Genomic DNA, 72,089 nt, shown 5'->3' with positions numbered 1-72,089 from the left:
GCTTGTCCTTCCGAGATACTTGAGTTTCCATCTAATGTATCCTGTTCCTTCTCTCCTCATATGCCTTTAATATTTCTTCATACTTGGCATTTAGCTCCAGGAATTTACCTTTATACTTTTTAGCTACTGCCACCCCAAAGTCCATCATCTCCTAGTCAGTTTGGATACCTTTTCACTGGCTACCACATCTGCTCTATAAACAATGATACTACCTGTATGCTCAGCAATTGAAACTTCTTGTAGCTTGGTTTTGTCTCTCTTTTCAATAGACCATATCACCAATGCTTGGTGATCATTGTTGTATTTCAAACCTCTATGTGCCTATATGATTTCCTCCTCAATTTTAAATTCGGTATCTTTTTTATTTCTAATAGAATTAAAAATTATAGCATTGGCTATGTCCCACTCAAGTAAAATTAAAACTCCCGAGTCTCTCAAAAGTTGTCTTCCCCCTTCAAGGGTTAGTTGCACAAATTCTTCCATAAAGTTAGCTTTGACTTCCTCTTCAATCTCAAAGTGCAACTTATTTGGTTGCTCTACTTTTATTGATTTACACTTATTTTCAAAATTAGCAATGTTTTTTCTCCACAAAATTTGGTCAAAGGCTCTAGACTTTACAAAACTTTCTCTTGGTGTAAATGCATATTTACTATTTACACTTACTTAAGCTTACTTAGGTTAATGCATTATTTTATTTTGTGAGATACTTAGGAGTTTGTGCACCTTTTTTGAGTTGTCATGATTGACAACACAGAAGTACGCAACTCTAATTCAGCACATGGTGTCTACAACACTGGAGTTTGCATCATTCATCAAGCTGTCATGTAGACAACACATTTATTCACACTCCCTTTTTAACACATGTTGTCTACAACACTGATTTGCATGTTACACTCTTGTAGGCTTATCCTCTCATCATTGCACTTACTTCCATGCTTAATGGAGCCCATATTTGGTGGACATGTGCTTGGTTGTATGACTTATCATGTAATTGATTCTGAGGCATTCTAGATGTATCTCAAAGGCCTTTATATACAAGCACTCCTAGTGTACTCTTATGGCATATTGAATCAATATATCGTCATTCTGATCATACTCTCTCTTTCTGGTCTACATTTGTGCTTGTGTTTGAGTTCTTAGCTCTTGGGTGAATTTTTCCCTAAGGAAAATTCTTACATGGTATTAGAGCTTGGAGATTTTCTCATCACATAGTTATTCGAGACTATTGTTGCTTCAGCACCTTGGCCTAAATTTGGAGTACTACATAAATTGGGAGCCTCTAGAGCTAGATCTGACCTCACCATTATGTTCAGAACACTGATTTGGTGAAGATTGATTATAAACTTGACTACCCTAGGCCAAAGTCGACCGTGAGGCAAAAAAAAATTTCAAATTGGCACCCAAAGGCCCTGATTTGCAATTCGGAAATGGTCATTTGCAGATTTAATTAATTTATTCGGATTTGCATTTTTTAATTCTCTGCAAAAAAAAAAATTGAATTTTTTTTTTGAAAAAATTTGCCTAGTCGGGCAGGTAGCAGAGAAATTTTTTTGCAGGTATCAAGTTGTCAGATCCCGGCCCTATGCAGAAGAATATTCCTTAAGTCGTTGGGCATATTCCTTGAGTAGCAACATCTTTGCATTTTACGGGACCAAATTCCACAAATTCTGACTAGCAACAATTTTTGGTGGGCTCCATCACCGGACCGGCCAACATATCTACTGGCCTTTACATAAACTAACACAGAGCTTGTTTATTTAATATTTGTGGGTTCAGTGTTTTAAACAAGCACCAAACACCTTGCATAGGCAATGTGGGATTTTTAATCCCAAATCTGGTGCCTCTTTTCAAAGGTTCCGGCGTCGTCCATTTCTTTTTCTCGTTCATGGTAATTTTCTACCACATAGCTATTGCGCTCGCACCAATAGTCGCCATGTGGACCTCAACTTCATGGACACGTGGATTGTCCCACTCTGCCTGTTGCACAAGTCATTAGGCTGACAACAACCCAGTCAGCGACCTTTGCCAGCTGTAAACCCAGACACGTAGACCAAGTCTATAGCCACGTGGTGTCCTACACCTGCACCATGTGGAGTTTTGCTATGTCAGCTTGCTGACTTACTTCGTCATATTAGTGGCACACAGTGCTTACGCAGGCAGCCAGTGAGCACTCGTACATACGACAACTGTCAGACACATCAACGTTCGTACCTACACAGTCAGCAGACACATGTTTTATCTATACAATTTTATACATCTTTCGTACCCATCTGTACATGTTGACATCATCATGATGTCATGCTCACATCATCACACGGCTGAGTATTGCTGACATCATCATTTCACTAGGTTAAATTTGATGGTCGTCTAACCATCATTTCTAGTCATTTTTCAACTACTACAATAGCCATTTGATTGTCAAATTTAAGATAGCAGTTACCTACCTAGACCCCTCTCCAGATTGCTTTTTGCTTTGGCAGATTGACTTTGTGAGGCCATAACTTGGTCATCCGGACTCCAATTCGGTGCAATTTTTTTTGAAATTGGGTAAAATTTCGTAAAATTTCTAGTGGTGGTGTTATTTTCTGGTTTTGGTGCAAGGATTTTTCATAAATTATATTTTTTGGTGATTGTACCTGCTTAATCTTGCATTTTGCAAATTCAAATGCTCCATACAGGCTCATTTGGTCACCTTTTCAGATTCCATTTTTTTTGAAAGGGCATTATTTTTTGTCTACTTTCTAGATCTAAAGTCAGATTCTAGGGTTGTGTGGACAAAATTCTCACTTTCAAAACTAGGGTTTTTTCTGCATTGTAATGCTTTGATTACTTTTCAAAATTGCTGTACATCTGAGCTACAATGCTTAGTGATAGATTTGGGCCTCAAAAGGAAATTGTAAAAGCAAAATCAGAAAGTCCACTTTATTCATTTTGACAAGTTGCCCATTGTACATGCACTACTTATAAAGTGCCAAAAGCATCTTTTTTTTTTGGGGTGGGGGGAGGGGGGTGTATTGTGTTTTTGTGTCTCTCTTTTGTGTTCTTTTCATTTTCTACATCATGGGTTCATTTAAAAGTCCACCTCTAACTTCACACAATTATTCTACATGGAAAGATATTGCATGGAGTAGATTAATGGAAAAAGCTTACAGTCTTTATGTTGATGGTATAATTACCGAACCTATTGATGCTAAAAAACTCATTGAATGGAAAAAACCAAGACCAATAGGCTTTAGGAATTATCAGGAGTTGTGTACATAGAGATCTCTTCTTTCACATTGCTAGTTGTACAAAATCCAAACTTGCTTGGGATAAACTTGAATCATTGTATTGTAAGGTGGATGAAGAAAAGGGATTTCAGATTGATGATGATCTACTTCTTCTGGATCCAAAGAACTTTGATACAATTCAGGATTACATCAACAAAGCCAATGAGTATAGAGCACTACTTAAAGATTGTGGAAATCCCATGAAGGATGAAAAGTTGATTCATCACATCCTGAAGAGGCTACCTTCAGAGTATGCTTCATTTGTTTTGAGTTTCAATACTAACAAGTTGACCATGGGTACTGCTTACTAGAAGCCTACATTTGATGCATTTGCAAAGATGTTGATTGTTGAACAACTCACTTGATGGATTTAGGACTTCTCACGACACCAAAGATTAAAGCATTGGTGGCTAGTGATGAGCACCAATCAAGTCAAGGAGGGAAAAATTCTAGCAACAACAAGAAGTAGTGGAAGCAAAAATCACAGTCTGAGACACAACAGTCCTCACAGTAAGGCAATTCTTCTTCCAACAAGAAGGGAAGTAATGAAAAGAAGGATAAAAAAATTTGTGCGTATTGCAAAAAGCCAAATCATGACAAGCATCATTGCAAGACTAAAAGAATCGATGAGTTGGAAAACCTACTTAGGAAGAAAAAAATTCAAGTGCCAGGTACCTTTAAGGATTCAACTCCAACCCCTTCAAAGGGAAAAGGGCAAGCACTTATGGCAAACACAAGTTCTTCTTCAGAATGGATACTTGACTCAGGTGCCTCTTATCATATGGGTTCTTCAAAGGGAGACTTTTCTTCATTGAAGTAGTCAAAGGTACTACACATCTTCGTGGGAGATGATACTAAAATGGAATTTGAAGGAAAAGGACATGTGAAAATGGAAAATGGGGAATTCAAAGATGTTCTCTACATTCCAAACCTTAGTTCCAATCTCCTCTCATAATACCAAATCACTCACCTTGGAGATGGTCACAAAGTTGAGTTCCTTCCAGATTCAGTGATGGTGGGCAGTCTAAAAGATGATTCATTGGTTGCAGTGGGGAAAGTCAATGATGACAAGAGGCTATATTCCTTCTCCCACTTTGTGCGCAAGTCTCCTTCTCAAGCCTTATTAACTCACTCTAATTCACAAATCAACCTATGGCATGAGCAGTTTGGTCATCTCGACTTCCACTCTATTCAACAACTTTTCTTTAAACACATGGTCAAAGGTCTACCTAACATCAACTTTTCTAAGGGAGAGTGTTCATCATGTTCATAGAAGTATGAGAAGTATGATAAAGGCAAGTCTTCTAGAGCACTAGTTGTTCTCTAGTTGGTTCACATGGTTTTAGCAGGTCCTTTTGTAGTGACTTTAGTCAGCCAAGGCCACTACATCCTTACTTTTGTTGATGACTTTTCATGATTCACTTGGGTCTAATTCCTTCATCACAAGAGTGAAGTAGTTCATAAGCTTCAAGCCTTTAAGAGTCATGTTGAACAAAAATCTAGGAAAGCCATCAACGTACTACGGGTGGATAATGAGAATAGATATGTGGATCAAAAACTTAAGGACTTTTGCAAACTTGAGGGAATTGATTTTCAAAACCAGCATTCAGTCTGCACAAGACAGATGTTGTAGCACTAAGGATTAGGACTGTCAAATCCATGGCAAGTTGCATGATAAAGGCCAAGTCTCTTGATCCTACACTTGAAGTTGAAGCCATCAACAGTGCCACTCACATACTTAATAGGTCTCCTCATAATGCCTTAGACAAGAAGACTCCTTTTGAGGCATGGTGTGGTAGAAAACTAGTTGTGAGTCGCTTCAGTCTTTGGTTGTCCTGCATGGGCAAACCTATCTTCTAGGGGATGCAAGGCACCAGCACCTAAGCCTTGTACTTTCATTGGTTATGAAGACAATGTGAAGTCTTACAGACTTATGGATCTAGAGACTCATGAGATTTTTGTGGAGAAGGATGTTCACTTTGAGAAAAGTTCACCCAGCTTATCCTCTAATCCTCTCCACACTTCATACAATATGGAAACTGATAGTGCTTCAACAGATTCAGACATGTGGGGTTCTATCGATAGTTGCAATGGGAGGTCACATCATTAGTCTAGTCCACATGCTTATATTGCCATAGTGAAAGGTCCAATATAGTAGGGTACACATCATCTTCCAGCTTCAGTTGATGACTACATGGCAGACATTGCAGGTTTGTTTGTGGAGTTACACATCGCAGACTTCAGAGATAGCCTTGATGATTTACATCTTTTCTTTGATGAAGGTGATCCTTCTACAGTTGTTGCAAGGGCTCACTCTAACCCTTATGTCCATTCTCTACATGATCAGTCTTCACAGGTTGGCATGATTGTGGATACTTATGTACAAAAATTGGAGGTCTCTTTGTCAATTGAGGAGACAAATGATTCATTGGAACAGGTTCAACAAACATCCTTGCCAGATCTGCATTCATTCTTTTCAACACAGTTGGAAGGGTGACCATCAGTATCAGCAATACTTGAGCAGGTTTTAGGACAAACATACATCTTCAGGATTGCACCTTTGGCATTGTTTCTAACAAAGGGAAGGAATATCATTTTGCACTCTTAGACCAGCTTCTTTCTTGGAGCAGTAGTCACTGGTCAGCATTCTTCATCTGAGGGGGGGGGGGGGGGGGGACTACCTTGTCTTTCTTCCTCTTCTTTCTTATGGGGGGACTTTTTCCTCTTATGAGGTTCTTGTTCTTCTCATTCTTCACTTTTGTATATACTGTATGTATGTCATAATAGGGGGGTCTTGATTACTCCATCTCCACTTTATGAGAGATTGCATTTTCATTATGTACATGGGTACCTAATATGGCCTAGTAGCCGAGACCCATTATGCACTTCATCCTAGTTTTCGTAAGCTTAAGGGAATTCCCCTAAGTTGCACTTAAGGGGGAGTGTTGGTGTAAATATGTATTTACTATTTACACTTACTTAAGTTTACTTAGGTTAATGCATTATTTTATTATTTTGGATTATTTTATTATTTTATTTTGTGAGACACTTAGGAGTTTGCAGACTTTTTTTGAATTGTCATGATTGACAACATAGAAATACAGTCAAATCTAATTGAGTTTGCACACCTTAATTGAGTTTGCACACCTTTTTTAAGTTGTCATGACTAACAACTCTAATTCAACACATGGTGTCTACAACACTAGAGTTTGCATCATTCACTAAGTTGTTCTGTAGACAACACAGTTATTCGCACTCCCTTTTTAACACATGTTGTTTAGAACATTGATTTGTGTATTACACCCTTGTAGGCTTATCCTCTCATCATCTCACTTACATTCATGCTTAATGGAGGATAACTCATATCTAGTGGACATGTGCCTTGTTGTATGACTTATCATGTAGCTAATTTCGAGGCATTCTAGATGTATCTTAGAGGCCTTTATATACACACTCCTAGTGTACTCTTATGACATATTGAATGAATATATCATCATTCTGATCATACTCTCTTTTTTTGGTCTACAGTTGTGCTTGTGTTTGAGTTCTTAGTTCTTAAATAAATTTTTTCCTAAGGAAAATTCTTACACTTTCATCATCAATGAATTTTTGGGAGGCCTATGCAACCACACGGTCTATTTCCTTACCTCTATAGTCTACAACGGTAAGATCAAAAGATAGCATAGGAGGCTCTTCAAGTACTCCTCCAATATCAATAGTTGTAATCACAATGTCCCTTTCCCCTCCAATTTGCCTCAATTGTTTTCTCAGAAATGCTTCATCATCTATTTTGAGTGGAGTCTGGGATGGTGAATATTCTTTTGCATGAGAAGATGAACCCTGCTCTATTCTCTACTTCTTAGGGGCATGTGTGTCAAGAGGGCTTTCAGACCTTGGCCTCTTGTATGGAGGAACATATTGTATGTTCTAGGCCACTACATACCCAACCTTTTTTTGCAATGTATATTGCCTCGGGGTCACAATCATTTTGCTGGTTAACTGCTTGTCTGCCTCAATAGCCTTGTTTGGGTGTGCTTTTGTTATGATTTCCTTTTTCTCATTTAGTGTTTGCATGATCCCAACAAAGTTATTCCTTAACATATCTATCTTCATGCCCCAATATTTTTTATCTGCAAAGGGATCATATTTTGGCTCAAAAGCATTTATAAAATCCAAGACTTTACTACAAACTATCCACTTTTCTTTCCTAACCTCTTGTTCTTGTAATGAGAAATTATTTTTGATTATGTCCTCAAGAAAATATACAATTTGTATCTGAACCTTAGCCTTACTCCTTTCTCTAAGGAGGTCATAGAATCCCTTTGAATCAACAAAATGAGCATGGGATTGGGCCATATGATATTTATCTAAAAATTTCCCCAGGTTTTGCCATCCCTTTTTAACAAACACAAAATTATGAATGACAGTAATCATTGGAAAGAAAGTACCTTTAGATTTTCGTAGTAAAATCCCTCTCCTCAACTAATCCAATTTTCCATAATAATTCAACAATTCCTACCTTCAAACGTACTTGGTATGGTAGCACATGTGGCTTTCCCAAAAAACCATAAACTTTGAAAATAGTGGAAACAACATATGGAATGATATCACCCCAAATGTGGCTTACCAACAGTCCTTGGGCATGGTCTTCAGGTCTAATTAATTATAACAGGGATTGTGATATCCTAGGCCTATCCCCTATCAACAAAAATTTGAGCCTTGAAGCAAAATATCTGACAAAGCTGGCATTAGTTACCTCTCATGTCATGTCTGGGCTCCATAGTTGCATAAGGAGTTTCTCTCCATCTCTTTCTAATTCCAGTTTCATCTCCTTGGAGAAAAAGGTAACCCCTTTGTATAAATAGATATACATCAACATTGAATACCAGTAGAAGGGTTTGTAAACTTTAGCTTTCGTTATTCCAATCAAACCATTATGAATTTCTTCAGCCAAGAAGGTAGCAAAATCAAGAATTGAACTCATTCCATACTGAAGAGTTTGACCAATAATAAGAACTATAGAACCTAGGATGTTATCTTGTTCATCCATACCAAATATTTTGCAAAGAGAAAAGTTAAGGCTTGTGTCTTAGGGTTAAAGTATTTCTTCAACAAGGGCTTGAGGGTATTTTGTGTGACCATGGACAATGATCCAATTTTAACAAAATGTTACTGCAGTGGCCCTCCCCTTAGACATACCCTTTGTGTGTCATATCTAGCTTGGAGGTCTTCCATGTCAATCTTCTCATGAACAATATGATTGGGGTTTAGCTTGAATACCTCTCTGATCAGTTTGGGTGAAACCCTAAAAAGGTTATCCCCTACATGGTTTTTTACAACCCTAGTAATTGGATCATACTTCTTAGCCATATCTGCCAGTATGTCACCATCAAAGAAAACTCCAGGGACAATCAATTTACCTATGTCAATTCCTAGACATTTCTTATTGGAGTATCCAATTTCCTTTCTGCAAACCACTTCTTAAAAAGTTCTAACTTTCCCATAAACACTTCTGCATCTCTTAACCAATTAACTTTGTCATAGAAATAGCAAGATGTGATGAATTTTTTTACAAAGTTGTTGAGTATGTTAGATGGCAAAAGGAGTGAAGTAGAATTCAGGGTTGTATCAGCCATTACCTGTACAAGAGAAGTTGTGGGAGGATGTGAACATGCATTTTGTTCTTGGATTATCAAGGACACATCATAGGCATGATTCTATTTTTGTGGCGGTTGACAAGTTTTCAAAGATGGTACATTTTATTCCTTGTAATAGGACTAGTGATGTTGTTCATGTAGCAAAGTTGTTTTTTAGAGAAGTGGTGAGATTACATGGTTTGCCAAAAAGTATAGTTTAAGATAGAGATACCAAATTTGTTGTGTATTTTTGGCATACATTGTGGAGGAAGTTGAAGAAAAATTTGAAGTTTAGTTCATTACATCATCCACAAACTGATGGACATATAGAAGTTGTGAATCACAGTTTGGGAAACTTGTTGAGATGCTTGGTTGGAGATAAACCAAAAGGATGGAATATGATTTTACCATAGGTAGATTTGCATTTAATAATTCTATCAATAGGAGTATTGGTAAATCACCATTCCAAATTATATATGGGAGTAGTCCCAGAAATGTTTTTGAATTGAGGAAGTTGGATAAGGGAGAGATAAGCAGTGCTGAAGTAGAAAATTTTGCTGAACATTTGAAAAACATCCATGAGGAGGTGAGGAAGCACATCATAAAGATGAATGCATAGTATAAGGTTAGGGCATATGTGAAAAAGAGATATAAGGAATTTTATATTGGAGATGAAGTCATGGTTCATTTGAGAAAGGAACATTTTCCCGTAGGTACATCTAATAAGCTAAAGATGAAGAAGTTTGGACCATGCAAGATAGTGAAGAGGCATGCTTCTGGAAATGCACATGAAGTAGAGTTTCCCACTGAATTGAATATTTTACCAATATTTAATATTTCAGATTTGACAGAGTATTATGAAGGAGGTGATGGAGATGAAGTTGCAAAAGCCCAGTGGAGCATTCTAGCAGCTAGTTCAGCTACCAAGGAGATTAAGGAGATACTAGACAATTGTATTGGAAAAAGCACTAGAAATAGAACTTATGAGGAATATCTAGTCAAATGGAAAGGTAGAAAAATTTAAGATTTATCATGGCTAAAAAAGGAGGAGGTCAACCAGCTTGGTTTTCCTCTGAACACCTGAGGTGTAACAGGGTCACTTCTCAAATTACCTTGAGTGTTTGATTCAGGAGCATCCTGGGTGTAAGGGCAATCTTGCATCACCCAAAAAAAAATTTATTTTGAGTCTTTTCTATTTCAATAAGGACTAGTAGATAGGTTGGTTATTATTTATGGGAGCTTTCTATTTTTAGTAAGTTTTTCATATGAGCTCGAAATGTTCTCATTTTCTACAAGAAGGTTCATTTTAGAGATATAAGCCTACCATAAAAATCTCATTGCTCTAGCTTAAGTATCAGGAAAGTTATTGTGAATTTTTGATAATAAAAAATTGTAGAAAAATCTTCAGGCTCACCATTGGAGGCCTTAGAGTGCTTGAATGAGGTCTGAAAACTCAACAAAAGGGCACTAGTGCAATTTTGAGCTTGTAGATCAAGAGTTGGCATTTCTGAAAAGTGGTTATAATAGCCAATTGGAGCAACAGTTCATGAGTTATGGCCTTCAGAAGTTGGGCTACAAAAATTTATAATTTAATTTGTCAAAGATGTATTTGGCCAACTCTATGTGTATTGTTAGGGTTTTTCGGCCCTAGGTATTAAGTTTGAGCATCTAGAACCTTCCCAAGTGGTTTAAAACTACCTATTTAAGAAAGGCCCAAACATTGTCTAGGACAACTATGGGTGATAGTTTGCAGCATTGTCTTGCAGATTACTATAATGAAGGTGCCCATTTGTGTTAGTATATTGTAATTAAGAATTCTATAATTCTACATTTGTGGCAATAATAAGAAGTCCATATGTTGTTCTCACATTTGTTGTTGTTTCTTTGTTTATGTTATGAGTTTATGGTGTTAAGGGGAGTCCCCTATATCACATAGGGTCAATGTGATTCCTATGGTTTGTTGGTGAATATATTTATCTTTAAATAAAAAGAAATGAATGAAAACTTCTATGCCCAAATCCACAAGGCAAATACAATTTCCCAATACTTGAGGAATTTCAACTTCTTCAATTCCTCTCTAAATTTTGGTAAGGTTCAGCTTCCTTATTAGATCTTCAATCAAAACTACCTTTCAAATGAGAATTACTTTCAACCAAAGAGTGTTAAGCTTCCCATCTCTTCTTAGATAAGCAGATAATCTGATAAACAACAATTAAATAAATAAGAATACATATAAAGGGAGAGAACACATAGTTTCTCTATCAATTACTTTTTGAAAAAGCTAATCAAAATTGATACCCATCTAACATGAAAATAATTATCCATAGACTATTTTAAACTCATGCAAGGATTGTACATGCCCCCAATATGGAGGATTTTTGGGAGGATTGTATAGATCAGTTGGAGGTGAGAAGAAGGGGGTTATCTAGGTTTACCATTACACAAATCCATCTTTTTCAATTAATTTTGGGTACAGATATTACAAACATAGAGGAAGATAAAACATGCATCCTAGCTCCCCAAGAAACTGAACTAGTAAATTATAACACAGTTGCTATATATTGGAATTCTAAAGAAGAAGATAATATTCTTGAAAGAACAAAAAATGTGATTGAAAAGACAAAGTCTTGGTTGAGAATGAAAAAGGACACATGTGCTAATGACTAGATTGATGTTATTTCTAATGTTGTTCTTATAATTGTAGGTAGCATAAGGTCATCGAGGATCTCTGAGAAGAAGATTCATAATCCCTCTCTTGTGTAGAAAGCTTGTTCTAACATGAAAACTAAAATGTTTGTACTAGTAAAGCTTCACTAAGTGATTCAAGTAGATGGCGAACTATAAAAAGACCTAGGCATTGAGCTCATTGATAATAGCCAGAGAATCCAAATGACTATGGGTTCATCACCTCTAAGGATGTAGGTTGTAGACACTCTAGAAAAGGGTACTGAATTGCAACAAGATGCTACCATTCCTAACTAGCTTGTGGCTCCAATGAATAAGAAGAGAAGTCTAGTTCTAGATTCTTTCCTAACAGATGACATTGTGAGCAAATAGACAAACAAGGCTTCTAGGCCTAAGAGGATTGAAAAACAACTAGGATAACCTTTTATAGTGTGATGGGGAGAATTATAGCTAAGGTAGCCACCTAGAATAAAAAAGGAACTAATAAGTTGGACTTGAGTAACTTTAAAATTACACACATAGATTTGGGGGTGATGAACCATGAAATGAGAGAACACTTGGTAGAGAGATCTATAAAGAAAATTGTGCTACAATCATAGAAAGATGGTATTGAAAAGAAAAAGCTAAAACCTAAGAACAATGCAATGGTTGAGTTATAAATTCATTGAAAGGTCAGAGTTTAGTATCTAGTAATCAGTCACAACTTGCCTTTGATTCTGGTGCTCTTGATTATCAACAATTATTAGAGGATTTAAAGAAAGGGAAAATGATGATATGTGCAGTGTTCAGTTGGATTGGCCTAGTAAAAAACCATGTCACTAAACTCATGCAAAATTTACATGAAATTGTTTCTCTGGCCAAAATTGCACTTGATGAATCTAGTGTTCAGTCCAAAACTTGGAAAATAGAAGTCAAGAAATTTTGAGCCATGGTGACCCAATTGGTAGAAGTGGAAGATTTTGGAAAAGAAAAGTTCCTCAAGGAGAACCCATTACAATATGTAGATGCAAGACTAATTCAAGTTCTGAGGAAGAATATAGCTTGGAGGGTATCCAATTACACTTATCTGATCTCCAAGATGTAATCATGTGAAAAAGAATTCAAAACATTGCTTGAGCATGTAAGCAAGGACTTTCAATCGATTGACTCAACCTTTTCCAACCCTTTTAAAGAGGGAGGTTTTGATGTCGAGATCATGATCAAACGACATGAAGAATCTATGAAGTTTGTAAAGTTCAAAATTGATCTCACATCATTTGACTTCTCCAAGGTGGCCAAAAGTGAAGTAGTGTTAGGAATGTGCACTCTGCAACTCCCTAGTTACCTGGATACCATGAACAAGATGAAGCCAGACAAGGACATCTGCAAGAATCATCTATAAAGCATAAAGATCCCAAATACAACTGCCATGACCAAATTCATGAACATTTTTAGGATGTGGAAGCTAGCACATGGATAGGGTGATGTTGACGATGAGGAGGAAGAGGAATCACTTGACCAATGGACAGATAATTAGTGTTTTCTTCTAATTTTCTTTCAAGATTTTTAGTTTATGGTTTTTAAAAGTTAAAATCTTGGTCTACATACCCTTTATGTTGGTTTTCATAACTACTTTTAAATATTTTAGAATTGGGTTTTCAGGGAGATTCTTGAGTAGCTCTCTATTTATGTTTAAAACACAGTAGTGTTAAGGGTTGACAGTTTTTGATGGTTATCATACTCTGACCACTTTATCTAAATTTTCTAGCTGTGCAAATGTTTTAAGTTTTCAATATCATATCTAAACAATATTGTTTTTTTGAAAGGAAATGTTTGAATGTTCGAAGATGTTATGCTTTGAATTTACTCTTTATTGGTTTAGTATTGAATCAATATTGGATTGTTAAAATTTCTTTGATGCTAGATAATTCTTTTCATGTTAGATGGGTATCAATTTTGATTGTTTTTTTCAAAAAGTAATTGATAGAGAAATTATGAGTTCTCTCCCTTTGTATGTATTCTTGTTTATTTAATTGTTGTTTATCAGATTACCCCCCTATATAAGAATAGACAGGAAGCCTTAATATTTCCTAACTAAAAGTAATTCTCATTTGAAAGGTAGTTTTGATTGAAGATCTAATAAGGAAGCCGAACCTTACCAAAATTCAAAGAGGAATTGAAGAAGTTGAAATTCCTCAACTGTTCAGAAATTGTGTTTACCTTGTGGATTTGGGCATAGAAGTTTTCATTCATTTCTTTTTATTTAGAGAAAAATTTGTTTGCCAACATGGTTGAAATTTAAATTTGTAAAAATAAGGTTATAAAAATCATCTTTTTTAATAAGATATAATTTGATTTGAGATGTGTCTTAAAGGAACAAGGAAAAACATCAAGGATTTGGTCTTCTATTTTTAAGGCATATTTAGGAGATAGATTAGATAAGATAAGATATGATAAGATAAGATAATTTTATTAATGCCCAACAAAAGACCACAATGTGGGTCTATGGAATTGGAAACTTACACTAAGAAGATAGTAGACAAATGGAGCACCAAATGGTGTCCACAAAAGAACAAGTAAAAAAAATGAAGAAGAAAACAGGAGACATCACAGAAAAGATTAGGTATCCGTCCTAATAGGGAAAAAGTCCAACAACAATTGATCTTGGGGGAAAATCTAACTCATCAAGGCCTCATCTCAGTAATATCAATGAAATCCATACAAAGTGGTTGATCATGAAGAAATAATAGTGATATCATCAAATTGCAGAAAATTTTCCTCGCGAGGAAGGGAGCAAATTGTTTCCTTGTCAAAGGGTTCATTGCAAATAGTAGAATCATCCAAGGATATAAGAAAAAACACATTAGGAGAGGACTAATCATATCTCAAAGAAGTTTAATGAGGGAGAGAGTAGCCAACATCCCTATCCAAGGACTCATACCAAATAGTAGTACTATAAAGGTTAGGAACACCATGAGTCATTAAAGATTAATCAACATCATCTCTAAAAAGATTACCCTTTGGAGGGGGATGAAAATCAATGAAAGGAAAAATTAAAGTGTCATCATGAGCATGAAATGTAAACTCTCGAAAATCATGAAGAAAGCTTGAAAATAAGGATAATGACCCCATTAAAATAAAATAAAATGCCTATGAAAGTAATGTTTTTTTAAATTTTCTTTTTATAGTGTTCTAAATAAAACACAATGAAATCTAAGAATGTATGATGCAATTTTTTTGTATTTTCACAATGCAAATATATGAAATAAAATAATATAATAAATGAGATCCAAGCACAAAATTGACAACAATAGATCTAGATAGGTAGCCAAATGTAACTCCAAAATCAAACAAAGAAAGGGATGCATTAGGTTCACAAAAATATTTTGTATAAAAAATAGAAGCACTTAAATAAGGTGTGTAAATATAAAACTTTTAACTAACATTTTTTACAATAGAAAGAGAGGCTTCCAAACATAACTCACAATATAATCCAAATTAGATAAGAAAAACCTAAAGGGGTAAAGGGATGCCACTACTAAACCAAAATTAACTGAAGGAAGTATGCAAGGAAGTCCTCTTTCATGTAACACTAATTTGATTGAGAATATATAAATGTAAATGTGAAATTGAACCAATTGTTTTAAATTGAAAATTGTAAGATACATATGGGTGCTAAATATATCAAATTAGCTCAATTAAGATATGTGAATAGGTCTAGACAAAAAAGTGTAATAAATGATAAAATACTCACCTTGAAATGTGAAGGGAATATTCACTTTCACTCTAAAAATCATGGATCTAAACTTGTGAATGGACTTCTAGCTACAAATTTGTTATCACAACAAAAAACCAAAAAATTATTAATTTTCTTAGGATTCTAGGAAGACTTTGACCTAATAGTAAAGTGTTTGAACAATTTATAGGGAGATGGGCATATTCTAGGGACACAATACAAATGTTAACCCAACTTCTTCAAAAATAAAATTGGTAAGTGGTTTCTAGATATGTGATCATAATTCAGTTATCCTTCTTTTATACACAATAAAACTTGGTTTTTATTTTGGTTTGATGAGGGCTTGCCTTGGGCAAACCTTATATTGAGGAATTAACCTTAAAATTGAAATATAAAAATACTATTAAAGAAATTAATAATATTTAGTAGGACTAAATATATCAAATGAAAGATATAATTACCTTTGTAGATGCAATTAGCTTTGATATATGATCAAGTATGCAAATGCAATAACCTTGACTTAAAGAAACCAAAAGGAAACTATAGATATCAAAAACTTAAGAATGGATATGTATGAGATACTCCTTGATGGATAATGGAAGAGCATGACTTCTTTGGATGATACATCTACTCCCTAGAAGCCAAACTTCACTACCACCTTGAAGGAAGAAGCTTGATGAAAGAAGGAAATGCTTAATCTTGATGAATGCCTTGAGATGCTTGAAGAATGCTTTATGAACATGTGTATTGTTTCTCTTGGTTGTTTGTAAAATAATTTTGTGTAGATGAGATGAAAATTAAATTCTAAAGCCTCCCTATATAATAGTTTCTAGGATAAAAAGAAAGTAGGATGACCTAGGAGAAAGATTAATTAATTGGAAAACTTGAGGCACTTAGGGCCCCATAATTTGAATTCCTTGAGGAAGAAGATGACATAGGTTAACCTCTTCTATAATATTTCAACATGGTTTGACCTACTCTTAAAGGAGGCCATAGAAAGGGGTTCTAAAGGCCTTAGAGAATGTGCAAAAAGAATCAATAAATTCCAAACCTCTTGGGAGATATGACCCAAAAGATGATAAAATAACACTTAAAGGAACATGCTAAAATATGAGATATAACCTAGATATTAAAGAAATATTGGAAGGAATATGTGTGTGTGTGTGTGTGTGTGTGTGTGTGTGGGAGAGAGAGAGAGAGAGAGAGAGAGAGAGAGACCAAAACCACACTAAGGAGGGCTAAAAGGTCTAAAAATGAAGTGCTTTCATTTTAAGATAGTACAATATCGATATAATTTATCAAAAATATCATCAAATTTGTGCATGCTACTATATTTTTACAAACTCAAGATATGAGATTAAATCATGTATAGCACAATATCCAAAATTATACATCACTCAACTCAACGCTCTACAAAATTTGAGGAGAAATTGGTAGGATTGAGTTAGGCCAATGTTTCCCTTGATATAGGATCATACGTATAGACTATTATGTACTTATAACTCTGTCCCACTTCCATCTCATCTAAATAACCTTGTGTACTCTTTGTTACTAGAGAGGATTGAGATTGTCAGAGATGGAACTTTTGTCAAGTAAACCCTAGTGTGCAATGATGATCTTCCTTCGCCTGAGACCTAAGTATTTTATTTGATTTTCTTACATCAATATACAATTATTCATTTTGCAGTTTAATAATGAAAAATTAAATTGCAGTCATGTATGTACTGATGCTTGTACATGTATAATGTTTTGAAGACATAATTAGCATAGAATACTACTAGTATGGGCATAAAGCACATTGACAAGAGAGATTTGGTAGATAGCCAGTACAAGGTGGGCTATATTTAAACACCTTATTTCCAAGTTGATAATAAACTATATAGTCTCAACTTATAATGTTCATGTTGAGATTTAGCTAGATGGAGACAAAGGAAGATATCTAGTACAAGGTGGCTATATTGAAACATCTTATTGCCAAGTTGATAATAAACTAGTAGCAACTACTAGGTGGTTGTATTGAAACACAAAATGAAATTCATCTTGCATTATTTTGATTTTTCATAAATTATGTTCACTCTAAACAACCAAACATGTAACACAAATTTAAACAACATTTAAAATAGTTTATACATGTACAAATTAATAAATTTTTTATTTATTATCTATATATTTGTAACATAACAAAAAAATTGTAGACCTCTAAAGCATACAAACCTATGGGGGAAAACATTCCATCACTTTCTTCAGGTTTAATCAACTTTGTCCTCTCTTTAGTGCAATACCATTAATAGTAATTAACTGTTACATTTCCAAGCTCAATGACCACTACAAAGACATCCCTAGCACAAAAACATGTATACACAAGAGAAAACACTTCAAAATATGTATGTATGTATGTATGTATGCACACACACATGTATGTATAATTTAATTTATAAATTCTTGCCAATTTGGACCAATCTTGAAATATGGTCATAATCAATAGAAATCAAAGGAATGTCATCAAAGTTTTTATATTCATTTTCATTAACTATATCAATAACAAGAAGTGGCACCAAATTCCATGCACCTACATATCCATGTTCCTAGATGATGCATTTTTTAATAGTTTTCAACAATGCAATGACAAAAAATACATGAATAGTCACTCATGTACAATGTCCACTTATGAAAATTGTACTCAACCAAATTTATATATTATTTATTTTCTATCCTTAGGAAACCATGCACAATTTTCCTATCCATGCCCATATTTAATATTAAAATGAGATAAATTATGAATTTCATTTTTAAAATGTGAATAAAGGAAATCCAAAGTTTAAACAAGAAAATATATATAATATATTAAAAATGTGCATACATATTATCTCTCAAAATACTCTTAGTTGTCCTGCTCAACTCGTTATTGATGATTTGTCAACCTTGTTTGATGCAATATTTTTTGTAGCATTCAACAACACCATGTGCATTATTTATGAAAATTCCCTTATAATTCATTTGATACTTTCATAAAGCACATTTGATGGAAGCTCGAACACCATCATGTTCACCTTTTCCATGTTCTCTTCTCTTCTTCCATCCCTTGCACCCTCTCCCTTGTTCTTGCCTCTCCCCTTTCCTTATTTTATTCACTCCCTCTTTTCCTACTTCTCCCTCTTTCACTCTCATGCTCATCAATCTTTTTTTCTCCCTCTTCTTCCCCTCAAAAAACATTCTCTCTCTCAATCTTCTTTTCCTCTCCACACCATATCTCATACTCTCCCCTCTCCTCCTCTCCATCCCTGCTCTCCTTCCCTCTCTCTCTCTCTCTCTCTCTCTCTCTCTCTCTCTCTCTCTCTCTCTCTCTCTCTCTCTCTCTCCTCATTACTCCCTCTTGCACTCTCTCCTCTCCTCCTTTCTCCTTGCATCCTTCATGCACATTCTTCCTCTCTCCCTATCTCTCTCATTCTCTTCTCCCTTGGTCTCCCCTTTCTTCTCTTGCATGCTCTCCCTCCATCTCTCATACTCTCCCCACTCCTCTCTATCCTCCCTCTCTCCCCCCCTCTCTAACTCCAAACTCTCCCCTCTTCCTCCCCTCTATTTCACATTGCCCCCTTTCCTCCTCTTGATTACCTCTCTCCCTCCCTCTCTCTCTTGTACTGTACCTACACTTTCCCCCCTTGTTTTCTCCCATCCATACCTCATCTTTATCACATAGTCTCCTCCTCTCCCATTTTCTCCATCTCACACTCTCCTCTTCCCCTCCCTCTTCTTCCCTTAGGTTCTCTCTCTCCCTCCATTCTTCATGCCCTCTCCCCTCCATCTCTCATACTCTCTCATATCCTCCTCTCTATCCACTCCCATATTTTATCCCTCCTTCCCACTATATCTCCATCTCTCTCATCCTCTCCCTACCCATGTACTCCTTGTTTCTCTCACACTTTTCTCTCCCCCCCCCCTCTTGCACTCTCCCCTCTCGCACTCTTTCTCCCCTTCCCATTATCCCTCCATCTCTCTTTATTGTTGTCCCATCTCTCCTAACCCTTGTTCCCTCCCCTTGCTCTCCCCTCTCTCTCCCTCTTGCACTCTCCCATCTCCTCTCTATCGCTTCCCTCCCTCTCTCCCTCACATTATCTATTCTCCTCTCTCTCTTACATTCTCCCTCCCCTTGCTCCTTTTTCTCTCTTGCACACTCTCTCTCTCCTCTTTTCTCCCTCTCACACTCTCAACTCTCTCTTCGTCCCCCTTGAAACCTATCCTCTCCCTAACCTCTTCTTTCGCATACTCTCCCCTTCCAACTATCCCTCCCTCTATATTCATTGCTCTCCCTAGCCTCCAACCCCTTGTGCCTTCCCATTACTCCCATATTTCTCTTGTACTCTCTCTCTCTCCCTTTCTCTCCTCTCTCACACTCTCCCCTCTCCTCTTTATCACTTCCCTCGCTTGCCCCTTCCATTATCCTCCCCATTCTCTCTCTTATGCTCTCCCTCCCCTTGCTCCTTTTTCTCTCTTGCACACTCTCACCCCTGCCTTTTCTCCCTTACACTCTCAACTCTCCCTCCCTCCCCCTTGCCACCTATCCCTCCCTACCTTCTTATTCCCCCTCCCTCATCATCCCTTAGGTGCTCTCTCTCTCTCTCTCTCTCTCTCTCTCTCTCTCTCTCTCTCTCTCTCTCTCTCTCTCTCTCTCTCTCTCTCACCATCTCCCTCTCTCTCTCTAAATTATGATGATAAGATGTTGCAATTGCAATGGATAACCATTGCCTAAGTGATAGTGCCAAAAATTGGCTCCCATCAGACATGCATCAGAGTTTTTCCATTACACATTGCAACAAAAACCTCGTTCATCACAATTATGATGATAAAATTCAACACAATTTGGTAAAAAATAGGGCAAATATTCATAGTGATACTATCGTAAATATGATAGGTTAGCATTGCAATTGTGAGATCAAACATGTTCAATTTGTTGTCATAATAACAACAATCATGTTGTATAACTAATACTCAACCATCAGAATGCCTGTTGTAACCACAAAAGTAGGTGATAGTAGTAGTATGGGTGTGATGGCTCTCTGTCATCTTTGTCTATCACAAGTGCAATAGATATGCAATGACAGTGCTCTTATTCCAACGACCTTCCATTAGATAGGATGTCATAATTGTGATGACTACTGATATATTAAAACAAACATTTGTTCTTCTTTGTTAGAGATACATTTTACTATGTTGATCACATGTGTACACTATTTAGTCCAGGTGATATAGTTTCATCTTTTACCCCTCTCATAGAGATTGTGTTTGACATTCTTCTAAGTTGTCTGATTGATACTACTTCTGCTCAAGCATTTCACAAATAGTGTTGCATTTGCATTTCCTTTTTATATTACTATAGATAAGAATCTCAATGTCATAATTATTTCTCGATGCAGGAAGCTGTGGATTCAACATACATTTTGTGTACAACATTAGTTTATTAAGGCCTTGAGATGAAAATAGGCAAACCACCACCAAAAGGCCACTTGGAAACATTTGGTGGTGGTCTGCTTGTTTTCATATCAAGTCGTCAATAAACTAATGTTGCACACAAAATATATGTTCAATCCATGACTTCCTTCATGGAGAAATAATCATGACATTGGGCTTCTTATCTATAGTAATATAAAAAGGAAATGGAAATGCAACACTATCTGTGAAATGCTTGAGCAGAAGCAGTATCAATCAGATAAATTAGAAAAATCTCTAACACAACCTCCATGAAAAGGGCTAAAGAGGAAACTACATGACCTATGCTAAACAATGTACACATGTGATCAACATAGTAAAATGTAGTTCTAACAAAGAAGAACAATTTTTTTTAACATGTTCTTTAGATATTTTCCTTGTGGTATCATTCAATGTTATATCTCATGTCTCGACACATGATGAAATATTGTGTTGTATTTACTTATCTACACATCTCCCAAGGGATTTACCACACCTTTTTATTGCTTAACATTGCTTTTACAAGTTCCTTTCAATGTGGTGCAGCTTCATTCATGTAGCAGAAATTTCCTTCTTCTGAAACACACTCCATTTTCTCTCTTGCAGGTCTACTTAATATTGCAAACATCCTCAATTGCGCAAGGTCTACTTTAACTATTTTCTTCTAAATCTATTTGTCTTTTATTATCTTTTTATAATAGTTAATTTCAATGGAAAATATTTAATACATAGCATAATATATGTATCCCCTAAAATCAATGAGCCCAGTTGCTTCTACCAAGTTCGAGTTCCTTTTGTTGTTGATGGTGTTGTCAAAGCTCCTTTTCTTTTGTTGATCCACTCTACCTGATGGTGTTTCAATGGGGGATGTGTGTCTTCCTTTCTCATCTCTTGCTTGGAGGTTCCTCTTTCTCATATGGTTTTGGTCACAACTTTTGTTGGTGTGGCTATCCCTATGGTTGCAAAGATTTGAACTCTAAAAGCATGTATATTCCATCTTTGAATTAGTATATTGTGACAAGGCTCATTGAATAGAACATAGATCAACCTAATATTAAATAGAGGTTAATTGAAATTAGATCACAAAAATTAATCAAAATGTAGTATACAAACAATATGAGAAAATTTTACATGTGAGAGTTCGAGCAGAATTATGGAAGCATGCAAAGATTTTACACAAATAATATTGTGCTTTGATTCTTCCACTACCATGAGGGATACATGTTTATTTTTCAAAATATGAAAGAGCATCTTGTAGTTCCCAGCTTCTACTATTGAGAGATGGGATATTGGGAAACTTCTCATTCTTCATCTATTGATTATGAAATGTCTTCTTTACCAGTATGCATTTGTGAAAGAATATGAAACATGGAATGATGGTCATTAGTAGTATAACAAATACTTGGTAGTAGAGTGCCTAATTTTTTTGGAGTGATTTTTAGTTTGTAATTCTGATACACGTTGAGTCTATATAGTTGAGGAATACTTCACATTGAATCATGTGATAAATCTGGGTTATCAATATCAAGTAGTTTGTGGTATCAAGTTCATGTTTGATGGAATGGTTGAAAGGCTCCCATTGTACTAAAATATTACTACAACTAATGTATTTGTCCCAACATTGTAAGTACAAGCTTAAAATTAGCATACTGAATAAGCTCACAATCAGAAAGAAAAGATGAAACATGGACAAGTCATATACATAATGGAGAAGTCACTAATCCAAGTTGCAATTTGGGTCCAAATGTAGTAGTGATCAGTAATTGTTTCAAGTCCAAAATATCTTCTACATAAATAGAGTCATTCATCATAATTTAAAGATCATTTCTAATTTAAAAAGTATGGAAAATGAGAGGGTTTGAAGATCATTTCCATTCCTTTATTGTTTAAGGTGATAGAGATCAGTCCCTATCATTTATGATTTGAAATGGTAAGCTAAGAGAACTCTAGCAGCCACACATTAGTTATTTGGAGCCTAAGTTCAAGCAACTGCCATCTGGGTGATTCCATTCCAATCAATTAGACAACCTCAACTCCAAACCTTTACCAAAACTAAAATTCTATTTTTTGGACCTCTAGAAGTCTTTACTAGTGAGTTAAATTTGATTACAGGTCTAATTATGAACATTTATTAGTAAGACAAGACCTTGATTTCAGATTGGATGTTGGTAAATAATGATTCAAATCTAATTACAACCTCCATATCCAAGGAAGATAGTCATATTTCATCCATTCATCACCATTTGGTGAGGTCTAAATTCATTTCTAGAATTTTTTTAGCTTCATATTAGATCTCATTCTGATGGGCACAGGTAGGAAAGAACGGGGAAAGAAAACCTCCTGTCTTGCCCGAGACCTTAATCCTGTATCATACATTCATAAAAGGGGCATACCCCAGTAATTACATCAGTCTAGATTACACCAGTTTAAATGTCTATCCGATGAGGTTCCAAATTGGCGATAAGAAAACTTGCAACTGATCTAAATTCACCACCATCAACATATGTTAGGAGTTAAGGATAAACCATAAAAGGAAACCATGGGGAGTCATTTCAACATCATAAATGAAATCATTAAAATAGTAAGATGGAATAAATATTTACTATTTACTAATATTATATACCTAATAATTTTATTCTACATTGATGATAAATATCATTAAAAAAATTATGTTTTGAACTTGAAAATTTATTTAAAATACTTTTCATGACAAAGTAGCAAAAGGTTTGAGTGAGAGAACTAACAAATAAAATGAGAAAGTCTCAAAAGAAGGTGTACATGTAAGAAAGTGTCATAATCAAGAAGTCATCCTTCAGAAAATTAGAATGAAAATAATTGTCTTTGTTGCAAAAAACATTTTTGATTTGTTATGAAAATGATTTTTTATAGGATAGAAATTGTCTAAATTCTTTTTCTAAGTTTTAGTAGAATGACATTTTATTTCTATCATTAGCATGTCCAAATACAATGGATGCATGTTACTTTTCTAAGTTTTGATAGAATGACATTTTTTCTATAATTTGCATGTCCAAATATAATGGATACATTAATTTAGCTAATTTAATAAATATAAATTAATTTAGATTAAAAATACATAGTTTTATATTAATATATTATAAAATGAAATGCTAAATTATGAAATTAAATAAATATACAAATAGAAGTATTGAATTTTATGATTAAATAAATTTATTATTTTTTGTTACAATTTAAAATTGTAATTATTTATGAATTGTAAATGTGATTTTTAAATAATCAATTTTTAAAAAATTTATGTTGAATTTATTATTTTATTTGACATAAAATGTTCTAAATACTAACACATAACAACAATTTTTTTATAAAATACGGATATTAACTATACTAGGGTTGATTTATGAATATTTAAGTAATTATATATAATATTCAATTATATTACAATATTAAGATAAGATTGGGCTTAAATTCATACAATTTTATTTTGATTATCAAAAAATTTTGTCTATTTTCTGTTAAGACTAAATGTCTATTTGTTTCATCAAAACCTCTGTATTAATTGTACCCACTTTCCCTCCTGACAAAGATATCACTCCTATCGAGTTATTGTTGCAACTAATAAAATTATCTACAACGAGAACACACGTATTTTGTGCATAAATCTTAAAATTAAAGGTCCATATGTATTTTCAACTATTTTGAGTGTATAAATTTTGTCATTTCATTGAAAATTACTACGATAAAATAATCAAATGGTTATGGATAGGGCTGGTTGAAGATAAAGAACACAGAGATCCAAAGAAGGCAACGAGTTCAATGTGGAGTAGAAATATTGAAGTTACTGACATACAAAAACAATTGAAAGCAACGAAGATGAAATGGAGATAAATATAACAGTTAATAGAATGTAGAAAATTGAGAGGACTGGAGTTGATCTTGAAATGCAGACAAATCCAGTAGATAAGAGAACAAAAATTGAAAAGTAGAAAACTGAAAGCAGTGAAGGTTAAATGCAAATAGACTCAATCAGAAGGCAGAAAATTGAAGACTCTGAATTCAACAGGCACCAGGCTGAAGGAATATGAACCTGAATTTGAAACGTCCAAACGTCCAGACTTGGTACAAAACCCAGCAAGGGAATGAAAGCCTCCTAATCTATGCATGGGATTACATGGTAAAACAAAAGTTGAAACATTACCTAAGTGCTGGAATGGCAAAATATCACCTTACAGGATATATATATATATATATATATATATATATATATATATATATATCTTTGTGGGTTTTGTACTTGTGTAATTTATGTTTTACAGATGCTCTTTACCTCTGGAGGCAGTTGAATATACAGTAAATAAACTTCAGTAATTGAGAAACTATAAGAGGATCGCACACCTTTAAGTTGAGGATGCCTGGAGGGAGCAGCTGCCCAAAATTGTGCACCTCAAGAAAGATGGTGACCAAGTCCTCTGCTATAATCTATTAAGCACAACGTAATAGAACATTGTAAGAAATGTTTGCATGCCAGAGCTCTTCTCATCAGACGATGCCCTCAAAATGGTGGTGCCTAGTTTCTTAAATGGCGAAGGAGTAAATGAAGTAGCCTTCAATAGCACATCCAGAGCCATGGAATGGTCTCTGAGTAAGAAATGATTTATGAAGAGGTGAAGAAAGCGTCGAGAGGAGGCTCATGTGAAGTGCTATATTTAGGGAATTTGGGGAAACTGTGCTATTGTGAAAGAGACACTAGGCAAGGAGCAGTGTAACAGGGGGCACCCCTTTCTCAAAGTATCCATCTGTCATGTTGTAACCATTTTGCTGTTGGTATGGGTATTTAATTTCTATTGAATTTTAATTTTTGAATGTTATTTTTGAGTATGTAATATGTTACTATGTTGAATGTTGGATGGTTCTAGTTCAAGTTATAATTTTGCTATGTTCAAATAATTTAATTTAGTATGTTCTATTGAAATATTATTCCATAATAACTAGCATTTCAAGTTCTAATGTATACTATACAACATCTCTCTCTACTCCATTCTCCCCCTATCACTGTCCCCAAAATGAAACCCATTTTCCCTGCATCCCGAAAACTCATCCCACTGTCCTGATACACCCCAGTACTGATATTACACTGAAAAGGAGTCAATTGTTATCAACTTTGAAGGTGTTCATGTTTGATCTACATTTCTACAATGAACATGACCCGAGAGATCCCTAGGCTGATGACTTGCAGGATCAAAGCATTTATGGAATTTGTTAACAGGGGCTCAAAAGAATTTCTTAGCCGGTCTTGATTGGAAGGATTGGGGAGAAAGACACTGCTAGGGTTTCACACCACCTAAAGAGGCCAAGCTAAAGTTCCAAGTCAAAGCTGAGGGACAAAAGGATTACATATCCTATTAAGTTATCATGTCTTTGAAAACCAAATTGCATTTATAAAAAATACTACACGAAAATCAAAATTTATTTCGTAATCAGTAAAATTGATAAATGTGTTCCTCAACAAAGCCCATTAGAGTTGGACACCATCACTCTAAAACACTATGATTATATCATTTCTCTCTATGCACTGTCATTTCATCTATATTGCTACGCTTTGTCCAAGTGTTATAAGTTGGATTCCAAAATCAAACATAAGCCTTTCAGTCTGTAAAATATTATAAATCCATTACAAATGTATAATGTATCCGAAGTTCTATGAGTATAGTTCTCTAAGATGGCTTCACCAGATTTCTGTAACTTAAGAAGACTTATTGTACAGTGCTATGGAAGGGGGCTTGTTGGAAAATTCAATGGGTGCTGATAGGATATTTTAGGGTTATTTCAATATAGATAGATGTCCTCTCAAATTTCTAGTTTAGTTTATGCTTAATACTTCAAATCTCTAGAATTAGTTTATGCATAATACTTTAAAGCTCCAAAATTATACCAAATGGTACTCTTATGAATTGCATTATTTAGCATGTTGAGTAATAAAAAAATAAAGAGTAATATTTTCCCCCTCCCCTCCCCCTATTTTTTCCCTCTCGCACTCTTTACTTTCCTTTCCTCCCCATTGCCCCAGTCTCCACTCCCCTTCACCCTTTTCTTCATTTCCACTCTCACTCCCTCCTCTTCCACATTCTACACTCTCCCCTTGCCCATCTCTCTCTATCCCACTCCTCCCCCTCCCTCCCTTATTTTCCCTCGATCTCTCTTCCTTCTCCATGTCACTCACCATCTCCCCTTTGTCCCCATTCTCACTCCCCCTATTTTTTTCCCTCTCACACTCTCGCTTCCCCCTTGCTCCATTCCACAGTCCCCCCCACCTCTCGCCCTTTTCTTTATTTCCACTCTCCCTCCTTCCCCCTGCCCTTTTCTCCATATCCACTCCCCCTTGCCATTCTCTCTCTATCCCACTCCTCCCTCCCTCATTTTCCCTTGATCTCTCTCCCCTTCTCCATGTCCTCATCTCCCCTTTGTCCCCTCCCCTCCCCTCCCCACTTTTCTCCATTTCCACTCTCCCTCCCTCCCCTTGCCCCACTCTCTATCCCCCTCCCTCCCTCACTTTCCCTTGTTGTCTCTCCCCATCTCCATGTCATCATCTCCCCTTTGTCCCTTTTGCTCCCCCCCTTTTTACCTTGTCACACCCTCCACTCTCCCTCCCCCTTGCCCCACTCCCCCCACCCTTTTCTCGATTTCCACTCCCCCTCTCTCCCCCTTGCCACTCTTTCTCTCTCCCACTCCTCCTCCCTCCCTCATTTTCCCTCGATCTCTCTCCCCTTCTCCATGTCCCCATCTCCCCTTTGTCCCGTCCCTTCCCCTCCCCCACTTTCTCCATTTCCACTCTCTCTCCCTCCCTCCCCTTGCCCCACTCTTCCCCCACCCTCTCTCTCTCTCTCTCTCTCTCTCTCTCTCTCTCTCTCTCTCTCTCTCTCTCTCTCTCTTCTTCCTTTTGTCCCACCCCCTACCCCCCAGTCCTCTCCCTCCCTCATTTTCCCTCGGTCTCTCTCCCATTCTCCATGTCCCCATCTCCCATTTGTCCCCTCTACTCCCCCCTTTTTTCCCCCTCACACTTTCCACTCTCCCTCCCTTTCCCTTTCCCTCTCCTTGCCCCACTCTTCCCCCACCCTCCCTCACCTTCCATCTCTCTCTCTCCCCATCTCCCATTTCCCACCTCCCCTCCCCCCCCCACTCTTCCCCCACCCTCGCTCTCTCTCTCTCTCTCTCTCTTCTTCCTTTTGTCCCACCCCCTACCCCCCAGTCCTCTCCCTCCCTCATTTTCCCTCGGTCTCTCTCCCATTCTCCATGTCCCCATCTCCCATTTGTCCCCTCCCCTCCCCCCTTTTTTCCCCCTCACACTTTCCACTCTCCCTCCCTTTCCCTTTCCCTCCCCTTGCCCCACTCTTCCCCCACCCTCCCTCACCTTCCATCTCTCTCTCTCCCCATCTCCCCTTGCCCCACTCCCCCCACCCTTTTCTCGATTTCCACTCCCCCTCTCTCCCCCTTACCACTCTTTCTCTCTCCCACTCCTCCTCCCTCCCTCATTTTCCCTCGATCTCTCTCCCCTTCTCCATGTCCCCATCTCCCCTTTGTCCCCTCCCTTCCCCTCCCCCGCTTTCTCCATTTCCACTCTCTCTCCCTCCCTCCCCTTGCCCCACTCTTCCCCCACCCTCTCTCTCTCTCTCTCTCTCTCTCTCTCTCTCTCTCTCTTCTTCCTTTTGTCCCACCCCCTACCCCCCAGTCCTCTCCCTCCCTCATTTTCCCTCGGTCTCTCTCCCATTCTCCATGTCCCCATCTCCCATTTGTCCCCTCCCCTCCCCCCCTTTTTTCCCCCTCACACTTTCCACTCTCCCTCCCTTTCCCTTTTCCTCCCCTTGCCCCACTCTTCCCACACCCTCCCTCACCTTCCATCTCTCTCTCTCCCCATCTCCCATTTCCCCCCTCCCCTCCCCCCCTTTCTCCATTTCCACTCTCCCTCCCTCCCCTTGTTGCTCTCTCTATCCCCGTCCCTCCCTCACTTTTCCTTGTTGTCTCTCCCCTTCTTCATGTCACAATCTTCCCTTTATCCCTTTCCCTCCCCCCCCCCCCTTTTTCCTCAACACCCTCCACTCTCCCTCCCACTCCCCTCGCCCTTTTCTCAATTTCCACAATGCCTTTCTCTCTATCCCACTTCTCCTCCCTTCCTCATTTTCCTTTGATCTCTCTTCCCTTCTCCATGTCCCCATCTCCCCTTTGTCCCCTCCCCTCCCCCTTTTCTCCATTTCCACTCTCCCTCCCTCCCCTTGCCCCACTCTCTATCCCCCTCCCTCCCTGACTTTCCCTTGTTGTCTCTCCCCTTCTCCATGTCACCATCTCCCCTTTGTTCCTTTCACTCCCCCCTTTTTACCCTCTCACACCCTCCACTCTCCCTCCCCCTTGCCCCACTGATCCCCCTGCCTTTTTCTCAATTTCCACTCCCCCTCCCTCCCCTTTGCCACTCTCTCTCTATCCCACTCCTCCTCCCTCCCTCATTTCCCCTTCTCCATGTCCCCATCTCCCCTTTGTCCCCTCCCCTCCCCTCCCCCCTTTTCTCCATTTCCACTCTCCCTCCCTCCCCTTGCCCCACTCTTCTCCTACCCTCCTTCACTTTTTGTCTCTCTCTCTCTCTCTCTCTCCACCATCTCCCTTTTGTCCCCCCCCCCATCCCCTACTCCTCTCCCTCCCTCATTTCCCCTCGATCTCTCTCCCCTTCTCCATGTCCCCATCTCCCCTTTGTCCCCTCCCCTCCCCTCCCCCCTTTTCTCCATTTCCACTCTCCCTCCCTCCCCTTGCCCCACTCTTCTCCCACCCTCCTTCACTTTTTGTCTCTCTCTCTCTCTCTCCACCATCTCCCTTTTGTCCCCCCCCCCCCCCCCCATCCCCCACTCCTCTCCCTCCCTCATTTTCCCTCGGTCTCTCTTCCATTCTTCATGTCCCCATCTCCCATTTGTCCCCCTCGCACTTTCCACTCTCCCTCCCTTTCCCTTTCCCTCCCTCACTTTGCCTTGTTGTCTCTCCCCTTCTCCATGTCACAATTTGCCCCTTGTCCCTTTCCCTCCCCCCACCTTTTTCCCTCAACACCCTCCATTCCTCCCTCCCTGTTGCCCCATTCCCCACTCACCCTGCCATTTCCTCGATTTCCACTCCGCCTTCCTCCCCCTTGCCACTTTCTCTCTATCCCACTCCTCCTCCCTCCCTCATTTTCCCTCATTTTCTCTCCCCTTCTCCATGTCCCCATGTCCCCTTTGTCCCCTCCCCTCTCCCCTTTTCTCCATTTCCACTCTCCCTCCCTCCCCTTGCCCCACTCTTCCCCCGCCCTCCCTCACTTTCTATCTCTCTCTCCATCTCCCCTTTGTACCCCACCCCTCCCCCTCGCCGCTCCCCACCATTTTCCCTCGGTCTCTCTCCCCTTCTCCATGTCCCCATCTCCCCTTTGTTCCCTCCCCTCCCCTCTTTTCTTCATTTCTACTCTCCCTCGCTCGACTTGCCCCACTCTTTCCCCGCCCTCCCTCACTTTATGTCTCTCCCTCCCTTTCTCCATGTCACCATTTCCCCTTGCCTCTCTCTCTCTCTCTCTCTCTCTCTCTCTCTCTCTCTCTCTCTCTCTCTCTCCCTCATTTTTTCTCAGTTTCTCTCCCCTTCTCCATATCCCCTTTGTCCCCTCCCCTCCCCCTTTTTCTCCATTTCCACTCTCCCTCCACTCCCCCTCCCTCTCCCTTGCCACTTTCTCTCTATCCCACTCCTCCTCCCTCCCTCATTTTCTCCCTGTCTCTCTCCCCTTCTCCATGTCTTCATCTCCCCTTGCCTCTCTCTCTCTCTCTCTCTCTCTCTCTCTCTCTCTCTCTCTCTCTCCCCTCTCCCACTCCTCCTCTCTCTGTCATTTTTGCTTGGTCTCTCTCCCCTTCTCCATGTCCCTATGTCCCCTTTGTCCCCTCTCCTCCCCCCTTTTCTCCAATTTCACTCTCCCTCCACTACCCCTCCCTCTCCCTTGCCACTTTCGCTCTATCCCACTCCTCCTTCCTCCCTCATTTTCCCCTAGTCTCTCTCCCCTTCTCCATGTCTTCATCTCCCCTTTGTCCCCTCCCCCCTTTTCTCCATTTCCACTCTCCCTCCAGTACCCCTCCCCTTTTCTCGATTTTCACTTCCCCTCCATCCCCCTTGCCACACTCTCTCTCTATCCCACTCCTCCTCCCCCCTCCCCATTTTAGTCTCCACCCTCTTCTCCATGTCCCCATCTCCCCTTTTTCCCCACCTCCCCTTTTCTCAATTTCCACTCCCCCTCCATCCCCCTTGCCACTCTCTCTCTATCCTCCTCCTCCCTCCCTCATTTTCTCTTGGTCTCTCCCCCCTTCTCCATGTCCACATCTCTCCTTTGTCCCCTCCCTTCCCCCCCTTTTCTCCCTTGCCACTTTCTCTCTATACCACTCCTCTTGCCTCCCTCATTTTCCCCCTGTCCCTCTCCCCTTCTCCATGTCTTCATCTCCCCTTGCCTCTCTCTCTCTCTCTCTCTCCCTTCTTCATGTCCCCATGTCCCCTTTGTCCCCTCTCCTCCCCCCTTTTCTCCATTTCCACTCTCCCTCCACTCCCCCTCCCTATCCCTTGCCACTTTCTCTCTATCCCACTCCTCCTCCCTCCTTCATTTTCCCCCAATCTCTCTCCCCGTCTCCATGTCTTCATCTCCCCTTTGTCACCTCCCCCCTTTTCTTCATTTCCACTCTTCCTCCACTCCCCCTCCCCTTTTCTCGATTTCCACTTACCCTCCATCCCCCTTGCCACACACTCTCTCTATCCCACTCCTCCTCCCCCCTCCCTCATTTCGGTCTCCCCCACTTCTCCCATTTGTCCTCCCCCTCCCCTTTTCTCGATTTCCACTCCCCCTCCATCCCCCTTGCCATTCTCTCTCTATCCTCCTCCTCCCTCCCTCATTTTCCCTTGGTCTTTCTCCCCTTCTCCATGTCCCTATCTCCCCTTTTTCCCCTCCCTTCCCCCCCTTTTCTCCATTTCCACTCTCCTTCCCTCCCCTTGCCCCACTCTTCTTCCACCCTCCCTCACTTTCCGTCTCTCTCTCCCCTTCTCCATGTCACCATTTCCCCTTTGTCCTTTCCCACTACTCCCCCTCCCTCCCTTACTTTCCCTTGCTCTTTCTCCCCTTCTCAATGTTACCATCTCACCTTCTCTCTCTCTCTCTCTCTCTCTCTCTCTCTCTCTCTCCTCCCTACCCTCCCCCTTTTCCTTTCCCTCTCCCACTGCTTCCCCTCCCTCCGTTACTTTCCCCTGCTCTCTCTCCCCTTCTCCATGTCACCATCTCCCCTTTGTTCCTTGACCTTCTCTCTCTCTCTCTCAATTGTCCCCCTTGTTCTCTCATCCTCTTTAATGTTCTACCTAATCTTGTCCCCCTTGTCCTCCCCTTCCTCCCTCTTCTCTCTTGTACTTTCTCTCTCCCCTATTCTCCCTCTCACAATGCTCTCCCTACCATTGTCCCCTTGTACTCCACCTTCTCTCCTCTCTTGTACTCTCTCTCTCTACTCTCTCTCCCCCTTGCCCCCTCTCCCCTCCTCGCCATCTTCTTACCTCGACCCTCCCTCCACTCCTCTCTCCCCCTCTTGTGCACTAAGATATTTATACCTATCTTAGCTCTAAATATAGTAGTTGTACTAAATGAATACATAAATTTATTGTAAACATTTCATAACTATAATTAATATAAAATATATAAATTTCTTTTGGAGGGATAAAAATACCTCTCTACAAACTCTTAAATGATAGCACTCTTTGACTTTGTTCTTTTGTATAATGAAATGAACCCTACACATTTCATATGATAATCATCATATGAATATTTTTCTATATTGACTTCAAACTTCTCACTCCTTAGCATAAGTAAGGAAACCACACATCAAATGACCGAACAACGCTTGGGCTGTGGAACACCTACCAAATTGCACTGTCAAATTCCAAGTTATCAGTTTCAAAGCAATTAATACAGAAAACCAAAATCGTTCCTGACTCTTTCAAATTCATTTAATTTTACCATACCAATGTATTCATTGGAAATTAAAAAGAGACAACTGGAGTTTTCATCTCAATCAAATTTGTACATTCACAAAGCTGTTACTAATTTTAACAGTTAAGTTGCAGATTAAATCGCCATACAAAGGCTCTTGTCATTAGACAATACCCTTCAATGGTACATCTCATCAGACAATGCACTCAAAATGATGGCAAAGAAATACAATGTTATAATTCTTGAAAAGAAGCTATGCACTCTTAATTTAAACGATGCTTGACATCACTGGAAGGAACAAAAAATGGCGGTTGAAGATAAAGAACATAAAGATACAAAGAAGGCAATGAGTTCAATGTGGAGGAGTAGAAATGTTGAAGTTAATGACATACAAAAACAATTGAATGCAACGGAGATGAAATGGAGACAAATATAACAGTTCATAGCATGTAGAAAACTGAGAGTACTGGAGTTGATCTTGAAATGCAGACAAATCCAATAGATAAAAAAACAAAATTTGAAATGCAGAAAATTGAAAGCAATCAAGGTTAAATGCAAATTAGACTCTGTGAATAATCGAAAGGCAGAAAATTGAAGACCATGAACCTGAAACACTAAAAATACAAGCTGGAATGGGGTATGAATTCAACATGAACCTGAATTTGAAACGTCCAAACTTCCAAAGGCACCAAAACATATAATCTCATAAATATTGAGACAGACTTGGTACAAAACCGAGCAAGGGAATCGAACCCTCCTAATCTAAGCACGGGATTACATGGTAAAACAAAATTTGAAACATTACCTAAGTGCTCGAATGGCAAAATATCACGTTACAGGATATATATATCTTTATGGGTTTCGTTATACAGATGCTCTTTACCTCTGGAGGCATTTGAATATCCACTCCACTCAAATTAGTAAATTACCAAACATTTTACAATACAGTAAATAAACTTTAGCGATTGAGACACTATAAGAGAATCGCACACCTTTAAGTTGAGGATGCTTGCAGGAAGCAGCTGCCCAAAATTGTACACCTCAAGAGACACAACATTTTAAGAAATGTTTGCATGCCAGAGCTCTTCTCATCAGACGATGCCCTCAAAATGATGATGCCGAGTTTCTTAAATTTTGAAGGAGTAAATGAAGAAATAGCCTTCAATAGCACATCCAGAGCCATGGAATGGTCTCTGAGTAAGAAATGATTTATGAAGAGGTGAAAAAAGCGTCGAGAGGAGGCTGATGTGAAGTGCTATATTTAGGGAATTTGGGGAAACTATGCTATTGTGAAAGAGACATTAGGAAAGGAGCAGTGTATTAGAGGCACCCCTTCTCTCAAACTTCAAAGTATCCATCTGTCATGTAACCATGTTGCCATTGGTATGGGTATTTGAATTTCTATTGAATTTTAATTTTTGAATGCAATTTTTGGGTATGTAATATGTTACTATGTTGATGTTGGAGTTAATGTTCGAATGGTAGTCAATAATAATTGTTGCACATGTGGCAAGCCTTGTTGAGCTGCTGGCAACACAAGTTTAGTTTAGGATTGAGTCAAAGAGTTTTAATTTGAATCAAGTTCTTATTTTAGATGTGTTGAGTTAGGTGTCTATAAGTTTTAGTTAGTGTCAAGTTTATGTGTGTTGTGTCAATCATTAAGTAGTTTGTTGTCAATCTAATTAGCAATCATTTAAGAATGTTGTTGAGTCAAGCTATCGTATAAATTGGCATCTATTATTCAATAAAATTACAAGCTGAAAGTTCTTTCTTCTCTTCTTTTTTACTTCTTTTCTATTTTCCAATAGTTGAATGTCGGATGGTTCTAGTTCAAGTTGCAATTTTGCTATGTTTAAGTAATTTAATTTAGTATGCTCTATCGAAACATTATTCCATAACTAGCATTTCAAGTTCTATATGTATACTCTACAACACTACTCTCTACTCCATCCCCCCTATCGTCATCCCCAAAATGAGGCCCATTTTCCCCGCATCCCGAAAATTTTCCCACTGTCCGATACACCCAGTACTGATATTACACTGAAAAGGAGTCACTTGCTATAAACTTTGAAGGAGTCCATGCTTGATCTACATTTCTACAATGGCCTTGACCCGAGAGATCCCTAGCTAGGCTGATGACTTGCAGGATCAAAGCATTTATGGAATTTGTTAACAGGGGCTCAAAAGAATATCTGAGCTGGTCTTGATTGCGAGGATTGGGGAAAAAGGCACTACTAGGGTTTCACACCACCTAAAGAGGCCAAGCTAAAGTTCCAAGTCAAAGCTGAGGGACAAAAGGATTACATATCCTATTAAGTTATCAAGTCTTTGTAAACCAAATTGCATTTATGGAAAATACTACACGAATTTTGTAATCAGTAAAATTGATAAATATTTTCCTCAACAAAGCCGATTAGAGTTGGACACCATCACTCTAAAACACTATGATTATATAATTTCTCCCTATGCACTGTTGTTTCATATTGCTACCCTTTGTCCAAGTGTTATAAGTTGGATTCCAAAATCAAAGATAGCCTCCCTCCTCTTCAGTCTGTAAACTATTATCAATCCATTACAAATGTATAATGTATCCGAAGTTCTATGAGTATAGTTCTCTAAGATGTCTTCACCAGATTTTTGTAACTTAAGAAGACTTATTGTAAGGTGCTATAGAGGGGAATTGTTGAAAAATTTAGTGGGTGCTGATAAGATGTTTTGGGATTATTTTAATATAGATGTCCTCTCAAATTTCTAGTTTAGTTTATGCTTAATACTTTAAAGCTCCTAAATTATATCAGATGTTGCTCTTATGAATTGCATTATTTAGCATATTGAGTAATAAAAAAAAAACTAGTAATAATTGAAAAATTTGAGATGATTGACACGTGACAGACAAAAGTCTAAGTTGGTAGGACAATTTCTAACTCCCCACCTTTTTGACCCACATAAGTTTGCATACTAAAAAGTAGAGACTACTATCTTTTAAGAAAAGATTTTAATTAATCTTGTAGCATTTTATTTTTGTTCCTTCCATGTGACCTCATGGTTCTTAAAGTTAGATCCTAAAGCCCCTCCATAAGACTGCACCCTTAAGATCCCAGAGTTACGTAATAGCCTCCCTCCTTTTCAGTTTGTAAAAATCAGTTTATAACAGAGGAGACTGCAGGAACAAAACCCACATAATTGCAGATGTTGATGTTACTCAGATCTCCATAAGTTCCCCCACCTTTAGTCTCCAAAAGAGCACATTATTTTAAGCATCATCTTCTATAGAATCCAATTATAGATCTCTCAATATTTTGTTCAGCCTCTTAAGAAGCTATCCTCCTTAGGTGATGATCAGAGACCAGGGATCCCATTGATAAGCATTCAAACATTTTATATTGCATGTTTTTGTGCTGTAGTACTAATAAGCATTCAAGAATTCAATAGAGGAGATAATTGAAAAGTGATATGTAGGCAAGCAACTTTAATACTAATGAGTAATGTTCAGGAATTCAATAGAGGAGATAATTGAAAAGTGATATGTAGGCAAGCAACTTTAATAAAAATGAGCAATGGACTATGGATTCACAGTCAAAACTCCACCGACAAAGTGAATAAGAAAAGAAAACCAACTCTCTCATTATCATTCTAGTTATATTCCCTTCAACCACTCACTTGCATATCATTCTGGTTTTATTCTCTTCAACCACTCCCTTGCTCCCTTGCAATGTGTTGCATGTACCAAGAGGTTTTCCCCATCCTCATACCTACTCATTACCCTTCTCATTGAGCCTCTTCCCACATTCACTTTTCAACATTGAGCTTCCACTCAGCACCATATCAGGACAGTTGAGTACAAGGATATGGTTATGGCCCCATCACATCAATCTTTCAGGTTTGACTGAGTTCTACCCATTCATCCAACCATGAAAGAAGTGTTCAGTAGGACTAGTCACTTCTATGACATCACTATCAGGATTTAACTGCGTAGTTTTGAGTCAAATTTATTGACCCATGTTTCATGAGTAGTCATACTCATAGTTTGATTTACCATAGAAATTATCTCCTCCTTATCACTAGTCACTCCAATTACCTCTGGAATCAGTTCTTTCAAGATTGTATAGCTAATAAATTAATTGATTCACTCTACCTGCCAGTTCATTTCAAAAGAAAGTCCATGTTTAGTATTTTTTAATATACACTAATGACCTTGATGAGTTTAGCAGTTTAGACTTGTGAGATGACTTGAAGGAACAAGAAACATAGAGGGAGGAAGAATAACAACCCCTTTACAGATCCATTAATACGATGAAAACACTCTCCCACCCCGGTCCGGAGTATAAAATTTTAACATATATAAGGTAAATGAGAATCAATTTAAGTCTTGATGATGACCTAAATACTACAATACCTTTCAATAATGGATCTTTTTTAACTTTATATTGCTAAACCAAATGTCATTGTAGACTGTGTGTCACTTACTGAAGTGTTTCTCTGATTATTTTATTCATTAAAAATGCCTATCCACACTTCCTATCCCTCTTGAGATAGACCATTATGAATCTAAGACTCGAGTCTGCTTGAATACGTTCCCCTATGAGTGTCTTCTCCTGATCATACGTGGATGAAATTTAAGGGATAGTGTTGTCAAAATGTTTTTGGATTCTTCTTCTATTCTGAACTCAATTTTAGCTTAGTTTTTGATGGAATTCATTAGGGAACAAGATGCTCTTTGACCTAATATTATATACCATGTTCAATTTGTTTTTTAGTCATTGGATTTCTATCTCATGAAAAAGTTCTATGGTACGGCAAATCTTAGAAGCTAACTGAGCTTTGCCAACTAAACTGCACTATGACTGTTGTAAGATGATTCAATTCAGTCATTTCTTAGGACAGTTTATTTTATGTCATGTTAGGCAACACTTTATGGGATCCTTTTGCAGAAATAATTTTATTCTGTGGGACCTAATCCATGAAACTAATGAAGCTTCTAAAATAGAAAATGATACTGGAGAATAATTCTTCTCAGCTAAAGGTCACTAAAGAAGGTGGGCTCAAAAATTTGATGATACATAGGGAAAACCTCACACAATCAATTATAAAAATAAACTACACAAGTATTCCTTTTCAGCTTGGCGGATCTTGGTTAAAGTTATGGGTCCCTGTTTAAGTGGAGTGGGGTGAGCTTGGACATGTGATAAATCTAACTTCTTCTGCGGTATGAGATCATGTGAATTTGAGAAGTCCTTCTATCTGAAATGTGAATTCAAAGAGATAAGGATAGACATGAATTAACATTCAAAAGTGATGCATGTGCCAGCCCTTTTCTAACTGAAACTGGATCAACTAGGTGACTGAGAAACATCTTTTCTTAAAAAAATAGATTAGCCATCTTCGCCCTTTAATGTGCAATCAATTACCAAAGCACACAGATCAGACCGTGCAGAGGCAGATGTAAAGAATATGCCTCAACAGAATATTGGATGCCAAATTAAAAATAGTTTCTAATCTTGCAAATTTTGTAGATATAGATTTCTTGCAGAGATCCTCTTCCAAGCAGTGTCTATAAATCGAAGTTAACAAAAATGAATTGGATAAAATATAACAAACTAAATCTGCAGAGTCGGTGGACAAGGGAGTAAAGCTTAAATAATTCACACCAGCTCCAAGATTTTTCATAAACAGACCAGTCCATAACATGGAACAAGTATGAACTGGGGAGGAATGCATGTCCTGGCAGGGTTTTACACTATGAATTGGGGACGAAGTCAGACAATGGTAGGGTTTTATACCCTGTAGAGAGGCTTATTGATAAGCTAAAGGTGAGGGAAACAAATATTACATATTATATGCTAATGAATTTGTCTAATAAATTTGTATATCTGTTAACAGGGGCTGAAAACATACCCCTTGTTACCACTTATAATGACTCCATACTCTTAACCAGCCCGGCCCAGCTAATCAATGGAATGCTTAAATTGCATCATCCACAAGTATACAGTCTTCGTAACTAAAATATCTTTTATAGACTATAGTCTTTGTTAATAACACGAAAGCTGATACATTGGTATGACAAGGACTTGAAGTGAAGAAATCTCCTAGTAGGACCTTTCTATATGTTTGGAAGCAGTTTCCATCTCAATAAGTTGTTGTGCTCACCACATGTGATTAAGCATTTCAGCTTCTGCTTCGCTCAGTGATGGCAACTCCCTCCTAGACCACATTCCGTTAATCATCGAGAAATCCAGCCTCGTCGTGGCTCTCCAAGTGTTAGAAGAAGGCTCAACTTGTCTCTTTCTCGTAGTCACAATCTCTTTCTTGAAGCCGTACTCATTCTGCCCATTTTGCTCTGCTTTTTCCTCGTGATTAGTTGTTGCTATCATCTTTCTCTTTGGAGAAGGTCAGCTCAAATTCTCTCTAATGGTGGACCGCTTCATTGAATCTCACTGTGCTGAATGATCATCATCAATAGACTCAGTAGATTCACTCTCCTCAGACGAATCATCCTCTTCTCCCCCATCATCATCATCATCAGTGTCTCGCTCCTTCTCACTTCTCTCATCTTCAGAGATATGAGCAATCTCCTCCTCCTCCTCCTCCCTCTTCTTCTTAGTCTTCATCACATCCACATTTTGCTACCCTACCCCTTCTCCCTTTTCCTTGTGCTCTTTTCGAGCCATGTTCACCTCTTCTCCTTCTCTTCTTCGCTCCAGAACAATTAACTTATTATTATTATTATTCTTCTTCTTCCCAGCTCCTGCATCAACAGCTCCCTCACTCGCTTTCTCTGTACCAACCAACTCCTTGTCGTCTTCCTTATCTCCCCATATTTGGTGGGAGAAGCGCGCTTTCTTAAACACTACACAACCTAAATCCTTAATCTTATCCGTGGTCATTCTAAATCTATTCCGGAGACCCCTATACTTGGTATACAACTGCTCGTTACTGCGAGGAAGATTACTTGGTATAAAAACTTTATCTCTTCGTCTCTATGCAAACCTTTGTTCATTATGTTCCATGGACATTCTGTCAGACATCTTGGTGGATATCATGCCTATGGAGTTCAATGCGGCTGCTTTTATGGAGACTTCACCTCAAACCTCAGGTCATGCAATGATTTCTTTGTGATCCTTCCTTTGGGTCAGACAAAAATGGATTTAAAGCCCTCGCTTTAGCCTTTTAATGACATGGACATTTGGTTAGACAATTGGCATGAGTTTTCTATGTATTCCATTTTCCTTGAGCCTAGGCCTGAACCAAAGCGCAAACTCTATTCTTTGATTGGCCGCATGTGAAAGTCACTTTGCTAGATCGAAGACCCTTCTACAACACATGTTTAGTGCATTGAAGATGTGGTGACTGAGCATCTTTCAAGTACATGCTTTCTCTTTCCACAGATGTGCAAGATACATGTATATTAAAAGGTGTGTCTATTACATAGAGTGTCGATGACATACACCTTTTATTGGCCATGTCTATTACATAGAGTGCCAATGCCTCTTTCTTTATCAGGTGGCTCTATATGTCAAATACAACGAAGTTTCTTGCAACCGTATCGAGCCTCTTTGAAAGCTTTAACCTTCTTCATCACTTCCCAGGGCTTACCATTAATATCTTTAAAGCACTTGTTGGTCTTCATGATGTTCTCGACATGTTAACATAATGTGTCGCTTTGATATTTGAGATTGCTGCGAGGTGAATTGAGTTGTTTCTTACTTCTTGAGCCTATTATCCTTGTGGCTTTAAATAGATAGTATAGGGTAACAGGCTCGAGAAGTAAGGAATGACTCAATTCACCTCGTGGCAATCTCAAATATCAAAGTGACACATTATGTTAACATGCCGAGAACATCATGAAGACCACCAAGTGCTTTAAAGATATTAATGGTAAGCCTTGGGAAGTCATGAAGAAGGTTAAAGCTTTCGAAGAGGCTCGATACGGTTGCAAGAAACCTCATCGTATTTGACATATAGAGCCACCTGATAAAGAAAGAGGCATCAGGACTCTATGTAATAGACATGGCCAATAAAAGGTGTGTCATCCGCACTCTATGAAATAGACACACCTTTTAATATACATATGCCTTGCACATCTGCGGAAAGAGAAAACATGTACTTGAAAGATGCTCAGTTACCACATCTTCAATACACTAAGCATGTGTTGTAGAAGGGCCTTCGATCTAGCAAAGTGACTTTCACATGCGGCCAATCAGAGAATAGAGTTTGCGCTTTAGTTTAGGCCTAGATTCAAGAAAAATGAAATACATAGAAAACTCATGCCAATTGTCTAACCAAATGTCCATGTCATTAAAAGGCTAAAGCGAGGGCTTTAAATCCATTTTTGTCTGACCCAAAGGAAGGATCACAAAGAAATCATTGCATGACCTGAGGTTTGAGGTGAAGTCTCCATAAAAGCAGCCGCATTGAACTCCATAGGCATGATATCCACCAAGATGTCTGACAGAATGTCCATGGAACATAATGAGCAAAGGTTTGCATAGAGACAGAGAGATAAAAATTTTATACCAAGTAATCTTCCTCACAGTAACGAGCAGCTGTATACCAAGTATAGGGGTCTCCGGAATAGATTTAGAGTGACCACGGATAAGATTAAAGATTTAGGTTGTGTAGGGTTTAAGAATGCACGCTTCTCCCACCAAATATGGGGAGATAAGGAAGATGACAAAGAGTTGGTTGGTACAGAGAAAGTGAGTGAGGGAGCTGCTGATGCAGGAGCTGGGAAGAATAATAATAATAATAATAATAAGTTAATTGTTCTGGAGCGAAGAAGAGAAGGAGAAGAGGTGAACATGGCTCGGAAGGAGCACAAGGAAAAGGGAGAAGGGGTAGGGCAGCAAAATGTGGATGTGATGAAGACTAAGAAGAAGAGGGAGGAGGAGGAGGAGGAGATTGCTCATATCTCTGAAGATGAGAGAAGTGAGGGGAAAGGGAAGGAGAAGGAGCGAGACGACGACGACGACGACGACGATGATGATGATGGGGGAGAAGGGGATGATTCGTCTGAGGAGAGTGAATCTACTGAGTCTACTGATGATGATCATTCAGCACAGCGAGGTTCAATGAAGCGGTCCAATGTTAGAGAGAATTTGAGCTGACCTTCTCCGAAGGGAAAGATGGTAGCAACAACTAATCACGAGGATAAAGCAGAGCAGAATGGGCAGAATGAGTACGGCTTCAAGAAAGAGATTGTGATTACGAGAAAGAGACAAGTTGAGCCTTCTTCTAACACTTGGAGAGCCACGATGTGGCTTGATTTTTCGATGATTAACAGAATGTGGTCTTGGAGGGAGTTGCCATCGCTGAGCATAGCAGAAGCTAAAATGCTTGATCACAAGTGGCAAGCACAACAGCTTATTAAGATAGAAGCTGCTTCTTTGTTAAAAAAGGTATGGAAAATAATGTTGGTGCAGGTTTTATTTGTGTTTCAAAGACAATCTTCACCTGGAGGCAATGAAATATCCACTCTGCCTAGATCGGTAAATTTCCAAACATTTTTCTTAGCTGCCAATACAGAGGTTGCCTAAATCTCGGGTTATGGAAGGGTAGAATCTAATTGTCTTGTCAAATTGCCATCAAAGACAGTGAAATAAACAGAATTTTGTAATTGAGAAAACAAAATGTGATACAAAACTATAAGAGGATCGCATACCTTTAAACTGACGATGCCTGCAGAGAGTAGCTGCAAAGAGATCTTCTCATCAGACAATGCCCTCAAAATGATGGCGCTGAAAAAATGCCTTCAACAGCACATCCAGAACATTCCTGGGCTGTGACAAAACATTATGGTGCAAAGATAGTATAAGAAATCGCACTAATTTGAGCTGAGCTTTACGCAAGGCCAAATCTCGTTTTGCAAATACAATAAACAATAACAGTACAAAACACAAAGTACAAGAAATTCTCCCTACTAGGGATTTAAATATGCAAACCCAAAGTTCCAAGGCATAGGTGAGGGATAGAAAGACTACCTATCCTAGGAAACTTGCAGGAACAGAGCATATTTGTTCCTTCCAATTGTAAAGAGTACGTCCTATCTGCACAGAGAAAATCTTGTAAAGACTCCTTCATATCTTGTTAACAGTCGAGTCGAACCGATCCTCTTTCTGAACTTCTTAAACATCACACTTCCTATGCTCTTTCACAAGATTAATGCAATGCATCATCTCACAAATATAGCCGTTTGTTTTTTCTTTCCTACCGTTGAACGGGCCTATTATTCGAATTTTGGAGCGGCCTCTATAGGAAGATTCGAATATTGGAAGAACTATGAAACTAAACAAAATAATTCAACGTAAGGAAATTTGAATATCTAACGGTTATAATATCTATTTTATTAGTCTATAATGCTCATTAGAAGTTGTGTTCATTAATTTTTTATAACATTAATTTTATAAAATATGATAAATTTATAATTTTCTAAAATATAATTATTAATATTATTACGGGGTTGCAAGAAAAGCGAGTTTAATCATGGGGAACTCCTTAGTTAAGTTGGAGTAGGAGTAGTATTGGGATGGGTGACTCCTGGGAAGTCTCAATGCTTCCCCTTTCAAAACATCACCTTGATCCAATGAGTGCTAAGTGTTCCATTTATTCGCATGAGAGATGGATTCATGCGTGAATCACTACTCATGTTACATGGGTCAATGAATTTGACTCAAAAACTACACAATTATTAAATCTTGATAGCAATATCACAATATTATTATGGTTAATATCAATCTATTTCAAGCTTGTCTTTATGTATATCAATATTAGTATATTTTGAACATTATCTTACACAAATTAATGTTTCAAGGTATTTTAAACAATTGCATTTTTATACATCACCAGAGAGAAAAACTAATAACCAACTAGATCATAAGAACTTACATTGAACCAATTCAAAGCTAAATTTTAAAGGTGAAATTTATGTGGTACGAAATTGATTTGAAACCATAAGATTGACCCACAAAGATTTCTAGCTTTGTGTAAAGATCAAGAACAATAAAAATAAAATTATGAATTACTAATTATCATTCTTCGTCATAAGTTGAAGGGAAAAGTATTCCTTCCCTTTACATTTAATTTCCTAAAAGAAATTATTTACCAAACTTAGTTTTCAATTTAATGATATTTTTATTGTACTTGTATATAATTAACTTAGATAGTTTGTGTACACTCAATTTGTGTCACACTCTAAACCCTTCTATCCAAACGATTCCATGAGTTGGAATGCTTGGATGCCGACTTAGAGCTCCCTATCCACGGAGTGCAAGGAGTTAGTATTTCAGCATGAAGGCTCTCAGCCAAGCCTTAGAAATGTACTTCTTGCTAGTAAACCATGCAACGGGAGGTTCTTTGAGACAAGAGCAAGAGTGCAAATATCTTCAAGGAATCCCTCAAGAATGCAATGCAAGTATGAAAACTAAGCTAAGATGATAATGCAAAATGCAACTATACTAAGCATGTATGAGATTGTTACAAAACCAAATATTTAAACTATGTGATATTATTGCAAGAAATCAAAGTTAAACTAAAATGCAACTATGCTAAGAATGCCATATGATCTTATGCTAATGTGATGGAATGAGAGAATGAGACAAGAAATGAGAAGTTCTCCACAAAGCTCCAAAGAAACCTATTAGAAAACCTGCAGCATAACAATGTTCAAAAGATGGATGGATTGAGGGGGAAAGCTCTCTCCCTTTTAAAGATGTATGGACGGTGGAGATCAAGATGAAGATGGTGGATGATCAACGGTGGAATTCAAAAATAGGAGTGATCCATGTGCACACACAAATCAACCAATAGAATATAAGTTGACTTGTCATATAAGACAAAAGTCACAAAGCCTTTTCTTTTAATTGCAAAATAGAAAAAGGACTTTATGTGTGCACTTTAAGTGGGTTATAAGAATGGGGTCTTTTATTTAATTAAAAGGGGACATGTTCTTTTAATCAAATAATGAACTTAGGATAGCATAGTCAAACTATAGGTTATAATCAAATAAATTGATTATTAGCAATTTGGTGTAGGTAAATGATTAAATTAATTTAGCCAAAATGCTGAGAAGGGGGCTAATAGTCTAGATGACCATTTTTATGTGATTACATTTGCCCCTCTTTGACTAATGCGTGATCGATCTGGGAACACATTATGTCAAAGAAAATCGAAGCCAAGTAGGCGATGATAGATATAGATATCTGATTTTGAAGAACGAAATGTAGAAAAAGATAGCAAGTCCTGAATGTACAGCCTGATAGTGATAGTACTGAACACTAGGAAAAGATGATGTTAGAATTCAAGAAGAATGCTAACACTTAGAAAAGTGGATAGAGTGAGAGCAAGTGAGAAGATCAAACAAATGCTCCTAAGCAGTGATAGAGTATATTAGGTATATGGATTTAGTATAATAATGTCCCACTCGAAAGTGTCACACTCTAATGTCCTATTGTTGGGAATCGATATAGCTTAGAGCATTAAACAGCCTGATAGCGGTAGTAAGACAAAAGTCACAAAGCCTTTTCTTTTAATTGCAAAATAGAAAAAGGACTTTATGTGTGCACTTTAAGTGGGTTATAAGAATGGGGTCTTTTATTTAATTAAAAGGGGACATGTTCTTTTAATCAAATAATGAACTTAGGATAGCATAGTCAAACTATAGGTTATAATCAAATAAATTGATTATTAGCAATTTGGTCTAGGTAAATGATTAAATTAATTTAGCCAAAATGCTGAGAAGGGGGCTAATAGTCTAGATGACCATTTTTATGTGATTACATTTGCCCCTCTTTGACTAATGCGTGATCGATCTGGGAACACATTATGTCAAAGAAAATCGAAGCCAAGTAGGCGATGATAGATATAGATATCTGATTTTGAAGAACGAAATGTAGAAAAAGATAGCAAGTCCTAAATGTACAGCCTGATAGCGGTAGTACTGAACACTAGGAAGATGATGTTAGAATTCAAGAAGAATGCTAACACTTAGCAAAGTAGATAGATTGAGAACAAGTGAGAAGATCAAACAAATGCTCCTAAGCAGTGATAGAGTATTTCTGCCCCCTCGGGATCGAAATTGAAATGAGGTAAGGGGATGCAAAAATTGGCGAGAAATGAGAAAAATAGAATATAGCAATGTCCAAGATGACAGATAGATGATTAGAACCCAAGAATGACTATAAGAAACTGATAAAATGCCCCAGTTTGACTAGAGTTGACCTTGAAGGATATAGCATAAAATTAGGTCAAATCTAGTAGAAAGATGATTTAGATGTGAAACAGTGAATAGAAGTAGATATGAAGTATGGAAATGATGAAGACATGAAGAAATGAAGATGCCCCAGTGATGATTTAAAGATTAGACCTCAAAAGGTCAGCTAACTGCTTAGAAGAAAGTAGAATTTTAAAAGACAATTTTGACCATCAAGATGAACTTGAATTTGGATTTCGATCCCGAAAATGAATCTAGGACATTGAAATTATTTAAGAGGTCAAAACTTTATGTAATGTGATGATAAGATAGAAAAGAGATGAAGTGATGGATTAAGAAGGTGAAAAGACATGAACAAGAAGAAAGTAAAGAAATATATGAAAGGAGTTAGCTAATACGTCCACAAAAAGATGAAGAGAGAGCTCTCCCCATATGCAAGAATGCAAGACTAAGCTAGAAAATGAACCTAAAATGCAAGCTAATATGCAAAGTGGTTTACCAGCAAGAAGTGCATAACATTTAGACTCTTAATTTCATCATTGAGCATTTATTAGGGACATCATGAGATCATACAACCATCACTAGTATAACTATGAGGATATGAATATGATCGATATTAGATAGGTATGTGAAAATCCAATCTAAGCATCAGAGACATGTAAGTCAAGATAACTACACGATTAGATTCCCTAAGTTTAATTTAGCAATATTACACTTATATCAAGGCATAAGCGCCAGGATAAACCCTGAGTGTGATCTTGCAAAACAGTCAAGGATGATATATTTATAAGTCAAAGTGTTGAATAGGTCAAGCATAAATGCTTACAACACTATAGACAAACAAAAGTATATCCACAAGCAGAAATCAAGAAAATATGTCCCATGCCCCCAGTCTTCTAGTCAATGACATCCTTGAAAGACTATTAGGGAGGGAACACCTGGCAAAGAAATCATCATAGACAGCACACAAAGTAGATAAAGATCAGCATAGCTCAGTCGTTAAAGTGTTAAAGTGCGTGTGTGTAAGTCACTTGGCCATTTCTTCCAGACTTGATTCTGATAGTGAGATATCGCGACATCGGAGACCGTAGGTAAACTATCTGTAAAGTGTTAAAAAAACACTTGATGTCAAAGTGGGGGAAGTGTTGAGAAACACTATTTTGTGAGTTGTCAAAGAAACCCTAATTCACAAGAATACCTCAATAGGCTAAGTAGCTATGCCCCCAAGATGAGGACAAGAAACAATTCCAAGCTAGGAAATGTGTAGCAAAGTGGATGATTGAGATTGATAGACATAGGTGCAAGGGTTTCAAGTAGCGCCTGTTTCCAGGTTTTCACCACTTTGACAGATTTTTTTTTTTTTTTTTTTGGTGATACATCAAAGTGAGGTTTTCACTAAGATGATCATTTTTTCAGGACATTTTCTGATTTTTAAGATTTTTTCAGACTCATAGATGTATACAAGATAGTTGAGCAGCAAGCCTCTAAGTATAGAACTTCTTCAAGTGTAGGATGTTGATAGGTTCTGCAAGTTCTTCACCCTCTGAAGTAGACAACTGGTAAGCACCAGACCCAAATGATGTTGTGATAATGTAAGGACCTAACCAGTTAGGTTCAAATTTCCCTTTCTGTTCTAGATTTTGCTGATTTTTGGGATTCTCTCTAAGCACGAGTTCACCAACTTGGAACTCACGGGGGTGAACCTTTTTGTTATATTGTGTAGACATGCGCTTCTGATAAGCTCTCATGTGATCAAAAGCAGCCTTGCGCCGTTCATCCAGAGTCTCTAATTCCTGTACTCTCATAGCTCTATGGTCTTCATCGGTTATTAACCCATGTAAGGAGATGCGCAAAGAAGGTATTTCGACTTCTAATGGGAGAACAGCCTCAGAGCCATAGACTAGAGAAAAGGGTGTAGCCCCTGTAGGAGTACGAATAGAGGTTCTATAGGCCCAAAGTGCCGAATTTATTTGCAAGTGCCAATCTTTCCCAGACTTGTGAACTGTGCGGTGTAGGATTTTCAGCAGCATTTTATTAGAGGCCTCAGCTTGGCCATTCCCTTGGGGATAGTAAATGGAAGACTAGTGTTGCTTAATTCCAAACTTTTTGCACAGCTGTTTTAAGTCTTTATTTTTGAATTGTCCTCCATTATCTGTAACAATAGAGGATGGGATACCATATCGACAAATGATGTGATTCAGTATAAACAGGGCAACATGTTTGCCTGTAGCAGCAGATAATGGTACAGCTTCAACCCATTTAGTGAAATACTCCGTTGCTGTGATGATAAATTTATGACCGCTGGATGAGCTTGGATGGATCTTTCCTACCAAGTCAAAGGCCCATTGTTGAAATGGCCAATATGTCACAGAAGGGATTAACTCTCGCCCAGGAGCATGTATCAAGTTACCATGGAGCTGACATTTCTGACAGGACTTTGCATAGCGCACAGCATCAGCTTGCATGGTGGGCCAGTAATAACCCGTCCTAAGCAGTTTTCGGGCAAGTGCAAGGCCATTAGAATGCGCCCCACAAATGCCATCGTGGACTTCGGCAAGTGCCTTCTCGGACTCTTCTAGTTCTAAACACCTAAGCAACGTTCCGTCTAGACCCCTCCTATACAAGTCACCAGAGACCAAAGTGTAGTGTGAGGCATTACGAAGGAGTTGGCATTTTTGGTTGCGCGTGAGGGTTTCGGGAATAACCTGATCACGTAGGTAGGAGAAAATAGCCGCATAGCGGGAGGAATCATGACCTACAACAGTGTAGATCACCTGGTTATCTGAAGAATCATAGGCTGGATGACACAATTCTTCCACCAGGAACTCAAATCGCGATTCATGTTCTTGTAATTGGAGGATAGATGCTAAAGTGGCCATAGCATCAGCAGCCTTGTTTTCTGCTCTAGGAATTTGTTGGAATGTTACAAAGGTAAAATAGTTCCTTAGAGCATCTATCAACTTTTTATAAGGGATCAATTTATCATCCTTGGTTTGATATTCATTATTCACTTGGTTCACAACCAGTTGAGAATCCCCATAGATGTGTAGCTCAGTTATTCGCCATTCAAGGGCCATTTTGATCCCATTTGTTAATGCTTCATACTCTGCAATATTGTTTGTACATGGGAACAATAATTTGTAGGATTTTGGGATCGTATAACCATGAGGGGAAACAAACAACACCCCTGCTCCTGCTCCATTCTGTGTATGGGATCCATCAAAAAACATTTTCCATGTTCTATCAGTAATGTTCATGATTGAGGCATCTGGAAACTCAATTTGTAGAGGTGCTACATCTTCAAGTGGGAAGTCAGCCAACTGGTCAGCTATGGCCTGTCCTTTGATTGCCTTACGTTCAACATACTGAATGTCAAATTCGGAAAGAATCATCATCCATTTAGCAAGGCGACCAGTAAGTGCAGCTTTACTTAATAAATATTTCAAAGGGTCTATCTTGGCAATCAAGTGAACTGTGTGGGCCAACATATAATGTCGAAGTTTTTGGGAGGAAAAAACTACAGCAAGGCATGCCTTCTCTATACTTGTATAATTTAGTTCATAAGCCACCAAAGTTCGACTAATATAGTATATGGCTCTTTCTTTACCCGTCTCATCACTTTGGGCTAAGAGTGCTCCTAGAGAAGAATCCGTAGCTGAAATGTACAGAATCAAAGGTTTTCCCAGAATGGGTGGCATCAAAACTGGCGGTTTTGCCAAGTAGCCTTTGATTTGGTCTAAGCTTTGTTGACAGTCACTGTTCCAAATATGGGTAGATCCTTTATGCAGATTTTTATTGAAAGGTTGAGCCTTATCAGCTAATTGAGAGATAAATCTTCTTATGGATTGTAGCCGTCCTTGCAGACCTCTAAGTTGACTGATAGTCTTTGGTGGAGGCATATCCATGATAGCTTGGACCTTTTCAGGGTCAACCTCAATGCCTTTTGTTGAGATGATATAACCTAGCAATTTTCCAGAAGTGACACCAAAGGCACATTTTTTTGGATTCAACCTAAGTTGGAATTGTTCCATACGGTCCAATATCAAACTAAGGTCTTTGAGATGTGTGTCTCGTTTCTTTGATTTCACCAGTGTGTCATCAACATAGTCTTCCATGTTTTTATGCATCATATCATGAAAGATGGTTGTCATTGCTCTTTGATATGTAGCGCCAGCATTTTTGAGCCCAAAAGGCATGACATTCCAACAAAAGGTACCCCATGCACATGTAAAGGCTATCTTTTCTTGGTCTGTTGGAGCTATCTTTATTTGGTTGTACCCAGAAAATCCATCCATGAGCGAGTACATCTCATAACCTGCAGTCATGTCCACTATCATATCGATGTTTGGTAGTGGAAAGTCATCCTTGGGGCACGCTTTATTGAGGTCTCTAAAATCAGTACAGACTCATATGGATTTGTCATGCTTGGAGACAGGTACAATGTTGGAAATCCACTCAGCATAATCAATGGCCCTAATGAAGTTTGCATTCAATAGTTTTTCTAACTCTGTCTTGACCAGTAGAGCCACATGTGGATGCATTTTTCTTAACTTCTGTTTGACAGGCTTGACATCTGGTGAGATTGATAAGTGATGCATGATGAGATCTGTATCAAGCCCTGGCATGTCAGAGTATGTCCATGCGAAGTTGACCTTCTTGTCTTGAAAGAACTGAGAAAACTGTGTCTTTTCTTTGTTTGACAAAGATTGAGCTACATGGATAATCTGAGGACATTCTTCTGTTCCCAAGTTGATAGGCTGTGTAGGTTCGACTAGAACCGAAGATCTATCCTGGAAATAGCTTGGCAGACTACCAAGTACCTCATCCACAGGTGCCTCAGAGAGGTTTTCACCATTAGATACGTCTTTATTTTTACTTTTTTGAGGGTCAGACACCGCCACAATGTGGTTTTCGCCGTCTGATCGCTTATTTTTTCTTTTAATTTTTTGACTGAGGTACTTGATATCTGATTCCGTCATGTTAACCGCGGGTTCGCTGGTGGAAGAAATGACAGGTTCAATTGCGTTTAGATAACAAGTGATCTCATAGTCATTTTGGAAAGACCGTATTTCAGGTTTTTGATTTTGGATAGACCAATCTATGAGTTCTGGGTAAATTAGTGAGAGTGAGGGAGAATTTTTAATGTGATTGATATGGAAGGAGTCATCTCTGGTGACCTGTGAAGTTGAGCCTATAGAAAATGTCGAAAAAGAGTTCAGCTCAGGAATAGTCCTAGAGGAACTAGCGTGATCCATTAAGACATGTTGTGAGTCAAACTCATCTGACCTCATACTAGACCATTCGACTACATTGGGTTGGGTTGCATAGGCATGAATGACATCCACCCCTAGCTCACAAGATGCATCAGAGAGGCTTTCCCATTCATACTCATGAGAATCTGTACTTTGACCCCTATTTATGAGATGAGCAATATTCTGCCTAATTCGTCCTCTATTTATGTCCTCAGAAGTAGACCCTTCTTGTTCCTGTTGTTGGGAGGTAGAAGCTTCTTCATTATTAGCAATAACTATGTCTTCTCCCCAAAGGAGGGAAGTGAGAGGAACAAAGTCTTCGTCTTGTGTAGTAGTAGCAATTATGGGAGAGTCATCATCCTCTGATTCACTAGACATGAGTAATATTTGACTACAGTTCGGTGTATTATTGTCTAGCCCAAAGCCTAGACCAGTGGTGTCTTGAGCATCATGACCTTGAGTGTGACTTAAAGGTTCAACTAGAGCATTCTTACAACCAGTTAAGGACCCGTGGCCCTGGTAGCCCATTTTTGTCAAAAATTTATAGCCTTTTCCATATTTTTTGGGAGAAATAGGGGTAGTCATTGTAACCTCCTCGTCTTCCTCTTCTCTGTAGATCCAGTCCCTAATGGCTTGTTCTTCCTTCTCTGCTTCCAGTGGTATGGAAGATTGCACAAAAGTGCCAAAAAGTGTCATAGCAGAACCAGAAGACTTCTTTGCAATAGTTGGTTTCCCATAAGACCGAGGGGAAATTGGTAAGGCAGCAATAGAGTCCAAAGTGTACTCGCCCATACCAAGGCTCATCATTTTCAGTTTTTGTTCACATTCTGTGAAAGATGGTGCTAGCTCATGAGAAGAGCGATTGTGCGGGACTAGCGTTTCGGCAGTAGATAATGTGTTGATAGACATGGAGTTGTCACCGGGGACAACCACTTCAGTACCATTAAAAGGGAACTTAATGCACTGATGGTATGTAGAGGGTACTGCTTGCATATCATGAATCCATGGTTGTCCCAACAACAAGTTGTATGCAAGTGGTATGTCTAAGACTTGGAAAATGACATTCTTCTCAACTGGACCAACTCTGATTGGAAGTACAATTAGACCTTTAGAAGGCCTTTCAACCTCATCATAGGCCTTTATAGTGATTTTGCGCTTAGGATCGATGGAAAATTCAGACATGCCCAATTGTTGGATTACATTGAACGAAATGATATTTAACCCTGCACCATTGTCTATCAAGACTTGACGAACACGGGTATGAAAGATTTGAACTTCGACATGAAGAGCAAGGTTATGGGGATGACTAAGAGCTCGGTCATCTTCTTCAGAAAAGGTGATATAGTGGGGTGAGGAGATGTGGTTCACCATAGCTTGGAATTGTTCCGCATCAATATCTGTGGGAACATTGGTAGAACGTAAAGCTTTCTCAAGGATATCCCTGTGCAAAGGAGATAACTCTAGTAACTCAAAAATGGAGATTTGTGCTTGTGTGCATTGCAGTTAGCTAACAAGATCATAGTTGGAGATCTTGGAAGTAATTGGTTGCTTAGATGATGAAGCATTTTTAGGATCATTAGCAACTTTTAGGACAACCTTAGATTGCCCCCTAGTGATAGCGTTAAGTGGTTCACCTTGAGAAGATGAAGACTTAGCCACTTGGAGTACCACCTTGGGTCTAGTATTAGTATGATCTTGAGGAGTGGATCGTGTCCTTAAGACCACTCTTGTTCGTTCATCTTTAGCGTCATAATTTGGCCAGTTGTCATTGTTGGAGCTTGCCATACATATGTATTCAATAGGCTCAAGCATGTTTATAACATTATCAGTGTTAGCGTAAGCATAACTAATTTTGGCATCATGATTCTTTTTGGCAGCTACCCTTGAGGTCTCACCCTTTTCGTATTCAGGTAATGGTTTTTGGAAAGCCTTATGATCAGTATTCTTAACAAGGCCATCTGTAACAACTTTTCCAGCTTCGATGAGGTCTTGAATTACATCTTTGAGTTTGAAGCAATTCTCTGTGTTATGTCCTTTACTTTGGTGATAGCTACAAGTATGATCTTCTCTCCACCATGGAGGTCTAACAAGTGGATCGTAAGGACGTGAGTTGTCTGGTAAGGTAACCAATTTGTTTGCAATTAAGGTTTTTAAAACCACTTCATAAGGTTTGACCATAGGTGTGTAAACACGTCGCTTCTTCGCAAATTTAGAGCCTTTGTCAAAGGGTTGTGGTTTTGAACCTTCTTGTTGCTTTGCTGCATAGATGGCATTGGAAAGGTTAAACGCAGGCTCCTTAGTCTTAGGAGTGTCCACTACTCCGTCATTGACAACATACTTGTTTTTGTTCCAAGGTTTGCCTTTGTCTTTATTGCTCCCATTGTTAATTCTATCCTTGTTTATGGTAATATCACCTTTTTTGATAGCAACATCCTCAATGCGATATGCACTTTCTACCATGGCGTTGAAGGATGTGAATAACTGTTTTCTTAGATCAAAGTATAATTCGGGTACAAGTGTGTTGACAAAGATGTCAATTTTTTCAGCCTCAGGCACTTGCCGAGGATACCGAGAGTATAAAGATCTCCATCGTTGAAGGTATATTGCAAAAGACTCTCCTGGTCTTTGTTTGATGTTGCATAAGTCTAGCACTGTCACAGGATGTTGAATGTTGTACGAATATTGCTGGATGAAACGTTGTGCAAGTTCGTCAAATGTTTTAAGAGGACTCAATTTTGTGAACCACTCCATAGCTTGTCCTCTTAGACTTCTAGGGAACAAACGCATAAGAAAGGTGTCTTCATGCATAAAGTCCATGCTAATAGCATAGAAATGTCTCACATGGTCGTGAGGGTCACCATTTCCATCATATTTGTCATACTTAGGAACCTCTATATCCTTAGGAAATGGTAGCATGTATAGACCCCTATCAAATGGAAGAGCGCAAATTGATTCAACAAATGATGTCTTAGGTGGCTCTTTTGAAGTTTGCAGTTGTGTAAATTGTTTTCTTAGTTCTTGTATTTCTTCCCTTAAGATTTCAGCCTCAGTGGGCTCTCGTTTTGGGATAATATGTTCAACATTAAAACCTTTAGGGAGTTTCCATCCCCTAGCTGCCATGTATCGGAAGTATTGGTCTCCATTTTCCTCTAAAGCTCTGAGCATTAGTTTTTGGGCAAAGCCATCTTGTTGAAATTTGATCACATCTTCGCTAGTTACTTCTTCATCACTATCATGATGAGATGGTTTAGGTGAAGGACATGCACCAGTGGCAACTGTAGGAGTCCTTGGAGGTGTGTGATTACCATCATTATTTTCAAAGGGATTTCGAGGACAAGTTCCTTTATATCCTTCGTAGCGTGCCTGATTGTCAGTTTCAGCTTGTTGATTTTCTCTCTCCGTAGCGTATATAGCCTCCAAAGTCTTTTGGGTTTCACGTGCTTGTTCTTCTAAGCGACGTTTAATTTCATCAGGATGCACCATTGTGACTATACCACTCGTACCCTCGGGTGTCTCAAAGGGTGTGCCAAAGGGATTTTCAAAACTATAAAGTGGGTTGTGTCGAACGTTAGCTGTTTGTGTTTGATCAAATTTGAGGTTCTTATCACAAGGTTGTTTGCGAGGACGTTTGGGTGGTGTTTCCAATTGTTTGAAAATGAAAGGCGTGTGGCTACCGTTACCACCTTGATATCTAGTTGTGACCGGCATGTAAAGAGTTGTCTTTGTTTAGTAGGACAAGAAGAGCGAGCCAAATTTGAAGCTTTTACGATCAGGACTAGTCACTTGTCAAAATGTGATTAGATGGCTTGTCAAACAGTGCTCAAGATCTTACAGCACGGGTGACTCGAGCCGAGCGGACGAGCGAGAAGCTCAATAGTGGATAGCTAGAAAAATAATAGCTGAATTTTGACAAGTGATTTATCAAGACGTTTCAAGACTTACATTCGACGGACTAAACCCATCTTTTCAACTTAGGATGAATTCTTCACACACTGATACGTGGCCAGGATCAATTTTTTGGCTTGGAGTTCGTTTCAATTTTGTCAATCAGATAGTTGTTTCAATCAGACAGCATTTCGTCTCAACTTGTATCAGTAAACAGAAAGGTTTGCAAACAGTAAGTGTTGTAACATGTCTTCAAAACAATTGATCAAGGGTAAAAACAACCTTGTCAATACGCACTTGGGATATCAGAACAGCCTTCCTAACAAATCTTTATCGGAATGTTTATGTTGCAAGAACGTTAACACTGGTCAAAACATCGAAAACAATAGCCAAGCAATCTACCTTAGAGTCATGGTTCATTACTCAACAACTTAGCCCACGCTTGATGCTCCTTCGCCTCACACCAAGTGGTTGCCCACAAGAGATATTGGCTTTGTCATGGAAATGCCATAAGCATAACCAAGGGAACACATATGGTGAGTGTAAATCTTGGGGTGATCCGGGTAGTCCACTAGGATCGATCCTTGCACCAAGAAGTTGAGCGGCTAAAAAAGGGTAGTTACTAACTTAGAGTGTTTAGATAGGGCTTCCGTTCATAGTGTTCCTCTTGCTCCCAATTACGGAACACCTCACCTTGCGATGAGTAACCGATCTCGCGATCACAAGAGTACCTTAAGCATTCTTGCCTAGTGATCTCCCTATGGTCGAAATCCCATAAGCGATCACACTAGATGAAGATAAACACTACGTCTACCAAGGTTTTGTGTCCTTGATAGCCTTGAGTTTATAGTGGGTTGGAAGAGCCAGGTAATCGGCTTGTTCCCACTTGGGTCGTTCCTCTCAGGTTGTCCGAGAGCAGGCCCTCTAAAGGATTCTAACTACACAAAGTGGATCAAATTTTGGAAGTCAAGATTTCTGGTTCACCACAAGGGTGAAGAGCATACTCTCCTATTCCAATCATTTTCTCCCAAACATGCCAAGAAGATTCAGTTACCCCTTGCTTTTGAAACCAAATGGCAAGTCAAGATTTCTGATTCACCACAAGGGTGAAGAGCATACTCTCCTATTACCAAAAGACTCCAATCACAAGTTTTATGTGCCTATGAAAAATGAACAATTATTCAATGCCACACATGAAAACAAAAAAGCAAGAAATTTGGGTTTTTATGCTTTGGGCAGCCCTGCAAACAATCGTTAGTAGCCCTTGTGCATTTGAAGCTTTGACATGCGTTCTTTTTATGCAATGTTTCAATTTTTTTCACAAGGATGGCAACCTGAAATCACAACTTGTTAGCAACAAAAGTTAGTGTGAAATAACATAAAAATCTGCAATAAAAAGTGGTGAGTTGCTTCAAAAATCTAATTTATCCTCCAACCAAGTACATGCAAAGAAAGTGCAAGTTAATCACAAATGCTTTCATTTTTACTCTTTGGTTTTGACCTAGTCAACAAGATTGAACTTTTTTGCTATGATTTCGTATCCAAAAATGAAAATGAAAAAAAGAGACCCCTGTTAAAAATCAGAGAGCTTTCCAAAAATGCAAGAAATTTTAAAAAATCTCTTCATTTGCTCCCTAGAGATTGATTTTGTCAAAACAAGCCAAATTTATCAAATCGAATTTTTTATCCTTAATACGATCTCAAAATTAAAAACACAAAGAAAGAACCCCCATTAGAATTCAAAAAGATTTCTGAAAATGTAAGTTTTTCCAAAAAATGTGCTGATTTGCGATCAAAAACGGCTTTTTATGAAAAATAAAGAAAATATCATAACTTCCAAAAATCACGTCAAAATGCTCTGAAAATTGGACTGAGACATTTTGAGCATATACGCAACCTACAAATAAAATTTCAGAACCAAATTCTAAGCGGTTTAAAAGAAAAAAGGACTTTATGTGTGCACTTTAAGTGGGTTATAAGAATGGGGTCTTTTATTTAATTAAAAGGGGACATGTTCTTTTAATCAAATAATGAACTTAGGATAGCATAGTCAAACTATAGGTTATAATCAAATAAATTGATTATTAGCAATTTGGTGTAGGTAAATGATTAAATTAATTTAGCCAAAATGCTGAGAAGGGGGCTAATAGTCTAGATGACCATTTTTATGTGATTACAGTTTGAACTAGAACAAATATTTTCATTTTGAGTAAACTTGTTAGATCTTACACCATCGTAGGGTTTTACTAAATATGGTATATGTTTTCATTAATCTGGGATTTTACATTTGCATTCTCACTAGGATTCACATTTATGCATCGATAGTTATTTCATTGTTATATATTTCTTTAAAAGGTTAGAGATACATTGTGAGACATCCATTTTTCCATTGTTCCCACCCTTGAATATCATATATTTTTATCTCCCACAAGATACATTGTTTTATTTATGCCACAAGTTCTACTTGGGACCCTAAGATTTCTTTAACAAGTGCTTGTCTACAACCCCTTATGGATTGGACCACTCTAATGATATTGATGCATATATATATTTTTATGTTCATGTTGATAGTAACTTAGTTGATTCAATTATGATCATGATGCTCATGTTAAGGATTATAGTTATTAATATTGAGAATTTGACATATGTAGTAGACATGATTTATTACATGTTTACATACAAGCCACATGGGTTAGAGTTCTACATATTTTAGTACTAATATTTCTTCATCTACCTCTTTTCTTGGTGCATAAAATCATCTATCTTAATTCATAATTACATTCATTATTGTTCCTTCACATAGTAATACTCCATCCAAAACCATCGTTCCATCCCATAACATTAATCTTGATTCCATTATCGTAACATCACTTACTTTTTGAAAATTTCCTCATTATACTACTCTCATTGTACCTACATCCCACACAATTATCTACAACTTTACTCCTCTCTCATCCATGAACTTTCATATTCTGTTATTCTTCCTTAGCCACTAATCCCTACAAGATGCATTCCTATTTTCACATCTCCATCCATTCCCATGTTAACCCTTTATAAACCATAAAAATGTTATAAGTTAAAGAATGAAGAGAATGTGTGTGGGATATTGGGATAACAAAAGGTCCTTTTATAGTCCATGATACTAGCCATATATTTTTGGGTCTACAAATAATGACAACAATATGAGATTACAAGGAAAATACATAAATGAAATCTTTGAAGTGTCCAAAGGCTTACATAAGACGAATGGAAATAACAATAGTTACAAAGAATAGATACAAGGCACAAAAAATATAGGTCATTTGATTGAGAAGAGTAGAAATATAGATGAAAGAAAAATAGACCATGTATATATATATATATATATATATATATATATATATATATATGTATATATATATATATATGTATATATATATATATATGTATATATATATATATGTATATATATATACATATATATATATATATATATACATATACATATACATATACACATACATATATACATATACATATACATACATACATATATATATGTATGTATGTATGTATATATATATCTTTCAAGAAGAGGTTAAAGTGGGCCATGAATAGGACCATGATATACTATAGGGGGTTAGGTATTTATTCCTTATTTCCAACACACTACAGTGCCTTCTTTAAGGAGTATTTAGTAGTCCCATATTAATATCACCATATGTACATCCATAAAATGATGACAAATATTATGGACTATAAAAATATCATTTCCTTTTCTTCATTCTCTCATTTTGGGAAGGGTATTGGGAAGAAGTAAAAAATAAAAGGCTTCATAAAGAATTAAAGAGGCTTAGTATAGAATTGAAGAAAGTAGGCACAAAATTTGATTCCCTTGAGAGTGGAAAAAAAGGATCTAAAATTGATGAGAAAATGTATGTGAGGGAGCCACAAGTAGATGATTAGATCTAGTATATGAGGAGTGTGAATTTTAATGGCACAAACAGAGGATGTAATACTATCCTATGAAGGATATTAGAATTGGAATGAGCGTGAAGAAGTAAATATCTCTTGTGAGGTAGATATAAATAGAAAGGAATAACTTTCTCTTCAAAGAATCCACAACAAAAAGAAAATTTGAGAGAAGGCGTCTTGCAACCCTTTGGTAAGGGTTGAATGGAGGGATAAGTATTTGGGAGTAGTGTGTACAAGTAAAGAATCTAAATAGAAAGTAAATGTTGTGGGTTAAGTTAAAAATATGAAGAGTATTTGTAGACCAAATTCATGGATATTAGTGGTCCTAAGTTTGATAATAAGGTTGAAAAAAACTCATATGTAACCTTACTAAGGAAGAGATGAGGACAATCCAATATTTATTGGATGTTTTAAAGTTGAAAGGTTGATGGGGAAGAAGAATCTATTTACAAATAAAATATGCAGAAGAGGTCCCCATGCAAGATGACAAAAGTGTTAGTAATCAAAGTTCACAACTCACAACTAAGTGGGGTGGGGGTTGATTCAATTGTGTATGATAACTATAAACTTCAAAATTCTTAAAATAATGACCAAAAACACGTATAATAATGCACAATAATATGAAGGATAACATTATAAAGAAGGGATTTTTGTTCTCAAGGAAAATCTTGTCAAGGAAAAAAACCCTGGTGGGGATGATACCCAAAAGACCACACATGAATTCGAAAATATCCCTTTTAGAGGAATTGGACATATTAGGAGTTGACATAATACATTTTGTACATATGTCCCTATTAAACAACAAGTCCCTATCAAATGACATAACCCCTCTTAAAAGTTCCCAACCTTATTAGAAGTTGATGAAAACAAAAAAGATCATTGCCCCAACACACTTTCTAAAGAGAAGATTAAATCCACCTTCAAGAAGACTCACTATTTGAGATGTGAAGGATAAAGACACCTTCAGGGATTTATAACCAACAACAAGGCTTGCACACGTAATCTCATTCCCATATCATTAGATACATTACAAATGAGGAAATTGCTTTCATTTATACAATTTATGACCAAGCAATTAGATCATCCTGTTAGGACCTCCAATGCACAAATAAATTAATAAACCCATGCCAAGGCATACATAAGAAAATATAAATAATTATAATTCATAAGATTTATGCCAAAATTCATAATTAATTCTTTCCACATTAATTAAATTGCTACACCATCATGTCAGCTATCAAAAACAATGTTCCCCATGACACATACTAGAAATCAATTGATAATGAACAAAATGATCTAAAAATCCAAAGACATGCACCAATCCAAGTCTTCTACCATCCTCTATGATCACAAACCTTAAGTCCATCTTGAAAACATGTCATCTACCCAAAATATACTAACTACCTCTGGTAGAATTATCTATTAGTAGGATGTAACTAATCTTCACCAAATCAATTTCAACTCACTGAAATAAACACATAAAGAGATGCAACCATAGATCTAAGGTTTAGATTCATCCTAAAATATATATCAATGCTCACATACTCAAGACTTCCATGCACCATTCATACTACATTGATCAATAGTCTATAAAATATAGAACTTGAGTCCATCTAAGCTCATTCTGAACTATAGAACATATATTGACATCAATGACAAAAATTACGATCAAAGCATCATGCCAAAAACCATCACTAGTACATTTCCCCTTGTTCTTTTACCAAAATTTTTGACCAAAGGCCATATTGGCCTATGATTTCATCTTCTTTTTTTGTTTTTATCCCCGCATTGGTCAAAATTTTGACCAAACTAGGGTTTTATGCTCGAGTTGGTCAAAACTTTGACCAAATTAGGGTTTCCCAAGTTGTTCAAAATTTTGACCAACTCGGGTTCATAAAAAAAAAGAAAAAAAGTTATGTTATTATATTTCACATCGATTGGAAGAGGTTTAGTTTGCATCGCCGCAGGAGCTTTTTGAGGTAAAATGTTCGAACACTTGAAATTCAATATAATTTACCCAAATTGATTGATAGAATGCCACATAATATATTTAAGTTTTTCTAGTGGTTGAGATTGAACAAGGTTGTTAAATTCAATATAGTTTACCCAAATTAAAGAACTTGCTTTGTTCTTCATAAGCGGCTAGATCAATGACATAAAATTGTAGTCAAAATCATTCATTGACAATCATCAGAGGTGGAGTTATATTGATTTAATTTTGCCGGATCTCCATTTAAAAAAAAATTTATTTATCAAATTTAGGATTTTATTCCCTTGAAACCTATATAACACGAGTTCTTTCAAAGTTAGAATGTCTACAATGTTATATCTATAATTAGTCCATATGAAAGTTAATTATCAAATTTATGAGAATGAAAACTACATTCTTTTTTATAGTTGATTTTGATTGGATAGATACTTATGAATTAAAAGAGTATTTTGAAATTTTGTACACCATGAAAAAAAGAAGAAGCATTCAATAGTTTTAAAACTAATAATATGTCATGTGTAAACTTAAGTGTAAAAATTGGAGCCTTCCATAGAATTCTAAGATCAATCATAGAAATAGAAGTGAGAATTCCATTTAACATAAAAACTTTGTCATGTTTGGATATTTTACAAGACTACATTATTCATACTTACATGCTTAATAAACCATACAAATGGTAGTGAATGATCATTTACATTACAAAAGGAAATTAAAAAAATACGCTCATCCTACATTTCACTATTCCATAATGTCACCTTTCATTTTGGCATTGGGAATACTAACTTCTATTTTATTTTATAAATCCCCCCTATCAAGAATATGGTTCACTGCCATATGGATGAAGTGAAACTTTTTCAGACTTTCAATGAGCTCAAATTCACATGGAACGTTTTTTAGATTGTCATAGGAATTTAATTTTAGTATCTTAAGGTGTGGCATCACTACATCCTCTAATTTTGGCAACTCCTCTAACAATGAAAAATTAAAAATAATGTAGCTAAGGAAATCTTGAAACTTTCCAAACCATTTTGGAAAATGCTCACTATTTTTATTGGTTATCATCTCTAACTTTATAAGTTAGGCATCATTTCTAGTGTAGGATATTGAGCACAATGGTACTTCTGTAACTTCCATTGCATCAAATTCAGAAACCAGATATATCCAAATCGACACTACAACCTAAAGTAAGGAGAGGCATTCAAAACCCTTCACAGCTAACATTTTCTCTAATAGAGGTGGAAGATTACCTTCATAAGAACAATTGTTATCTATTGTGAGAGCATGCATCTTCACCAATGCTGCAAGGATTCCATCTTCTATGCTTTTCAATTCAACCTTGTGTGAAATACTTATGTTCACTTTGTAAAGGTTTGCCAAACTAAAATTCCCCAACCCTAAGAATTCATCCTCCTCCATTCATAGTTTGCAATACTAATCTAATTTTAGTACCTCCAAAGTTACAGGCTTTGATATTCCTTTTGGTGGGGATTTCTCAGTCATTGTGCAAATATATAGTTGTTCTAGGCAATGAAGTTCACCAATCCACTTAGGGAAGTGTTCTAGATTCCTACAATAAGAAATGGCAAGGAAGAAAAGATTTATTACTTTTCACATAATTTGATACCATAGTAAAAATTTTCTTACCTTAATTCAAAATTCTAAAGAGCTTCAAACTCCCAACACAATCTCACAATGATGGAATTATGGTGCCACTAAAGTCAAGTATGTGTAGTACTCTTGCACCATGAATGCTTATGGCTCCCCTATCAATTTTATGGCAACGGAGTCCCCTATCAATTTTATGGCAATAACTGGTACTGGGTAAACTGCCTTATATCTTTCTTCTCTATGAAGGCATAAATATCAATGTCTAAATAGAAATATTGTAGTAGCACTATGAAGTTGAAGATGTAATGAGTTTCTTCTAAGCAATAAGAATACCAATACTTGCCCAATGGATGTTTCCTTGACATATTGTCAAGGTTTTACCATGTATATCTATGTATTTTCATTTCTCTTGTTATTGATATTTATTTCTCTTATTGTTTCTTTGCATCTAACTTGTGTTGTAAAGTATATTGTTTCTGGTTAATGCTTTCACTTCCACAACAAGTGGTATCAGAGCAATTTCTTTTTTATAGTAGTTGTGTTAGAATCTAGTTTTGAGTTTTTTTAGCATCAAATGGAAAAGGTTTCGAATGCAAGATTCGAGGTGGAGAAATTTAATGGCAAAAACAACTTTGAGCCATGGAAGCTCATGACATGTGACTTGTTAGTTCAGTAGGGGTTGCATAAGGCATTACCTAGAAAGTTAAAGAAACTGACAAATATGATAGAGGATGATTGGGAAAATTTGGATATGAGAGCTCTAAGCACAAATTGATTTTGTTTGGTAGATGAGGTTCTTTTTAATATTGTTGAAGAAGATACAGCTGCAGGTTTATGGAGTAGAATGGAGAGTCTTTATATGACAAAATCCCTGACAAATCGAATCTACTTGAAGAGGCAACTGTATAGCCTGCAAATGAAGGATGGTATGAAAATTATTGATCATTTAAATATTTTCAATTCTCAAATTTGTCAATTGGGTAGTATGGATGTAAAAATCGATGATGAAGACAAAGTAGTAACATTGTTATGTTCTTTGCTCGAATCCTAGAATCCCTTAGTTACTTCTATTAGTTTTAGTACAATTGATTCCCTTGAATTTGATTCTATTGTGAGAGATTTGTTTTCTAAAGAGGTGTGGAGGAAGTCTAATAAAGAAACCTCCACACCAGAAGCAATGGTGGCTAGAGGTTGTTCCATAGAAAAAGGGGAAGGTTCGAGAGATAAACCCAAATCCAAATCAAGAGGCAAAAAGAGTAAGGGAAAATGTTGTTATTGCAATAAAGCAGGACATCTCAAGAAAGATTGTTGGAAAAGAAAAGAAGAGAATGATGAATCGAAAAAGGAAGAGAGTCCACTTGAGGAAAATTGAGGTACAGTTGGTGAAATTTTATCTATCTATGATATCTTACAAAGTCAAGATGAATGGATTTTAGATTCTAGTGCTTCTGATCACATGTGTCCACATAGGAGTTGGTCTTCTTCTTACCAACCTATTGATGGAGGTATTGTTTTTATGGGAAATAATGCTTCTTGTACTACTGTTGGGATTGGGAGTATTAGAAACAAGATGTTTGATGGTATTGTAAAGAAACTAACAAGGGTAAGACATGTAACAGAACTAAAATAAAATTTAATTTCCTTGGGTGTTTTGGATTCTAGTGGTTATAAATTCTCTTGTCAAGATGGAGTTCTTAAAGTGTCTAAGGGAATTTTAGTGGTGATGAAGGCTACAACTTTTGGAAACCTTTATAGGTTAGAAGGAAGTACAAATGTAAATCATGCGATAGTGGTATTTAAGGAAAGTGACGAATCTACTCATTTATGGCATCAATGATTGGGTCATATGAGAGAGAAAGGGCTAAAGGTACTAGTAAATCATAAGTTGCTTCCAAACTTAAAATCTTTAAATTTTAATTTTTGCAAGCATTGTGTCTTTGGAAAGTAATGTAGATAGAAGTTTAAATTTGGTAGCCATACAAGCAAAGGTATTCTAGATTGTATTCATTCAGATGTTTGGGGTCCATCCCCTATGGTTTATTTTAAAGGAGCATCATATTTTGTGACATTTATAGATGATTACTCAAGAAAACTATGGGTCTTTTTTATTAAAAGTAAATCTGATGTGTTTGGTGTATTCAAACAATTTAGAGTTTTTGTTGAAAAGAGTATAGGAAGATCAATCAAGTATTTTAGAATAGATAATGGAGGTGAGCTCACATCTTTAGAGCTTGAGAACTAATGCAAAGAAGATGGGATCGTAAGGCATAAAACCACAGTTTACACTCCTCAACAAAATGGTGTTGTTGAACTCATGAATAGGACTCTTCTAAAGAGAGCAAGAAGTGTGTTCAGTAATGCCAAATTGCAACAAGAGTTGTGGACAAAAGTAGTTAATACAACATGCTATCTAGTAAATCGATCACCATCAATTGCAATAGATTGCAAGATTCCAAAAGAGGTATGTGCAGGTCATTCATGTGATTTTTCAAATCTGAAAATATTTGGTTGTGATGCTTGTGCTCTTGTTTCTAAAAATCAGCATTCTAAGTTAGACCCAAAATCCAAGAAATAATCCTTTGTTGGCTATGGTGATAGAATTAAGGGATATACATTGTGTGATCCTACTACCCATGAAATCATCATTAGTAGAGATGTAGTATTTGATGAATCCTCTCTAACAAAATTAGATTTTGTAGAAAATAATTTGGAATAGGAAGAAGTACCACAATATCAACAAGTTTAGTTGGAAACTCATCCTTCTATAGAAGAAAAAGAGCAAGAAGATCTCTTTGAAGAAGAAGGTACAGATTTAGAAAATATATAGGAAACTATGGAAATACCACAACCATCTCTTAGAAGATCTACACGAGTTAAGAATCCTCCTAAAAGGTACGATGATTTTATTTCATCAGTTGCTTTGATTTCTAATGATGGGGAACCAAGCTATTATTAGGTGCAATAAGAAATGCTAAATGGAAAATAGCAATGAAAGAAGAAATGGATGCCTTAGAGAAGAACAAGACGTGGAACTTGGTAGAACTTCCAAAGGGTAGAAAGATTGTTGGCTGCAAGTGGGTCTACAAACTGAAGAAGGGTGTTGATGATAAAATTGAAAGGTACAAGGCAAGGCTGGTAGCAAAAGGATATTCTCAAAAAAAAGATATTAATTTTCATGAGGTTTTTTCACTAGTTTTAAAGCTTGTTTCTATTTGAATTATATTAGCATTAGTTGCATTACTTAATCTTCAGTTAGAGCAACTAGACGTTAAAACAACATTTCTACATGGAGATTTGGATGAGGATATATATATGGAAGAACCAAAAGGGTTTGTTCAAGATCAGAATAGAAAATTTGTTTGCAAACTCAAGAAATCATTGTATGGCTTGAAGCAGTCACCCAGGCAGTGGTACAAGAAGTTTAATTTCTTCATGGTGAGCCAAAACTTTGTAAGAAGTGAATATGACCATTGTGTTTACTTTAAAAGTTTAGAAAATGGATTATTCAATATCTTGGTATTATATGTTGATGATATGCTTGTAGCAAGTAAAAGAATGGCTGAAATTAATAAGTTGAAGGCTTAGTTGGCTAGGATGTTTAATATGAAGGATCTAGGAGCAGAAAAACAAATTTTGGGTATAGAGATACATAGAGATAGGGAACATGGTAAGCTTTGGTTATCACAAAAGAAATATGTAGAGAAGATTCTCATCAGATTTGGTATGCAAAATGTGAAACCTATTAATATCCCTTTGGCTTCCCATTTTAAGCTTTCTTCAAGTTTATGTCCTAGTACTAAGGAAGAAAAGGATTCTATGTCTCATGTACCTTATGCAAATGCAATAGGAAGTTTAATTTATGCAATGGTATGTACAAGACTAGATATTTCACATGTAGTGGGTGTTGTCAGTAGATATATGGAAAATCTAGGTAAAGAGCATTAGGCAGTAGCGAAATGGGTGCTTCAGTTTCTTAGAGGCACAAGTGATTATTGTATCACCTATAACAGTTATACTGATTTAGTGTGTGGTTATGTTGATTTTGATTTTGTAGGTGATTTGGATAAAAGGAGATCTACATTAGGTTATGTCTTTACTCTTGCATGTGGAGCAATTAGTTGGATGTCAAAACTCCAAGCAACAGTTGCTCAATCTACAATTGAGGCAGAATATATGGCTAGCTCAAATGCATGTAAAGAGGAAATTTGGTTGAAGGATTTTTTGGACAGGTTATTGAAGAAGGTGGATTATCTCTTGAAAAGGTCCATACACCTAAAAATTGTGTAGATATATTTACCAAGCCAATGTTGGTGGAGAAGCTAAAATGGAGTGTGGCTTCTCTTGGTTTGCAAAAGGGTTGATACATGGGCATGGGAAAGTATTAGGTAAATTTTTGTCAAGGTGGAGATTGTTAGATAATGACAACAATTGAAGAAAAATAGAAAAAAACAAGATTGTGAAAATAATCTTTTTTTCTATTTTAGAAAAGAATAGTTTTTATCTTCAAAAGGAAACTTTAAGTTTTTGAGGAATAAATCAAGTTTTATTCTATGTTGAGAAGTTTTTCTCTTATCTACAAGAGGTTATATATTTCTTCTCTGTGAAGACATAAATATCAATGTTTGAATATAAATACTGTAGCAACAACTATGAAGTTGAAGATGTAATGAGTTTCTTTTGAGAAATAAGAATACCAATACTTTCTCGGTGGATGTTTCCTTGACATATTGTCAAGGTTTTACCATGTATATCTATGTATTGTCATTTATCTTGCTATTGTTATTTATTTCTCTTATTGTTTCTATGCATCTAACTTGTGTTGTAAAGTATATTGTTTCTGGTTAATGCTTCCACTTCCACAACATGAATGACATCCCTATCAAGCTTCAACTCATTTCCATCTTCCATGGACTCATTCTATCTTTCAAGATTAATCCAACGTGCCATTTTGAGAAAAACACTAATTGAGACTAACTGAAAGCACTAACACAAGAGGATTGAGAGATTTCATTATCAGTACCTCTTGATTGAAGAGCACATTCATCCAATATATCCGCTGCATCCCAAGTGGTCTCTACAACATGCAATAAACATCTTTTCATGGGTGAATAATGTGCACTCTGGATATTTGCATCTCTGAGAGAATCTTAAATTTGTGAGCTTTTTGATCAGCCATTCACAGTCACTTCTAAAGTTACAAACAAGTAAAACCTACTTGTTTATGTCTTCTATCAATATCCTACCAAGCTTTTCAAGAACACCAACCAAAATAGATGTCATAATTGACCTTTGCAACAATTGAGAGATTTAACCACTCTCAAATAGTACTATCAACTACACGGATAAAACTTGAAGCACTCTTAAAATTTGATGCCTACTAAAAACTATGATCAATACTAAACTATAATAATGTGAGTAGAGTAGGTAAAATGAAGCTATTTATAAGAGAATGGATAGCAAGGATTCTTAGACATCCAAGGGCCCAAGTTATTCAACTCACTTTTACTTTAACTATGTTGTTCTTTTCTTTCACGGTGACTATAATAACTTAAATTATTCCTCAACTTTAGCACTTTAATTATTTCCTTCATCTTTTAAATAATGCATATGATAACTCTAGACTTCAAAAATATTCCATCTTTTAATACTTTACAAAACAAGGTAGACCCATCTTATTTGATTTATGAAGATGTTTTTTTCCTTTTTCTGAAACAATGAATAAAACCTGATCTCTTCTTATGACTACAAGTTTGAAGCAATGCACCTTGTCATAATACAAGACTATATATACATGTTTCTTCACTTAGCATTGCCCATAATCATACAAGAATGTTGTTTTTATTTGAAATCATAGAACTAGTATATGCTTTCTCCCAACAAATTTGTCTTGCAACAATCTTGAAGGTAAATTTGAATCCAGTGTGCACTGCTTAGAAATTTAGAGACTTACATGAGTAGATTCAATATTTCTTTGCAATGCATAATACATGAGAATAATTGTCACAATTTTGAGTGAGTGAATGTGTAATCCATGGATGAAGAGGGAAGGGTTGAGGTTAATGGATAGGTGCTCTCTGAAAATTTCTACTAAATTTTTTGAAGAGTATTTTATTTCAAAATATTGTTCAACTTAGAAATTGATGTTTCTAAATCATGTGAAATTCATGGAATGAACTATAAATACAAAGATAAAAATAAGTAAAAGGATATTTTTTGTGCATTTTTCCTTAACAGTAGTCTAAATAATAGAGAATTGATTTCTAGTTTGTAGATATCATGCTTTGATTTGCATCTGAATTATATTTCTGAAGAATTTTTTTTGGTTTTTAATGTTCAAGTAGTAAAATGTTTGAACACTTGAAATTCAATACAATTCACCCAAATTAATTTTTTGTAGTGATTCTTGTATTACATGGCACTCTATCTAGGAGTTTGGTTGATCAAACAACTATATCAATGTAAAGATCCAAATTTGAAGCATGCATGAGGAACCTTGATAGTACTTGGGAGAAATGAGTATTAGGAATATTTTCTAGTCCATCTAAGATAGGAACTTATAATTATTGATATCATGAGTTCATAACAAATGTTAGTTTTAATAGTAGAATTGGTCTTCAAGTAGAACATTTTGAATAGGGATCGACTTGGATTATTTGTACCATTATGCTAATTCATTAACTTTGAATTTATTCATTAGCACTCAACATGTGTCTTATCATTTTCCTCAACTTTCTTGCACAAAATCCCTTAACAAGTGATGTGACATACTTTCTCATCCTCCATCTATATCTCATCTCTCTCACTTTCCTATAGTAGCAACATCAGTTAATTGAGCTGTTCATTCATCTTAGCAAATTTTCTTTCAATTTCTTTCAACTCATCATTCCTTGAAATTCTCCTACATTATATTGTAGCTTACATATGAACCCTTGTGATGAACATTAATCATTATCTTCACTCTTACTGTGTAAACTTTCCTTTTCAACTTGTGAGTAGCACTAAGCCTCTACAATAGAAATTTTGTTTCATTGTGTTATAAGTATCTCACCAATATTCTTTCCTCTCAACTTGAACTTTTGATAACATTGTCTTTCTCTTGTGGAACCATTAAGCTTTCTCTACTCTATTAGGCTTCTGCACTTTACTCATATCTACAACTGTGGAGTTTCCTTAACAACTGTGACCTAAACTCCAACCTTAGATGGAAGTTGTTCTTCTCTCAATAATGCAACATCTACTATAAGGCTTACCACAATTTTTTTCCCTCTATCTATTGCTACCTGCATTTAATAAATTGTTTATTCAAAGTTAACTATAAATAATAAAGATCATGTTACTTGTTAAGTCTATAGATTTTCTTCCTCAAGAACTTTTGAGTTCTTTGCCTTCACTTTTGCAACCCTCTTTCTGCCACCAATCTTCTTTAGATGTCTTTCTCACTAGCAATACTTATGCAATGGGTGGACTTTAGATGTTAGGTACCATTGATATTGAAAAGAATTTAATTTAATTAATTTTTTTATAAAATTCAAAGCTAATGAATCAACATAATTGCTATTTGTCTTAATTTTTGTTATAATATCAACAATGGTAAAATAAAAAAAATCACATAATTGATTTATTCATTAGATCTCTTTTTATTTTATTATACTTGAGTTAAATTTGGAGTTGTTTCTCTATTTAAGGTGATGTTCTTTTTTGTCACAGAGCATAAAATAAGGGCAATTGTTGTGAAAAAATTTAATCCTTGCCAAGGATTTCATCAAGGCTTTCTTTTTTTCTCTTATAAGGATTCGATGTTCATCATTGTAATCATCCAATCCAATCCCATTCAATACATAATCAGATTCTTAGTTGCATCAAATCAATTCTAAAAGTTGAATTGCATTATTTACCTCTTGTCTCTCTTCATATGATGATTGTTTTGGTTGCAAGTTGTTTCTAGGAACTATGGGATTTAATAGTCAACACCAATATGATATCAAAGAACCAACATTTGACTTGTCCTTTGTTTATAGGGATTTGTATTTGAGGGGGAAAAATGGAGCATCATGGATAAAAATAGACATCATCATTGCTTCTAGAAACCCAAAAAGACTAAGATCATGATATTGCTGTCAAGTGAAGTGCGCATGTGTACATGCTCTAGCCCAAAACTATCTTGAGTATTGTCTATTGGTTTAACCTAAAAATTTGTAAATATGAAATATTGGTTTCAAATATAATGCATTATATCTACAATGTGTTCTTGGTATATTGTAATGTGACATATAATTTATTCAACCTGCTTGTAGAAGCATATACATTTTAAGTGATAAATATCTTACTTGTCTATTAGGATTAAACCACGGATAGAAATAACAATTACATGCAAATATAACCAATAATAGAAAATAATAGATCACACAGAAAAGAACACAAGACACCAAGATTTAACGTGGTTCACCCAATCCCTGGGCTACATCCACCAAATAGAAAGTCTGATATTTTTATGATCTAGTGATTACAATCCAATTACAATCCATAATCCCTTACAGCTCAATACCACCACAATAACCAATTTTGCATCACAACATCAAACAATGCCTAACCCTAAACCCTTTTATACAAGTATTAAACTACTTTAGGGTTATAATTAATAATTACAGGTTGGCCCAAAATCCTGATAAAATAGGGCCCAATTTTTTTTTTCAAAGAATTTATGAAGTATGTATAGTACTTTCCTAATCAGTCACCATAATCTAACATTGTCTTCTACTATCAAGTAAAGTGCCTGTGTGGGCATGCTCTACCCTCAAACTATCTCGAGTATCATTGATTGGCTTAACCTACAAATCCAAGTAAATATGAAATATTGATTCCAATTAGAATACATTGCATTGGATAACAACCTTATATTATCAATGATAAATATTACACCATTTCACTATTTTTAACTGAAGCACATGTGTGTACCTACTCTACTTTTGAGCTAGAAATATCACCCACTAACTCAACCTACAAAATTCATGTAAAAACAAAATATTGGTTTTATTTATGCAAAAACTATCAAAGGACTATAAGAGTCTGCTTTGAATTTTACAATATAATTCAGCTTAAAAATTACATACTTGTGTCATTATAATTGGACATCGAGTACACAATATACATGTACACAAGAGATTTTTTTGGTTTTAGACTCTCAAGGCATCCATACATAGGTAAATACAGATGAATTCTATTGCAAATTAGTAGTCAGATCAACTGGTGTCCTTCCCTATAGTCAACATCACATATGATATATACAATACATCATTTGCATCTCCCACCAAACCACAATTAGCACAGTGGTGGGAGTTCCTTACATTTTATGGAGGTTTCAAAACTTAATTTGCTGACTGTGCCCTTAACCAGTCACTGTCTACACCACACCAGTCACTCCTTGAAGTTCTCAGTAACAAAACAA

This window comes from Cupressus sempervirens, chromosome 4 (assembly GCF_028749045.1).
Source record: "Cupressus sempervirens isolate cs-2001-9-10 chromosome 4, ASM2874904v1, whole genome shotgun sequence".
NCBI lineage: Eukaryota > Viridiplantae > Streptophyta > Pinopsida > Cupressales > Cupressaceae > Cupressus > Cupressus sempervirens.
Note: the sequence above shows the minus strand (reverse complement) of the source record.